Source organism: Thermobia domestica, chromosome 16 (assembly GCF_964235325.1).
Source record: "Thermobia domestica chromosome 16, izTheDome1.hap1.1, whole genome shotgun sequence".
In the NCBI taxonomy this organism is placed as follows: domain Eukaryota; kingdom Metazoa; phylum Arthropoda; class Insecta; order Zygentoma; family Lepismatidae; genus Thermobia; species Thermobia domestica.
In genome coordinates this window covers 5,694,389-5,766,477 of record NC_137469.1, presented here as the reverse complement: position 1 = coordinate 5,766,477, position 72,089 = coordinate 5,694,389, and the positions used below count along the sequence as shown (strand labels likewise).

At 35.7% G+C, this 72,089-nt stretch overlaps 1 protein-coding gene across 1 annotated transcript; it reads right to left on the bottom strand.

The window, feature by feature from the left end:
- Nucleotides 1-41,199: 41,199 nt before the first annotated feature.
- On the bottom strand, nt 41,200-48,789 carry LOC145672892 (uncharacterized). Its single transcript, XM_081742091.1, has 3 exons — nt 48,719-48,789; nt 47,927-48,026; nt 41,200-45,767 (listed from the first exon to the last, which is right to left on the bottom strand). Exon 3 carries the CDS (start codon nt 45,757-45,759, stop codon nt 41,512-41,514), a length of 4,248 nt encoding a protein of 1,415 aa, XP_081598217.1. The 5' UTR covers nt 45,760-45,767; nt 47,927-48,026; nt 48,719-48,789; the 3' UTR covers nt 41,200-41,511.
- Between the last annotated feature and the right edge of the window lie 23,300 nt (nt 48,790-72,089).

The following is a 72,089-nucleotide window of genomic DNA, read 5'->3' as shown; positions in this document are numbered from 1 at the left end:
TTCTTCGGCGAAATTCTTAAGCATAGAGTTAGTTAATGTGTCTATTTTTAGACAACTAAAAGTAAATATTCCGAATCTCTCCCTGTTAATCTGAAGAAGTGGGAAGAACTATTGATATCCGGTTTAAATAGTCGTAGAATAATCAAACATGGAAACAAATTGACTCTCCTTTGGCAGAGTGCCGATGGCCCACAGGAAGGCAGTCAATGGAGCACGAAAGCGTTTGCGGTGGCTTGATTTGATTTCCAACTGTGCTTGAAACTAAATGCGACAATCTGTGTCAAAGGTCAAGATCGATTACGTCACAAGGGAATAAGCATTCTCCACAGTCGACACAAGGAAGGGGGGGGGTCAATTTAGGAAGAATTGGTTGCTAAATGGGAAAAGAACTTTCGGGGGAAGAGGGTGATCTTCCCCATTGCTCTGTTGGGTGTCCATTTATTCTGTAAATTGATGATGTCAAGGGATTGTGGTTAACTGACTGGGAAGCCAGATAATAACTCCCCCATATTCCCTCTTCCCCAAGGAGAATTCTTTGTTGGTCCCTCGAGGCGTTGAATATTGTGATTGGAAAAATGAAGAAAGAGCCATATAGTCAATAAATAACATACCTAAAAGAGAGCTCGGGATAATGTATGGGCTTTGTCTTCAATAACTAGAGAGACTTTTAAATAAGTTTACTATTACACGAAAGCTGAACTAAATTGTATGGTGCGGCAAGAAGGAGAGTGGCTAGCAGTTTTTTTTATTAAGGAGGTGTGTGGTCAGCACATAAACTCTCATTGCCACTGTTATTTGCTTTCTAGGCTGGAGATCAATACCTCTTAAGGGGATCTGATACCTCTTCGCTTAGGTTTCTAACTCTCCATTTGATAACATGTAAAATTTAATATGGTAATTTCCAACAAAGTATTGCAGGTAATGACTTGAAATTTTTAATACAAATACACAAGACCCATATAAATCCAACCACGGTCTCCAATTTACGTTACATGCGTTAGATTAATTGCAATATATTCTTCAGTAAGTTTGGCAACAGAGAATAAAAAGTATGCTGCAGAGGGGAGAGGACTGACCATCTGTTTGCTTGTTAGCTGCTTTTAAAAGGACACTCTTACCAGAAAAATCACGTTGTGATTCTCACTTCTCAGTGGTTAGAATGGTCTGGACTGTAAGAACCCAAAACCACTTCTTTCTTCCTTTCACGGTTTGTTTGTTTCTTCCACCCCCTGCAGTCACAAGAAAACTTGTTTCGGAAAGCATTTTGATTAGTAGCAAAAAGCAAAACTGAATGACACCACGGACGGATTAAAGGGAGGGGCGGTCACTCCCTCCGAGAACATTTGAATACTTTGAATAATCGGAGTAAGAAACTAGAAATTGCGTAATCTAATAAGGAAAGTTTGTTGAAGTATACAAATCAAGACGCATTTCAAGTGTTACAGTATTGTACTCTCCTCCCCTTCCCTCCCAATTCCCTTCTGAAGAAGTTCTCTTTTGTTTCTCTGTTCCATATTAGCCTTTACACTTACACTTTCACTATCCAGTATTGATTTTGACCATACCATCTGCACAGCAAGGCGAGTAAGGTTTACGAGCCCTTCTTGCCCCCCTTTTTAAAAATTGCTAATTATAATAAAATTTATCGAAAACTCGCTGAAAATTCATCTCAGCGATAAAGACTTATACACATTCATTATTGCAATCTTAAAATAGACTCGCCGCCTGTCGCGTATGCTAGCGATCTAATATATACGAATAGATGAAAAGTTAGTTTGAAGCCTTATGTATTGTTTTTCTGTAAATAAGTCCGAATTCATATTTGTTTCTATTGTTGCATCGACAAAAGTGAGTGCCAAATCGTTTTAGGCTCGTTGGTCTTTGCGAGGTCCCTATAGATGCAAGGCCGTGGGCAGTCGCCAACCACTTGGAACGCCTCTGCACTAGAGGTCTGCTCGTGCTCGGGCCTACAAAGCATGCATCACTTCGGGCCCGGGAGGGGTTCGGGCAGTAGCGTCATTTCAGATTTGGCTTCGGGGGGGTAAGACCCCTTGATATATGTAAATTTTCGCGTTTTTCACTGACTTACTACTATTCTATTGATAAAATATATATAAATCTCAAACTCAGAGGGGCAAATGGCCCTCCCTGCCCCCTAAATGACGCCCCTGGGTTCGGGCTGTGAATTTTTAAATATACAACCATATTTCTCGGACTTTTTCTGGCCTAACTTTGTAAATATTGTGTAAAACGATACAAATTGCACCTTTCTTTCTGGAGGACTTTTAAAACACAACTGCAAAATCAAACCTCGAATTGCCGTAAATAAAAATACAATTTTGCATTAATAATTAAGTTTCTGTAATTCGGACTTATTTCGGGCTCATTTGATTATCACAGAGTTCACTCCGGGCTCGGGCCTAAATATTAAGACATATTTCGGACTGGGGTCGGGCCTCACATTGTAAATTCACGGGCCGGGCCCGGGTTGAAAATTCCGGCCCGTGCAGACCTCTGCTCTGCACCCGCACACATTCGTTCCTAGTCCAGAAAATCTACTCCCCTCCGCATCGTCAATAATGATAAATTTGTTCCTCGTATATTTGCTTATTATTGTAAGAGAAGTTCAAACCAGAACTCTAAAATTTGTTCGTTCTCTGCGGTAATGTGAGTAATGTAAATTAAGAAAGATATCCGTAATATACACATGTCAGAAAAACTTGATATCAATTTGAATAGACCTTGTACGTAATGCTTATTTTAGAAATAATAAACTTATGCAAATATATCGAGACATCTGAAATTTAATGTTAAATAGTGGTGAGTGAGCCAGAAGGGGCGTGCACTATTCAGTTAGTCAAAGAACTCATATATGTAGCTTGAAAACTACTATTTAAACCAATATTGAATTAGACAAATTTGTAAAAAGTAAGATAACCATAGTTGGAAATAGTGTGTGATTTTTTTTTTTTTAGGAGGAAATCCAGAAGTACACTCTCGATCAAATAATAATAATAATAATAATAATAATAATAATAATAATAATAATAATAATAATAATAATAATAATAATAATAATAATAATCAGTGGCGTATGTAGGGGGCTTCCGGGCTTAAGCCCCCCTGAAATCTTACTTACTATAGTAAAGTATATGAAATATCTTGCAGAATTTTCACATTTTCAGGCAAAGCCCCCCGAAACAAAATCGTAAATACGCCACTGATAATAATAATAATAATAATAATAATAATAATAATAATAATAATAATAATAATAATAATAATAATAATAATAATAATCTTCCTCACTTCAATCATAGGTTGATGGGCAAGAAGGAAATTTTAAAACTTTTCTCTCCCCTGGGAGAGCTGTTTTATAATTTGATAAGGTCTCTTCTTCGTTACTGCATCTACTGCATCTATCCTTGGTCGGGCCGCGGTGGCTCAGTGGTAGAGCGTTCACCTCTAATGCATGGCGTTCTTATTTCGATCTCAGCTCGCACCAAGTGAACTTTGTGGAGGACATACACCATGTGTGGGGGTTTTCTCGGGGTTCTCCCGTTTCCTTCCACTTTCTGCATTCCACCATTTCCTTCATTTCTTAACATCACTAGCTCCTTTAACCTACCAGGCATAACTGTGGGACGTAAAACTTATAGATTTTTCTATCCTTGGTCTTCCACTTCCTGGTTTTTCTTCTGCCTTTTCCTCTATCAACACGGTGTCCGATCTGAGTGTCGAATAAGATAGGTAAGCATGCTCTTTCTTCTCTTTCCTATTATCTTCATGATCTGTCGTCCTTTACTAGCTTCCTTTAGTACGTCTTCATTCCTTCGATTATTATTATTATTATTATTATTATTATTATTATTATTATTATTATTATTATTATTATTATTATTAATCTTTCTACGGGTACATCTCGCTTTTGTGGCAAGATTCGCCCTTTCTAAGGTTTTAAACTTTCGCTCTTGATTATAAAAAATCATTATACATTATAAAAATCTATACAAAGAAATGTATAGGTCTACATCTCATAAATAGTATACACATTCTACCCTTATAAAAATAGTATACATCTTACAAAAATAAATTATCAACGAAATACCTCACTACTGCCAAACAATATTTGTACTGTATATATATTTATATTAATTATATAGACTGTCGTGTCTTTTAATCACATGGCTATCCAGGTTGCCTCACGACGATGGGCAGACGCCAATAATTTGAGTATTCAAGCAGGGAATCGAACCTAGAACCAGGCGATCAGGAGTCGAACGCTCTAACCATTAGACTATGAAACCCCATTGAATGACTATAAGGTTAAAATTCAAATGATTCTACAACAATTATCAACGAAATATTTCACCACATTTCTAACACTAACGACATTTATACTGTTGATACATTTATATTAATTACTTTATGAAAACGAAACTATATATATCTGACATTAAAACGATCCTACAAAAAGCATTTTTTCCCAACAAAATACCTTACTATTGTCAACCAACATTTATATTCTGTGTACACATTTATATTAATTACATTATAGAAAAGAATAGAATGATTATATGCTTGAAGTTAACTCATCCAAAAAGCAATTATCAATAAAATATCTTAATATTGTACACTGATTTCATGTACTGTACACTTTGTATATTACCAATACACTCATTTCTAAAAATTGATTTAAAATATTGTATGTATGAAATTATTACATTGACCCCACAAAACCAGTTTTTGCCAAGTCTAATACCATCTTTCAAAGACATTACTTTTAGTTTTATTACAAAATAGAGCATTTATAGCATCTTATACGAGAACAATATAGAACTTCTTATTATGATAAAGTACATTTAACACAAATACGGTATTTAGATACAATATTTTTGTTCGTTCCAAATTTTTAATACAAACTTCTGCTGCTGTTGTCTTTTTACATTTACTGTCTTCGAGTTTATTTTTGTTTGTCGAATCTAACACTGAGGTTCACGACGGAGATGAAGTGACTGTTCCAACCGAGAATCAACAATTCCAGGGACTATAGACAGCCGACAAAAGGACAAAGCTGCCCAAAACAAGTTTTTGAAAAAAAAGGGGAAAAAAGAAAGAAAATTAGAAAGAAAGGATCAGAGGCGACATTGGTTTTTAGCCTGAAGCGCTCATAAATCACTACCACGTGTCGCGAAGACTAGTAGGGCTAGAGTTCCGAGGGCTCTCAATTCCTTCAAAAAGATTTATCCATATACTATATACAGCATAGTTGCCAAACTTACTGAAGAATATATTACAATTAATCTAACGCATGAAACGTAAATTGGAGACCGTGGTTGGATTTATATGGGTCTTGTGTATTTGTATTAAAAATTTCAAGTCATTACCTGCAATACTTTGTTAGAAATTACCATATTAAATTTTACATGTTATCAAATGGAGAGTTAGAAACCTAAGCGCAGAGGTATCAGATCCCCTTAATTCAAGTATTTCATCGGTTGTCTTATGACTCTGAATTAACACTGGAAATACTATAACCGCGCCGTGAATTGAACTCAATCCTTCTAAGTTTGCTTACTGGCTAATTTGTCTATATATCTATCAGTTATTGAATTTATTTTATAATTCAATTAGCTTGCCGCAAGCTTGACTAGGCAAGCAAAATATAAGCCTAACTAAGCAATTCGCAAGCCAAATTAAGCAAGCATCAAACTAAGGTAGGAGAAATACAACACAAACAAGGAAAAGACAGGACATGGTAAGAAAGTTACGTAGAATCAGCGGTAATATCTTTACAATCTAAGTTTGTAATTTATTTATATTGGACTCTGTGTGAACCAAAGATGTGCAGCTCGAATTGGCTTTAGTCTCAGTGCGAAACGTACTATAATTCTTTGCTAAGTTTCATTTAGATCAATTTACCTCTATTAGAACTCTGCACATCAAAATGTAACACCTGATAAATATATTGTGAGTTGTTCAGTCCTGATATTAACATTTGTTTTTGATTCAACTATCATATTATCCATAACACCATATTACGCTTGCCTCTATCTTACACCAAATTTACCAGTACAATAGATTAAGTTTTACCGCAAGTTGGTCTATATAAGTCAATTAGTTTGTGGTAAATTTGGCTAGGCAAGCAAAATAAAAGCCAGGCTATGCAAAATATTAGAAAACGTTAAGCTAAGATACGTAAAATGTGTAATTCAAACAATCGAAGGATAACGCATTGAAAGCTACTCCCTTAAGGTGAATTTGAATCAATTGGATATTATTATTATTATTATTATTATTATTATTATTATTATTATTATTATTATTATTATTATTATTATTATTATTATTATTGAAATCAAGAAACAAGCTCTGTTTACAGCAGTTCGATCCCCGACCAAATAAGTTTGTAATGGACAACACGGTGTCCGTGGGTTTTCTCGGGATTCTCCCATTTCTTCCCACTTTCTCATTCCACCAATTCTTCCGTTATCATTCACTTGTTTTAATAATAGTTTCTCTTAGCCTAACAGGGCATAACCGTGGGATGTTAAACTGAAAGATGAAAGAAAACTATACAACGCTGAATTTCTTAATAACTTCATGTTGTCAAATAGTATCCACGCAGACAATAAAGTCGAGACATCTAAGATTGGGAGAACGCGTCGTTCGTACGGATGATACGCGCGGGGCGTATCATATAGAAGTCTAGTCGAGAATAGAGAAAAGGGACAAAGACGGTGGAAGTATAATCTTGGAAAGGATCTTGGAAAGTATTTGATAACAAGCAAGAGATGATGAAACTGGCAAAGTATAGAAAAATTCAAATATTTAATATAACGTCCTGTCTTTCAGGATAAAGGAGACGGGTAAATGATTGTGAATCACTGGTAGAATGATAATATGTGAGGGGAGGGGAGAATCTCCAGAAAATCCACAGGCATTATTTACCACAAACTCATATAGCCTGAGATTCAACCAGCGACCTCTCTCACTAGAGGTGAGTGCTCTACTATTGAGCTACCGCGCTTCTCTGTACAGATAGAATTTTCAATAGAGTTTGTTTCTGCGGTAATGGATCTTCTGGTTTCCTATACCATACAGTCCATTAGTCAGACATGTGATTGATATTCTATAACAAACTGTGCTTCCGAATTTGAAGCAACCAACTGAATTACAAATTATCTATATAATATCTAGATATTAACAAGTAAAACATTTAACGAAAGGTTATGCAACCCGAACGAAAATTATGAGGAGCGGGTTACATAAAATCTTAGGCGTATATGCAATTCGATTTTCTGTATCATTCGTCAGTTTTATATAACGTGATGGTTAGTCGGTTATGCAACCCGAACGAAATTTATAAGTAGTGGGTTGCATAAACTCTTAGGCATATATTCAATTTTCCACATCCATGTTTAATAAAAACTTGAATACTCGTATTTTATAGCAAACCTGACAATTCCGTTTCCGAGCTGTCAAACCAAACAACTTTTCCAGATTTGTAACCAGGAGAATTCCCAAGTGCTCAGGGGCATCCAAGAGATGTCCGAAGGACGTCAATCTCGGAACGTCGAGAGGCTCACAGGAAACCTTACTTTTTGTCAGTGGACATTTTGTGGAAATCTACTTAGGTCCCATAATGAAACTTGCTGGAGGATTCCTGTTGAAAAATTCTGAGCTTTTTGCACAATCTTTGAATATTCAAACATTGCCTTATTATCCCACTGAAATCTAAAAGAAATTCTGTGGATATTTCCATTATTTTTAAAATTTCTACTATGACGGTCAAACCCTATGGAAATCCAAGGGAGCTCCCAAGGATATTTCCATTATTCTAAAAGTTTCTACTATGGCAAGCATATCCTATGGAAGTCCAAGGGAATTCTCATGAATGTTTCCATTATTCTTGAAGCTTCTACTATGACAGGCATATCCTAAGGAAATCCAAGGAAATTCCCATGGATATTTCAATTATAGTTAAAGCTTCTACAATGACAGGCATATCCTATAAATCCTTAGAGAATTTCCATTAATATTTCTATTATTCTTAAAGTTTCTACTATAACATGCATATCCTACGGAAATCGTGGGAATTTCCATGGATTTTCCATTATTCTTAAAGTTTCTACTATGACAGACATACTCTATGGAAATCCAAGGAAATTTTCATGCATATTTCCATTATTTTCTAAGTTTTTACTATGAGAGGCACATATTATGGAAATCCAAGGGAATTTCCATGGATTATCCATTATTCTTAAAGCTTCTACTATGACAGACATACTCTACGGAAATCCAAGGAAATTTCCATGGATCTTTCCATTACTCTTAACGCTTCTACTATGACAGGCGTATCCTATGGAAATCCAAGGGAACTTCCATGGATATATCCATTATTCTAAAGTTTCTACTATCACAGATATATCTATTGGAAATCCAAGAAAATATCCATGGATTTTTCATTATTCTTAAAATTTCTACTATGACAGACATAGCTATGGAAATCCAAGGGAATTTCCATCGACATTTTCACTATTCTTAAAGTTCCTACTATGACAGACATACCTGTGGAAATCCTAGGGAATTTCTATGCATCTTTCTATTATTCTTTAAGTTTCTCCTGTGACAAACATATCCTATGGAAATCCAAGGAAAGTTCCATCGATATTTTCATTACTCTTAAAGTTTCTGTTATGACAGGCATATCTCATGGATATTTTCATTATTTTTTAAAGTTTCTACTATGGCAAGCATATCCTATGGAAATCCAAAGGTAACTCCCATGAATATTTCCATTATTCTTAAAGTTTCTACTATGTTGTGCATATCCTACGGAGTTTCAAGAAAACACCCATGGATATTTCCGTTATTCCTAAAGTTTTTAATATGACAGGCATATCCTATGGAAATCCGAAGATAACTCCCATGGATATTTACATTATTCATAAAGTTTCTACTGTGACAGACATATCCTATGGAAATTTATGGGAATTTCCATGGTCATTTCCATTATTTTTAAAGTTTCTATTATGAAGTGCATATCCTATGGAAACTCAAGGGAACTCCCATGAATGTTTCCATTATTCATAAAGTTTCTATTATGAAGTGCATATCCTATGGAAATCCAAGGGAACTTCAATGAATATTTCCATTATTCATAAAGTTTCTATTATGACGTGCATATCCTATGGAAATGCAAGGGAACTTCAATGAATATTTCCATTATTCATAAAGTTTCTATTATGGCGTGCATATCCTATGGAAATCCAAGGGAACTTCAATGAATATTACCATTATTCATAAAGTTTCTATTATGACGTGTATATCCTATGGAAATCCAAGGGAACTTCCATGGATCATTCTTTAAGTTTCTACTACTATGACAGACATATCTTATGGAAATCCAAGGGAACTTCAATGAATATTTCCATTATTCTTAAATTTTCTACTGCGAATGTGAATTTTAGAACCTGTGGACGGCCTGGTTTATGGAACATAGTTTCGGCTAGCTCTACAAACTTTGTTTGCCTTCAAGTACTCTGTTATTTGAAATTGTGAGTTGATAAAGAAAATAACTCTTCCTAGTAACAAGTAAACATATGAATGGTTTGAAGTACTGTGCTTTGAGTACAATGACATATGCGTACTCCAATAGCGTATGTCTCTTGTAGCATTGTTCTTGTCTTTTTTCTCTCTCTCTGTCTCATCCTTTGAAACAGTTATCATTTTAAAATCACTTTTATGATTTACCTTTTTTTTTTTTTGTATGATGTTTGCTGATGGCTTTACGTGTGGTTGTCATTGGAAGGGAATTAACTGTATAAGTGTGTGAATGTGCAAGCATAAACGCAGCGGGTGGTCTCTGAATGCATTCAGAACCACCAATGTCACTCATTCATTGTGTGCGTTTTTCTCTCCAGGGGGTCTTTGGGAGAAAGGAAGTATCTCCTCGTTTTGTGAACTTGTTTTATGTGAGTGACAAATGCTCCTATGTTGTTCTGTATTATACAAGCTGGGAGATTTGATTCTACTAAAAGACATTATGACAATGCCATTTAGTATTAATAGATCTTGTAAACTATCAACAACTCTGATTTACGAGCTATTTACACAATGCCATAAGCTCTAAAGATTCCAAAACTAACTTCATTTGGACTTTGTGTAACATAAATTTGCCTTGGAAGTATAAGTTCCGATAATATTCGTGAATTTTGATAAATTTTATCCAAGTATCTAGGCTTATTGTAAAATAACCAAGAAAGTTCTGTCGCTTTTTCATCCGCCACCTTCGAACATCGACATGTCACCTAAAACGTACCTGAAAAATCAGAAATAGTCCCCATCAGCATCGATGACCTTCTGCTAATGTTCTAGAAGGCCATGAGTTCCATCGCGGTAGAATTTGGTGGGCCGTGAAGCAAAGAAAGTATCAAGTGCATTTTGCACCTTTACTAGGGATTTGAACTGACGTCCTCTAAGATGATTGTCCAAACAATGAAACAGATGATAATCGGATGGTGCAATGTCCGGGAACTATGGCGGATGCAATAGTGTTTCCCATCCAAGGCGTAAATGGTGTCCCGCGTCATCCTAGCCACGTGGGACTTAAGCATTGTTCTGTAACAGGAGGACCCCTTCACGATTCAGGAGTGCTCGCTCCAGTTTTGAGTTTTTCCTGAACACTACTCAACTGCTATCAGTACACAGTTGCATTGATGCTTTGACCAGCTGGTAACAGTTCCCGATGCACGATGCCGCGAGCAGTCCACCAAACGGACAGAAGGACCTTCCTCTGGTGCAGTGCTGGTTGTTCCGGCTGTTTAGGAACCTGTTCATGGTATGCTAACCAATGATGCGACGCTGTGCAACTTCGTACAGAATTCATTTCTCATCACGTGTCAAACCCTGTCCACAAATGGCTTCTTCCTCACACGAGACAGTAGAGAAACACAGGTGTCTGCTAGCGTTGCCTTCTAGCTTGGAGTCAAATCATGTGGGACCCATAGACCTAAATTGTAGTGCTTCCCAAATTGGTGGAGATGCTGCCGAATGGTTTCTCCACTCACATTGAATTGTGGTTCCAGTTGCTCACATATCTGGCCACTGTTCGCCTCAATTGCTGCCTGAAGATCTTCATTTTGTACATGAGTTGGTCTTCCAGCACGTGGTGCGTCTTCGAGTGTTCATAACCATCCTTAAACTTGTTAAACCACCGCTGCACTGTCTGTATAGTCATGACACCCTTTTCAAAGGCCTGACATATTTTCCACCCCACTGCAGCGGCGTTTGACCCCAGTTTGAACTCATACAGTATACACGCCCTTATGACGCTTTGTTGAGGTCCCATGTTCACCCTGTCCTTACGCAAGTTCACGGTGTAACTGAACTGCCACAACCAGGTAGTACATACTCACACCAACAATTGATCTTTGCCGTATCTCCATTCGCATTCAACTCACAGTGTGAGGGCCAAGTGAACATAGACCTCCATAAAAAGCGACATAACTTTTTTGGTTACCTTCAGGGTGCGAATTACCGGGGTGATGTGGAGATTTTCCCCCTCAATCAATTTTTGATCCCCCCAAAGAAATCAACTGAAGTATCCCCACCGTGGATGCTCACCTTCACCCCCCCCCCTTCCAAATCATGCTTAGTATAACGCCAAATTTCACTGACTTTTGTCATTTCTTGTAAGTTACTCTGCTAGGTGTATTTCGGAATGAACTATGTAAACTATTCAGTTTTGGTCATTTCTAATTTTCGCCTGTTTTCACCGTTGTTTAGTTGAACTATATTATTCTGGCTACAATTATTACTTGCAACCGTATAAATCCTTTCAGTTGGTCGTTGTTCGTTAATTTGAATGTAATAATTGCGCATAATAAAGTCAACAAGGATTTATAGATGTTCTTAGCGGTTGGCCAAGAAGAAGTAAACAATTAGGTTCATCTACCGTACTTGGCGAAGGCGGGACGTGTCATATTCATCCTCTACATTTGTATCGATTATCATCTTGTTTTAATTTTTGTTATGTTTCATTTTAGTTTGCAAGTTTGCATAATATCCAGTAAATAGAAAAAGTAGACTTAATAGAACATAAGTGGACTATTATTGCTTGGACATCACTACCTTTTTATAGTTTACGGAAATGAACTTTTGAAACTGTACTCAAAATCTGAGTTACATATGTTATTTTCGCATTTTTAGACAACTCTTCATACAACACACACGTAACTAAAGCTACAAAGTTCATTTTCTTTGAAAACGTTTTTCCATTAAGTATCGCAGGATAGTTCCAATAGCTGTTATTGTTCTGTGTTAAGAGAGATTCATACTTTGTATGTCATTGATTTCTACGTTAGTGAAAGGATTTCCAATTCAACCATTACCAGGTTGTGGGGGCAGGCAAATATTCTCGAAAACTTGTAGGTAATGCTCTCAGGTGTCCTACAAGTTTTTTTTTTATTATTATAATTTTTTTTTGTGTGTGTGTGTGTGTATTTCAGCAGAGAGTTTTTCAATTGAAGAATCAATGAAACCCTTGAGCGTTGGAATTGATGAATAGTTATTGTTTTGTGCTCAATTTTTCATTCAATTTCAATTTTTAGGCGTCGCGGACCCCACTTTGAGAACCACTGGGCTAGAGGATATAACCGTGGAACGTAAATCTAGAAATTTAATTTAATTTAGTTTTACTTAATTTTAATTCAGAAAATACTTTTGCTGGCTAGATGACCTGTTACTGAAATAGAATGTGGTTAGTACATAGAGTCCAATCTTTATCTTTGTTTACCCCCCCCCCCTACCTTTAAACTATGATTCCTCATGAGACGAGACGAGATCTTCCGACGGAGATACACTTTCCGATACGAGACATTACTTTACGAGACGACACCCCTTAACTTTTGGTCTCCTAGGTTCCTTAATATTCAGGTACTTCTCCCACTAAAAGTAATTCATTTCAACGTTTTTAAACAGAAACAAGTCTAGTTTTGGGAAGGCACTGTTGCTAGACACTGAACTATGCTTCACTCCAACAAGTACCATACTTCTTATATTTCTTGTTTCTAATTTGAGATGTATAGCAGGGAATTTCGAGATGAGCTCCCAGGAAAAAGGGTTTAGCTATCCCATATCGTGGAATAAAATATGAATATGATTACTCATGTACTAAATTATATCTTCAAGGCTTATTTTACAGGACAATCAAAATTTCCTTCGCCGGAGATAAATTTCATATACGTCCATTCTTGTGACGTTTGAAATGTCCCGTACACGTTTCACGAAGGCGGTCAAAGACTGGTAGTAATGTCCATTTAATTACGTAGTAACGTTTCTCCATTGTAATACCACAACCAATTTTATAAAAAGGAATGGCAATTGTTCTCTAATAGGCATTACTTTATGAGCCAAATCTAATGTGTCATATGTATGTGTATAATTGAATGGTCTGTGCTCTTTATTTCTATCGTTCTTGAATTGTACATATAGTATACATGAACATGTGATTTAGTGCTGGTTCTCATATGCGTGGTTTTAGAAGCTATACATTTGTGAATAGAGAGATGAGACTGTAACTGATTGAGGTATTTGATCTCGGAACGAATTACTTTTATTGCTGTTCGGGATGAGTCTTGTGCGTTTAGTGGTTCAGCAAGTGAAGCGAAGACCTAAGCATATCAGATGAAAAGTATACTAGTAAAAGAAAGGGGAATAAAAGCAGAATAAGAAAAGAAAAGAAGATAAGAAAAAATCGAGCGATATTTCGGCGTACAATGAGGTGTTGTTGTGCAGATATATATATATGTAAGGGAGGCAGGAGCAAAACGGGCCTTCTGAACTCCTCCTTCCAAATTGCAGCAATTCAGGCGCCCTTCTTTTTTTTCTTTTGCCAACGAGGACAGTTGGTTGACGGTGATGACGTGTTCTGACGTCACGAGCATCGCCTTCTATTCAGTGGACCAAATGGCGTGTCCCCTCCTCCGCGCGTCGTTCTTCGCAGTAAATCTGTCGGCGATACGAAAAGCGAGCGAAAGTTATGACACCTTCTGGGGCCATTTGGAATAAAAGCATGCAGAAGGATGATATCTGTCTGATGGTTGGGACAAAAGAAAGCGGCCTTCGAGCTGCCGCTCCTCTCACATAAGGCCAACAGCGAAAATGCTATTCTGTGCTCTTCCCCCTCCTTTTAGGCCACTGATTTATGTTTATAAAAGAGTCAAAATACCCCAGCCTTATCTTCAATTGCTGCTGTTCTTCTGAAACATCTCCTGGTTTTTATATCTTTCTCGTCCTCCAATGAGCGTCATCATCATCTGCTTTGTTCCATCGCGATTTCTGTCCTTTCGAAGGATTTCTTCTTCTTCTTCGAAAGAACTAGAATCTTCGGAGAAGATGCTATTGTTGCCTCCTCATTCATTTTTGTTATGCGCAATTCCATCCACGGAATAATGTCCACACACTAGTTGGGTCTGTCTACTGAATGTTGTTGTATACATTTTCTTTTCGTAATAGCAATTTTTTAAAAATTCTTTTGTGTGTCCATACACTACAAGGCGCCTCCTTATTTCAAAATAACACATTTTATTATAAGAAATCATCAGTAACGAGAGATTTTTAACTTCTGTATTAAGAGTCTTCATCCCGGCGAAATTAAAATACCGCTAATTTTACAGTAATTATGTGATATCTTCAAATAGATAAAAAGATAATCGAAATGTGGAACAAGAGCGCACTAGACAATATTATTTTACATGAGAAACCGTTATCACCACTCACTTATCTGCTTTCGATTTCGAGCCATTTTGAAAATCGGCATTTATATTTGCGTTTCTAAACAGCTGAAAACGGAAAGCCACTAGGTGACTTGTGATAACGGTACCTCACGTAAAATAATATTGTCTAGGGCGCTCTTGTTCCATATTTCAATTATCTTTTATCTATTTGAAGATACCACATAATTGCTATAAAATTAGCGGTATTTTAATTTCGCCGGGATGAAGACTGTTAAGGAGCAACAGTTGTTAAACGTTCTCACTTACCTTCAACACCAAAATTAAATTGTAAGGAACCGGCTCCAAAGTCGGTGATCTACAACATTTTGATGGTCAACAAATTTTAAAAGTTCAAACATTTTTTTTAGGTATTCGATATATGCAAAATATCTTAAATTTATTCCTCACTTGAAAACTATAGTACATACACTGGTAGGTAATTTTAATATTTACTCATTAGAACAAAGGCGTAATATTGTCGTTTTGGTATTCCTCCAAAAAAATAGTTCAAAATGAATTCGATTGTTCAAACTTTATATCTCCATTATACTTCCATGTTTCTTCAGTTAGAACTAGAACTATAGATATACCACATTGACTTGACACCTAGTGTTCCGTTCCAAACACTGCTATTGGCTGAAGAAATTTCACTCCCTTTCGTCATCCGCTCTCTCTCTTAGCAACAGATGAACCCTTATTGGATCAACGCGTGGGTATGTCGAGGGTGTGAGCTTTAGTTCGCATTTTTGCCACGGCTCAAGACATTTTGGCAGCACTGTAACAATACAGGTCTCTTTTATTGCAAACAGGCTAGCGCTAACATAATGCTGAAGTCACCAATCTGGAGACTTTATTTTGTTTACAATAAATTATGTCAAAAACAATCCCGGTCTTATCTTCAATTGGTGCTCATCTCGAGGTACTCCCGTTTCCTTCCACATGCTCATTTTACAAATTCTTCCATCATCATTCACTTGTCTTAATCATCATTTCCTTTAGACTATGTAGGGCATAATTGTGGGACGGTAAACTGAAAGATTTCATTTCAATATAAAACTCTCTCAACAATGAAAGAACTAAAATATCAGAAAAGTGCACGGATTATCCTCTAATGATTGACTCAACCTGACTTTCGTCAAAGTTCGAATCTTTTGAAGTTGATTGAATTTATTTGTGAATATTGTTGCTTCTTACAAAATACATTGGAAAGGTAAGGGATGCGTGATACCATTTATTGGTGATTAGCCCATATTTAAAAATTGGCGAAAATTGGTTAAATTCTGTAGATTACGTACAAAAAATACACCAACTTTCGTGGCCCATAGATCGGAAACCTGAGGTTTGGGTAGAAAAGTATCTCAGTTGTGTACTATGCAAATCAAGGTCTGTCTCTGGGCCAAGTTGAATCTAGATCGGTTGAGATTTTTAGGTCGCGTACGATATATACTGTTCTTGTAAAGCATTATTACTATTATTATTATTATTATTATTATTATTATTATTATTATTATTATTATTATTATTATTATTAATCAAATAAAGAAGGAAATGGCAACGATTAAAATTTCTACCATTACCATTCAACAAAAAAATAATAAAAATATTACAATAATCCCTTATATTGTTAAACAAAATTACATGGTTCGGCACAAGCACCAGCAAGGACGACGGATGCCATCATCGCCGAAGAAACCCGAAGAGGATACGAATATATACGAAGAAAACCCCTTCGATACCTCCACAAGCTCCGCGTCCGAAGACTGGCTATAAAAACGAACACTTCCAGGCAGAAGTCATCAGTTGTTAACTGGTCATCCCCTGCCTATCTCTAGCTGCAACGGGGAAAAGAGATACTCCCTCCTCTCCAAGCTGAAACGGCCGGGAGGAACTTTTGTAATCCTCTCCATGAGCTGCAAGGGGAAAGAAGTATCCTCACCCATCTCGAAGTGCAACAGGCAGGAGATCTTAACCGTATCTCTGTGCTGCAAGGAGCAAGAGATTCTCTTATCCATCTCCGAGCTGCAACGGACAAGAGATACTCCTTCCTCTCCAAGCTGAAACGGCCGGGAGGGACTCCTCTAATCCTCCCTCTGAGCTGCAACGGGCAGAGTCATTCTTAAGCAGCAAACCTCAAACCTCCGAGCTGCAAAGTGCAGGAGGTCCAATTGTAAAGAATTTTCAGAGACAAATAGAAAATTACTTATTTGTAATCTTGTGTACAAACTATATAAATATTTTTTTTAAAAAATAATAGCCTAGGTAAGAAATCCGTGTACCGTTACTCTGCTGAATATTATAATATCCAAAGATGACACGTGTACAAATCGACACCTTGTTCAGTTGAAGAAAGTGGTATGGATAAGCGTAAATCCTCATATGTAGTTTTCGAAAAAATGAAATAAAAAAAAATGTAACTGGTTCATATTAGTTTCGTTATCTTAAGTAACTTGAACTAGAAAAACAAATTAATTTAACAAAGCAACGTTTATTATAAAAAAAAATAATAACTGTGTCACCGTTTCGTCAATTAACTGAACATATCAGCTTCATCAGATATTCATGATAAAGTCTGATGAAGCTGATATGTTCAGTTAATTGACGAAACTGTGACACAGTTATTATTTTTTATAATAAACGTTGCTTTGTTAAATTATTTATTTTTCTAGTTCAAGTTATACAATTGTAACGTTAACTTGATGTTTCAGGACAACCACGCCATCTATGAGGAGGAAATAAATCTTTAAGTATGGAAATGAAGAATGAAATGAAATCTTTCAATTTAACGTCTCACGATTATGTTCGTTATATTAAAGCAGACGGATGATTAAAGCAACTGAATAGTGGAATAAGAATGTGGGAGTACCCGAGAAAACACTGTTCAGCAACAAACTTACTTGGCCAGAGATTCGAATAATTTTTCGTCCGAAGATTGAACTCAATACATGCATTCCATGGAGCTCAATAAAATAATGTGGCTGTGTGGTTTTCGAGATGTCCAACTAAAACATCTGCAAATTTAAAAGTTAATGTTGCTCGATAACCAGCATCTATTAACATGAAACTGATGCTAAACTAATCAAACTTTTCGTCATGATATCAGCAAGACGACAGCACACTTAATGAGTTGAAGCTCTAAATTATTATTAGTTCCTAAATTTAATTTTTGTTTTAATACTTGCATTGTCCAACGATAAGACATTAGAGGTCGGCACGGACCGGAATTTTTAACCAGGGCCCGGCCTGTGAACTTATAATGTGCACAAAAAAAATCATAGGTAAATTTATAAAAAACGGTGGCAATCTGTTTGCCACTCCTCTATGGAAATCAATTTACACCTATAAAGTAAAATTACTAATACGAAATGGTGTAAAATTATATTTTAATCAATAAAAATATCAACTTTCTTATAAATTTACTGTAAATTTGTAAAAACAAATCAGCAAATTTGTAATTTAATCTAAGGAAATATATATCAACTAACAAAATAAAGGGTAAATTATTTTACATGGACGTTTGGCAATTTAATTACAATTTTTTTTTTTTTTTTTTTTTTTTTTTTTTTTTTTTTTTTAGTGTCAGGCCCGACCCAAGTTTGAAATATGTTTTAGCATTTAGGCTCAAGCCCGGCCCGAACTCATGGAAAAATCAAATGAGCCCGAATTAAAGAAATTTAATAATTAACTCAAAATTGTATTTTTATTTACAGCAATTAGAGATTTAATTTTGAAGTTGTGCTTTAAACGTTCTCCAAAAAGAACTGTTCAATAAATGTCGTTGTACAGTATATTTAGAAAGTTAGATCCGAAATGGCCCGACAAATACGATTGTATATTTAAAATTTTACTGCCCGAGACGGGCCAGAAGTGATATATATGCTTTGTAGGCTTGAGGCTTAAACCCGCGGGCTCGGCTCGAGCCCGTGCAGAGTAGGTATGGCCACAAAGATCGGGTTCCGGCGGAACCGGTTCCACAAGGAACCGGTTCTCGGAGATTCGGTTTTCAGAACCGGTTCCGGACCTGGATCCGAAAACACGGTTCCAGAACCGGATCTTGGGAACCGGTTCCAGATCTGGATCCGAAAAACCGGTTCCAGAACCGGATCTTAGGAACGGGTTCCAGATCTGGATCTGAAAACCCGGTTCCAGAACCGGATCTTAGGAACCGGTTCAAGACCTGGATCCGAAAACCCGGTTCCAGAACCGGATCCGAAAACCCGGTTCCAGAACTGGATCCGAAGAACCGGTTCCAGACCTGGATCCGAAAAACCTGTTCCGGAACCGGATCCGTTCAGACCGGATCCACCGGGAACCGGTTCTGGCCATCCCTAGTGCAGACCTCTATAAGACATACATGTACAGACATTTATCAATTTAATGGGGACACTTAATAAAAGTGCAACTTATCATAATAATATACCGTTGCATACCTTTTCACCCTCAAAATGGCTCTGATGCGATATGAAGTGGAGACATAGAGATCATCGTGTTGATAAGAAAAGCATACAGCGTGCATCAATAAGTTCCGTGCAAGACAAACGAGGCGGAAATCTACACCGAATTCGTAACGGGCAATAGATGTTCAATTATGTTCATGTTGGGGACTGGGTGAGCGAAAGGAGGTATTCAAGTTTATGTCGATGTTTCTCAAACTACACTGCAACCGCTCCAGTTGTGTAAAATGGGCACATTATCACCCAAGAACATGATAATTGGAAACAGAAAGAACACTTGGAACAAAAGGACACACACGTAGTCTCCTAAAACGGTGGCACATTCATGGGCAGTAACACAACTGATAAGCATCAGCACAGGATCCATTGAAAACCTAGACATTGCGGTCAACAGCATCAGAAAGCCATGGTTAAGCAAAGACACTGTGGATCATATAGGTCTTTGGACGTCCGTAGGAATACGCATGAGACAAAATTTGTGGCTGTCTCGTCTCAAAAATGTGCTATAAAAGTGATGTCTCGACTCAAAAAACGTATATTTCTCTATTGGAAGAGCCGTGTCTCGACTCGAATTTTGTCAGGAAAATCCTGTCTCGACTCGTCTCGTGCGCATCCCTAGATGTCCACCACCAGGGACGTACGCAGGGGATGGGTCCTTGAGGTCCGGCCCCTTCCCCCAAAATATAGACTTTTATGTAAATTTAGCCTAATTTTAGGGCCAATTTAAGGAATTTTAATATAAAATAACCTCATATTGAGTTTGCACCCCTCCCGAAATAAATTCCCGTGTATGCTACTGTCCGCCACACATAAACACGACTTGTGGCGGTTTGAAATAAGATGATCAAGCGTCACCGATCGTTTGATCATACCACATGTTCCGAGTCATCAGCGGTCCATGTTCCATATTCGCGGTGCTATTGGCATTGTACTAAAGCTTAATGGTCTCTTATCAACAGTTTCGCCTGTGCAATCCGACCAAATAATTCCATGTCATGTAAATTGCGTCGAACTGTTATTTACGACACAGGTTGTCGGAGGCTCTAGTTGAGTTCCTTCAACACTTGCACTACTGTTGCACGACAATTCTGAGTGGCAATCTGCTTTAATTCTGAGCGGGACCAAGTTTTTCTTCTGATCACTGTTCCTCTTTGTCGATATGGTTTTGACGTCATCATCAGAGACATTGTCTCGCGAGACATACTCAACACACTTACCACTTTCGTCACATACACACACACAGCAAAAACCCAAGCGCCAACAAAATTTGCTCTCATTTGGAACTTATAGAGGGCTCCTCTTTACACTCTAGTGCTCTCAAACGGGTCGGGTCGGGTCAACTCGGGTCGGGTTGTTGGGTCGGGTCAGTCCGGGTCGGGTTGTCGGGTCAGGCTACTCGGGTTGGGTTGTCGGGTCGGGTCAGTCGGGTCAATCGGGTCAATCGGGTCGGGTTAGTCAGGTCAGCTCGGGTCGGGTTCGCGGGTAGGGTCAGTCAATTCGGGTCACGGATCGGATCGGGTCGGTCTTCAACCCAACCCGACCCGACCCGTTGAGAGCACTAAACCATCTGCTTAGTCCACCGCACACGTAGTACCGAGCTTTATCTTAGTCACCATTACCAAAAGTCCGTCGATGCGGTCCTCGCATGAAAGTTGCTAATCCAGACATCTGACATGTTTCTACCTCGAAGTGTTTTCATTAAATTGATAAAGTTCTGTATATCAATTGATAAATCACAACGAGATTTGAGAAAATCGAAAAAAGAAACTACAGCAGTACGTCGATAATCCGAACGCGGTCCCTTGAAGCTTTTTACAGTTTGTCCTAACGCTAGCGATAAACAAGCAATAGGCGTTGTGTGAAGTCAGTGTTTTTACAAAAGCTCATTCATATGTAATCGTTTGTCATACATATTTTAATTTTTATTTTCCCTTAGGCCTATACAAGTTAAGTTTTAAGTATGAGTTACAATACAGTGTAATTTAGTGTACGAGCAGGTTCTTCAGAAACATTAAATGTAAGTAGCCTTATACGGTATTGTAATTACTGTATGTACTGTATAACCACTGTATCGATAAAAGAGCATACCGTACAGTATATTTAAGCCTAAATAGCATTTTCTTGGTCGTTTTCGAAAATCGACCACCGGTACCTGTGGTCCCAATTAGTTCGGATTGTTGACTTCCTACTGCAATGTTTACGGAATTAAAAAATATGTTGTTGATTGCCCATACGATGCAGTTACATAATATTTAGTTACTGGGATGAAAAGTGTATATCGTGAAGTAACACATTGCATCTATTATTGCTTGATTTATCCTAACAGTTATGCAATATTCCTAACAGTGACACATATGCCACTTATATATATGAAGAATTGAAATATAAAAGCCAATTACTACGTAGAAACTGCACCAATTTGGCTCCTGGAATTTTTTTAGCTGGAGCATTATATGATTACCAAACTACTTCCACTACAGGCTTATAAGCATTATTGCATTATACGATTATCACAATATTCGTGAGGATTCTTATAGTACTCCAGGTACCCTTACCGCTGATCTAGTTAGTAGCGCGTCCGCCTTTAATATACGTGGTCTTGGTATAACAGAAAATCTTTACCCTCAGGAATTATTACCCTCCTTGAATTTCCGTTTATTTGATACGTTTCAACAGAAAATTTTACCGTTTCAAAACATACATGAAAGAAACACCCTGACGAGGAGGATAATCATTCCTTGCAGTATTATTACCCCCTCTCGGGGTGTTACTTACTGAACTAAACTATATTAAAATTCGCGTACGGATTACGCACAGGTGCAATATGGTTTACTGTATTGCTCAGGAGCTATGGCACATGAAGATGAAGATTTCATCAGCAACATATGGTTCAGTGATGAAAGCTATGTATACGTTGATCGCTACATGAATCGAGAATTGATTACTGATCCATTCTTACATGATTTGTTCGGTTTTTGCTGCACCAAATATCTGTCGTTACAACAATAATAATGGTAATATTTTCCATAAGTAGAAGCTTTGCTTTGTATATACTTAAACACAAACAAACTATTTGCTGAGCAAAACAATATATTCACATAAAAAAAAAATTACATACATGTTACAGTTTCGCCAACTAACACTTTGGCTTCATCAGACACTATCTATGGATGTAGCAAGACGAGGCTAGTGCCCACACTACCAGTGAATCACTTGTCCTTCTGCCCATGAGAGTCTGGACATTAGTTGCTTTACCCTGGAACGGATTTTCCATATCCTTCCCACTGCGTCTTGAAGAACTATATATAGGCGATCAGGATGTCATATACAGATGGACGTATGTAACATATAGGTGATGTTTGTAACATACATGTATGTATGAAATATACGGAAGACTTTTAGATGTCATACATACTGCAACGGTATGATGTAACGTCTAACGAGGAAACGGTCTCAAGTGTAAACAACCGATTTCGGATATGTGTTGCGGGAGACCAAATTAGGAGATACGTATTTTGGCGTTTGGGCCCATACGCAGAAACTTCCGAAATACGGGGCCCCAAAGTGCCCCTACATGCTATAACTAGGAAGCGAATGACGTTACTTGTACACAACCTATTTGGCTGGGGTACGGATATGTGTTACTGGAGACCAAATTAGGAGATTGGCGTTTTGGCCTATATGCAGAAATTTCCGAAATACGGGGCACCAAAGTGTCCCCACATGCTATAACTAGGAAGCGAATGACTTTACTTGTACACAAGCGATTTGGCTGGGGTCCGAATATGTGTTACGGGAGATCAAAATAGGAGACACGTATTTTGGCGTTTGGGCCCATACGCAGACATTTCCGAAATACGGGGCCCGAAAGTGCCCCTATATGCTATAACTAGGAAGCGAATGAAGTTACTTGTACACAACCGATTTGGCTGAGGTCCGAATATGTGTTACGGGAGACCAAAATAGGAGAAACGTATTTTGGCGTTTGGCCCCTACGCAGAAATTTCCAAAATACGGGGCCCTAAAGTGCCCCTACATGCAATAACTAGGAAGTGAATGACATTACTAGTACACAACCGATTTGGCTGGGGTCCGAATATGGCTATTATAAGCCCAAGTCTCCCGTAACACATATCCGGAACCCAGTCAAATCGCTTGTGTACAAGTAACGTCATTCGCTTCCTAGTTATAGCATGTAGGGGCACTTTGGGGCCCCGTATTTCGGAAATTTCTGCGTATGAGCCCAAACGCCAAAATATGTGTCTCCTAATTTGGTCTCCCATAACACATATCCGGACCCCAGCCAAATCGGTTGTGTACAAGTAACGTCATTCGCTTTCTTGGTAAAGCATGTAGGGACACTTTGGGGCCCCGTATTTCGGAAGTTTCTGCGTATGGGACCAAACGCCAAAATACGTGTCTCCTACTTTGGTCTCTCGTAACACATATCCGGACCGCAGCCAAATCGGTTGTTTACACTTGAGACCGTTTCCTCGTTAGACGTTACATCATACCGTTGCAGTATGTATGACATCTAAAAGTCTTCCGTATATTTCATACATACATGTATGTTACAAACGTCACCTATATGTTACATACGTCTATCTGTATATGACTTCCTGATCGCCTATATATAATTCTTTCGTTCGTAATGAAAATACGTGTATTCGGAATACTTATTCGGAAAGTGCGTATAAAATATACTTTTTCAGTTATACGTTTGCTAAACGTTAAGTCCAAAACTGCAGGATTTACACATGTAACCTATGCTTTTACATAAGCCTCATATGTTTTTTTTTTTTTTTTTTTTTTTTTTTTACAGTTTGTGTATATACAATATATAAATAAATAAATAAATGTCTGTCTACGATGTGATTTGAGTACTTTTTGTTTTGCCGCACACTGTATAGTATATATTTTTCTGAATGGGATGAGGTCTTGTTGTCTCCTTAGCGACGGTACTAATATCACCCACACCAACAAATAACTGTAAATGTCACACAAAGCAACAGTGTATATCAGTTTACTTTTGGACTCTTTTATAAACGTTTTCTTCCATTTTAACCTTTTTTTTTCAACTAAAAAAAATGATATTAAAAATCCTTTTTGTGTTCATAGAGGCATCAAAATTTAATTTAATAAAGTTAAAAGGAATCATCACCCAAGATCTCTCTCTTGTGTTCGTTAGCATCACGAGAGCTTTCATGTGGAAACAACACACAGAGAGACAGGAGAACTCGCTGATATATTTACGAAAAAAAAAATGAAATAATAATTATTTTTCAAAACAAAAAAAAGGTTTTCTTGTGTTATTTTTAATATATATATATATATATATATATATATATATATATATATATATATATATATATATATATATATATATACACCATTGGAATGTCTGTTTGCAAGTGACAGTTTGATTATGTTTTTTCAGTTCATAAAAGGAAAAGAAGAAAATTAACAAACGACGATAGTTAAAGAAAAAACAGCTTTTAATAACCTGAAAAATATCATTTCATTAAAAAAAAAGCTGAGAAAGATAATTTCTAAAATATAAAAGGTATTTATTCTAGCATACATGATGACTACAGGTGTAACGACAGTAGAAGTAATTGCATCTTCCAGAACTTTCTGGAGAGGAACACTGCTAGCAGGGCAGAATAGTAATTAGTATATCGGCCTCTAAACAGAATGACTCCGGTTCGATTACTTCTGCTGTCGATTCGATCCGAAAATTTTGTTAAATATACCGGTACCCTTCTTCTCCTATATCATTACAAACAATAAATATGTAGGATTTGAAAAAAAAATAAATGAAATTTTCATTTTTACGTTCCACGGTCATGCTGGCTTGGCTAAAGGAGACGGTGATGATGAGAAATGAATAAAAATGATGGAATGAAGAAAGTGGGAGTAAACGGGAGAACCCCGAAAAAACCCACGCACACGGTGTTTGTCCACACAAAGCTCACTTGGCGTGAGCTATGATCTAACCCAGGACTCCATGCAGTAGAGGTGAACACTCTACCACTGAACCAACGCGGGCCATATATATGGGATTTGTTGTATGTAGAACATGTTGTTCACATTGTGTCACATCGGAATCACCTTTATAGATAGATAAGATAATGTCGCAGATAGAACCTGTTCTTAAGGTCGCTATACACGTGACACGTTGGTCACCCAGTGACCACCAATTTGGTCGATGGGCGATCAATTGCTGGTCGAACTTTTTTTTTTCTTTTAGGCCCTAGCAACAAGTAGGCAACCTGTACTTCTTCAGAGCATAGTACAACTTGTACTCACTGATACTGCTACTGCGTGGAACATGTGGTTTGGGCTGCTTTGAGCGTGTGTCACAGTGGTCGCCTGATATCATTGCTTGTCACGGCAGACGCCATTATTTATTTATTTTTTGTTTCATCACTAGACGATGCTTACCTTGCTCGGCAACCTAATGAATCGAATGAACTTTTCAGACAGTCAATGGCAAGATTGCCTACAATCTGATCGAAACGGTCCCATACACGGGGCAATATTCGTCCAATCTTATTGCCCATTGACCAAGTTCCCGGTCGCTAGGTAACCAACTTGCCGTGTGAAAGGCTAAATTTATAGCCACTCACGAGACAAGAAATTTTTCGTCTCGTCTCGATTTCGAGACGAGAAGTACATTTTCAATTTTGAGACGAGACGAGATCACAAACACTGTTTCAGTGTTAATGATTCACAATATTAAAAACTATAACTTGATAAAGTGAATGTGCGAATATAATGACCATTTATCAACGTTTAAAAGTAGCAATTCATTACACCATACACTTCAATAATAAGTAAGGCTTAAATAATTAATACTTTTAGTTATTAAAATTAAAATGTGTCATAACAGTTTCAATCAGCTGTTAAAATGGATCACCACCCGGAAGTCAATGCATATTTTAGCTCATTTCCTTAATTACTGCGCAATGAAACGTTACATATTATAAATATTGTACTGTAAGATAGAGTTATGTTTTAGCTACAACACAAGACACTGATTCATTTGGTTGTGTCTTCTGATATCGAGAAAAGATAACAAATAAAAGAAAATATTTTATTAGTTTTACAATCAGCACACAAGAAGGTACTTGCTGTTAGATCTTACTAAAAGTGTTCAGTTTTATGAAATGTTTATTTGTATGTATAAAGTATTTAAAAGTAACGATCTTATTACGAAATAGATATATTGTTTGACCGTTTTTCGTGTTATGTTTCACATTTTATTTAAATATTAATTTACATTTAAGTAAATAGATTTTGATAAGAAACTTGCACAGAACTCCATAATGCGTTGTTGCCAAATTTGAACGTTTAGTGTGGTAGGCATAATAAGAACATTCCTGGATTCTAGCGTTGCAGTTTGAGAAGCGAAACTTAGCTGTGAATTGCGGGAAATGTCGAAAACTAATTTCTCCAGTAACTATACAATCAGAATTCCGTCACTACTTCCTTTATTATCTGGCATCAGTAAACACTCGACACTATCTGGCAACGCTGCACTATTCAAGCAGCGTTTAGCATAGCACCGAGAACACCTAGTGATCCACCTTAAATGGAAGAGATATCTTCAAAACATTAAATTATTATTGTGATATAATTTCTAATTGTTACATTTATAATTTTAAATTTTAATATAAAACAATCGTGTATTGTTATAATTTCCTGTTTCATTTCAAATTTTTAATATCAATGCTTTTTATCCTTCAATTTGTTCTATTAGCTCTGTCTTTTCTCCAATGCTTTATATCCCGTGCCATTTGCTCACCTCCTCTTCTTTTTGTTCTTTTCTCCTAGCTTTCCTTCTTTCTTCTTCTATTCTGCTTTTATCTTTTTTTTGTTGTACCCATTCTTTTGTAGTAGATTGTGAAACTTGTCTTCTCTGCATGTCTATATCTTCTTGTCCTCTCTATGTCTTTTTTGTCTCTCTCTTCTTCACTGCCTATTTCTTGTATTGTCCTCTTCATATTTCTTATGTAGTTTTTTTCGTGCTATTATCTCCATCACTTCTTTTACGACAGCAGATCCCTGCCACACATTCTTAGCTGTACCATCTTGTAGTCAATCTTCACTCTTTTCGTTCTATTATCATGTCCATTAATTTATCATATTGCTCTTTGTTATTTCTGTTTACAGTGTTATCCCTCTCTCCTCATCTTCATTGCTCCTTACGAACTTTTCTTCTTGTCTTCTTGTTCCTTTCCATATTCCGAAACAAGTATCTGGAATATACGGTACTAATAGTTTGTTTCCACCTTCTTTTATCACCTTTTGTTCTAATCTATTCATTACTACTTAAGAGTAATACTGGATTTAATCTTGTACCTACTCTTAAGCCTTCTTCTATTTTTACAAGCTTGTTTCCTATTGTACAAAATATATCATCCTACAACACTTTTAGGCAGGATACATGATTTTTTTCATATTAAAATTATAAAATGTAATAATATATCACAATTTATCACAATAATTTAATGTTATGAAGATACAAGTATATCTTCCAGTTAATGTCTGATGAGGATAACGATAAATTATTGAAACTGTTACGCCATATTCTAATTTTGATAAATAAGTATATATTCTGGTCAGAAAAGTATTAATTATTTAAGTAGTAGTTTTTTTAGTCAAGATGGATAAAGTTACATTATGGCTTAAATGTTGTTACATCATGAGCTTTCGTGAACCTCTCGTGACGCGGAAGGATACTGATAACTTCAAGATGAAATTAAGAAAAAAATAAGGGTAATCATTTTTGTACATAAATTTACAGAACGAGAGAAGACTGAAGAATCTTTTTTTTTTCGAGAATCAAGACTAGACAAAACTCTTCGAGAATCAAGACTAGACAAAACTCTTCGAGAATCAAGACTAGACAAAACTCTTCGAGAATCAAGACTAGACAAAACTCTTTCAGAATCAAAACTAGACAAAACTCTTTCAGAATCAAGACTAGACAAAACTCTTCGAGAATCAAGACTAGACAAAACTCTTCGAGAATCAAGACTAGACAAAACTTTTCGAGAATCGAGAAGAGATAAAACTTCGAAAATCAAGACTAGACAAAACTCTTCGAGAATCAAGACTAGACAAAACTCTTTCAGAATCAAAACTAGACAAAACTCTTTCAGAATCAAGACTAGACAAAACTCTTCGAGAATCAAGACTAGACAAAACTCTTCGAGAATCAAGACTAGACAAAACTTTTCGAGAATCGAGAAGAGATAAAACTTCGAAAATCAAGACTAGACAAAACTCTTCGAGAATCAAGACTAGACAAAACTCTTTCAGAATCAAAACTAGACAAAACTCTTTCAGAATCAAGACTAGACAAAACTCTCCGAGAATCAAGACGAGACAAAACTCTCCGAGAATCAAGACGAGACAAAACTCTTAGAGTCGAGACGAGACGAAAACTCTGCGAATCTGCAAGATAAGACTAAATAAGACACCTTATTTCTTGTATGGTCTCGCTGCATATCTGGAGTATCACTACATAAGATATGATCCAAAACCTAGATTCTGTTTCTGTGGTGATGAATATTTGAGCTTGTTAAGTCATAAAGTTAAGAGAATGTCACTAAATTTCGTACATTTTGATGGAATAGTTTCGAAGTAGCTTATGCGAGACATTACTTCTAAAGTAATACTCGTAAACTATGGATTTTTAACAAAGAAGAGACAGTCCCACAGTGGACACCACTTCTCTGCTATAATAAAACGTAGACGCCCTACCTTTTTAACAGTACTTTTAAAAAGTCCTGTGTGATTTTTCTACCTTAAATTATGTTCTTGTTTGTTTATACTTCGTATTGTGTCTGGGAAAATTTTTTTCTCGAATATTTTAGGAATTTTGGGTATTTTGTGTCTCCATGTCTTCTGAGAATATAACATTGCTTTTAACTTTTTTTTTTCACTTTCGTCCCCAAGTTTATTGGGTGGTAAATTTTTCTCGACTGTGGTAGCACATTTCGCTGTTTGTCTCAGCAGGTGACCCACTCAGGGATCTCTCTCCCCTTCCCCTCTGCCTCTGAAGGAAAGGTAAACCCAGTCGTTGAAAATGGTACAACTAAATTCTTCATTAACATAGTCCAGCAGGGGGTCGGCTGCCAACGTAAAAAGTTCTGTCCTAGTCTGGAATCGTTGATTTTTCACCCCCTGAGTTTGACTTTTTTTTTCTTTCTTCTCCATGACCATTGTCAACTTTGTGTACGTTGTTTATGGCAACAACCACAAAGAAATATGAATGGACGAAGGACCTCCCAGCAAGAGAGGCTGATTGAGCAATGATGGGTGTACAGTTGGTTCATGGTTGGAAACTTTTCGAAGAAAAATATTGTCAAAACTTTTTTTTCGTTTACTCACACAATGTAATTATACGAGAGCTAGCAAGAGGTCTCTGACAGCTCGCAGTGACGTTGCAACTGCTCACGTGTCAAGGCTTTTTTTTCTTTCGGTGGATCTATAACAGCAATTTAATTAATGGTGTAAGACAGAATGACCATGGTTGGTGACACTAGTACCAAAGCGGGCCGCGGTGGCTCAGTGGTAGAGCGTTCACCTCTGGTGCTTAAGGTCCCGGGTTCGATCCCAGCTCCCGCCAAGTGAACTTTGTGGTGGACAAACACCGTGTGCGTGGGTTTTCTCGGGGTTCTCCCGTTTCCTCCCACTTTCTTCATTCCACCATTTCATTCATTACTCATTATCACCGTCTCCTTTAGCCTAACCGGCATAACTGTGGGACGTAAAACTCAAAGATTTCATTTCATTTTTTCTTTTCACTAGTACCAAAGCAAGGGCTGCATTGTCCCAACGCATGTGAGTAAGAAACGTTACAAACCATCTCTTGTTCGCCTTGCTATAACACTCCCAACTCATGTATATAAAAAGCAAACGTTGTAGCGTTATAAGTTCCTAAATGAAGACTTGCTGTCCAAACGTGTTGTTTACTGGGTTTATGTATAATCAACACAATAACTCTAATTGGGACCACAGTGTCTCAGTTCTCACTTCTGGTGCGTGAGGACTCCCTAGTTAGTTCCCTCTCCCGCTAAATGGGCTTTGTGGTGGACAAACACTGTGTTTTTTTTTTCTCGAAGTTCTTCCGTTTCCTACAATTTTCTTCATTCCATAATTTCGTTCATTATCATCAAGATCGTTTCTCTTAACCTCAGAGCATAATCGTGGGATGTTAAACTCAAAAATTCTAATGGGCGTGTTTTTTTTTTTTTTTTTTTTTTTTTGTTTCCTACACGGGGAAAATGAAAGATGAAATATTTAGTTTAAGGTTAGTCTAAAGGGACAAGTTTTGCCGATAGATGTCACTACAGTTTTCGTATCTCTCTCATGTATTTTTTTACCTTTCACGAAAATTCACGATTTCTCTTACAAATTTCAAACTACAGAGTTCAAATTTTTAGAGAAGGAACTTTATAACCTATCGAAGGCAACGATTCATGCCGATTTTTTATTTAGAATTTTTTCATTGTTGAAACGGCTTAATTGTTGAAACTGGATATCCAAATCTTTAACAATATACTGTTTCAACAATGAGGAGTATTCTAAATAAAAAATTGACACTGATTATTGCCTTCGATGGGTTGTGAAGTTCCTTCTCTAAAAATTTGAAGTCTGTAGTTTGAAATTTGTAAGAGATATCGTAAATTTTCGTGAAAGGTAAAAAACATACATGAGAGAGATACGAGGACTGCAGTGTCATCTATCGGCAAAACTTGTCACTTTAAACCAACCTTAACGTGCCATGATTATGTCGTTTAGGGTAAAGGAGGAGTATGGTTAATGAAGTGAAAGATAATGAAATAATTGTTGGAATTAAAACGTGGGAGGAGATGAGAAAATCCACACATACGATGTTGATCACTGCGTCAGATAGTTTGCGATCAAAAAAAAAAATCTTTGAAAATTTTCAGTTGAGCGTCCCACGATTATTCCCGTTAGGCAAAGGGAGATGGATGATTAAGGGAAGTGAATGATAATGGAATAGTCGGTGAAATGAGAATGTGGGAGTGGACGGGAGAACACCGAGAAAACCCAAGAACACGATGTTGTCTACACACACTTACTTGGTCAGGGATTGAACCAAGGACCCCATGAACCAGAGGTAAGAGCTCTGCCACTGAGACACAGGGAGCCCTTGTCTGCTATCGAATCAGAATTTTGTTCTTTTTCTTCCTTTTAATTAAATTTTCCACTTCCCTGTTTTAACCTATTACTTTAGGACTTATTTAGAGCAGACACAACTTAGCTCTGCCTTTCTTCTCTTTATAACTTCCTTATTTTAATTTTATCTCTATCAATATTTGAGGCACTATACTTTAAGCATAGTGTCATTATATTTTACATCAAGACATTTCTATTCTTTTTCTTTATTAATTTTTAATTTATTATACTTTCATTAGAAAACAAGTAATTGAGTGACAGCTAATACACACAATTTAGAAATAAATAGTTTATCTTATTCTTTGGTTATCTGTTAAAAATAAAGTTAGGCTGCATTCTCTTTTTGGTGATCTATCATTGTTGTACACTCATGTCCAAATTTATTGTCGCATGTCTATAAATATGTTGTTGTAGGAATATAATTTGATAACGAATTCGCCCGGCATTTCTTATCATGTTAATATGTGTATAATTGGCAAAGACATGTATGTGGTAAATTTCATGTCAAAAGAGCAGTAAACAAGAACAATAAAACGAAAATAAAACTTTCTTGTTCATTTAGCAACATTTTGTTTTACTCATTCTAATTTTCGTATTTATAATTCTTTTCCTGTCAAATTTACCACAAATATACATTTCCCGATTGTACACATAGTATCAGTATTAAAAGTACCCTGCAAAATCATTATCAAATTATATTCTTACAAGAAGACAGTTATAGATATGCGACAATCATTTTGGACATGATTGTACCTGTACTCTTTTCTGCACTACCTGAGAACAAAAAATACATAGGTGTAAAAATATGATAATAAATTAAAGACAATAGACAAAGTGCAACAACAGAATTTTTCACTTTTTAACTTCTTTCTTCAATATCTTCTTGATTCTTGATTTAAGAGGCAGTGAACTTTGACTCAGAAAGCTCAAAATGACGTTGTGGGAGTCGATGAGCTGATAGACATCATCTAACCAGAAATTGTCAGGCAGATTCTTTTTGAGTATAATGTGAGGATTAGGTTCTCCGATTTCAAATAAAAGTAGTTGTTTGGTAAGGAATTGAATCCAGTACTACTCACAAGAAAGGAGGCTGTATTTTAATAACTGCTTCCATTAATGCTAAAGTAATACTCAATTGCACGACGAGTTTATTTTATTTACTTCATAATACTAAGAAATTCACACAGTTATTCTGACTTGCAAAATTTATACACGAAAATAAACAAGACGAGTGATAATTAGCCTTACGCTAAATTTATTCTAGATTCCATCGTATAATCTTCTCCGACCTCATTTTCAGTTTATCAATTGAAATTTTGCAGAGGTTGATACATTTATATTGAACCGAAATCAATGTGCAACTGTACCATGCATGCGCAACTCATCGCTTTGGGATTACTACGAGGCAAGCAACAGTATCTCGTCACGTAGATGAGCACTTGGTGGAGCGTAGGTTGATGCCGCTTAACCTGAACAGATTCTGGGAGTGGTTCTTCCAAGGCTAAGTTACGGCGTCGCGTTGTAAAAATGTGTCAAGTGTCAATACAAAGTCATATAATGCTGCAATGTGCGGCACAGAGCTCTGGGCCCACCGCGCCGACGCGAGCAGCTAGAACCGTTTCCCAAAAGGGTTCATGATTGTGGTTGGTTTCTCGTACAGGAGCAAACTGCGCCCCCGAAAGATAGAACAAAACGTCAAAATCAATGCTGCGTACTACCAGACTCATGTCCTGACTGAAATGTACCAGTATGAAATCCCAGCATTGTACGGACAAGACGTGAACCAGATTGAACTGTACTAAGACAAGGCATCCACCCACACTGCGAAAACATTGCTGGAATTCAATCGCCATATGGAACAGAAAACTGGAATTACGGCAAGTCCCTTCTCTGACATCCTGTAAAAAGCCTAGATGCCAGCCTAATGGACTATTGTGCTTTCGGACTCCTCAAGCAGCGCGTGTTCCATCGTCGAGTCCGCAGAGTCACAGGCCTGTTAGCTCTTTCCGGTTGATAACATTTGGAATCACTAACTTTTTATAATCATATATCTAATATTAATTCATGCAGTTTCCCCATGTAATCATTACACTCTTCTTTCGGGTTAGTCTCATAAGTTGGCACCTCTACTTACTCGCGGTGAAGCGAAACAGAGGATCTAGGATGTGGCATCATTGCAAGAGGAAATACTGTGAACATACGCTTTTCCAACACACACAAAAATTCGGGCTGAAAAGGGTTAGAAAGCTTGAAAAGAGGAATGGAATGCAATACCATGGTCCAGCTGCAACGCAGTCTTCTGGAATTTAAACTCTGATGTCGGGCAATAGTCAGTGGAGGCGGCCTGAGATAGAACACAACCGGTGGTGAAAACACAACATGTTCTCGGTACATTTAAATTCGGCTTAATATAAATAATCTACCTCTGTATTCTATGAACTTATTAGAAAAGAATATATCAATTTACCTGAAAATCTGTATTATTTCCAAATATCATTTGTGTGTGTGTGTGTGTGTGTTTAAACTAATCAGAAACAAAAATTTCTATTATTTCAGCTTATCAGAAAAGCTTCGTTATCTCAAGTTATCAAAAAAATCTTTATTATTTCAATCTATCGCTAGAAGCTTTAATATTTTATCACATTAGAAAAGCTTCGTTATCTCAAGTTATCAAAAAAATCTTTATTATTTCAATCTATCGCTAGAAGCTTTAATATTTTATCACATTAGAAAAGCTTCGTTATCTCAAGTTATCAAAAAAATCTTTATTATTTCAATCTATCGCTAGAAGCTTAAAATATTTTATCACATTAGAAAAGCTTCGTTATCTCAAGTTATCAAAAAAATCTTTATTATTTCAATCTATCGCTAGAAGCTTTAATATTTTATCACATTAGAAAAGCTTCGTTATCTCAAGTTATCAAAAAAATCTTTATTATTTCAATCTATCGCTAGAAGCTTTAATATTTTATCACATTAGAAAAGCTTCGTTATCTCAAGTTATCAAAAAAATCTTTATTATTTCAATCTATCGCTAGAAGCTTTAATATTTTATCACATTAGAAAAGGTTTATTATCTCAATCAATAAAGGAAGGTTTATTATTTCAATTTATCAGGAAAGCTTTATTGTTCCAATTTATTCGAACACTACTTTATTGTTTCAAAATATGAGAAGACATTTCATATTCTAACTTATTAGAAAAAAATTATTAGAGCTCCTCCGTGGCTAAGCGGTTAGCGTACGCGCCTTTGGCGGGAGCTCATGTGGTTCGGATTCCACGTTAATCAGTAGGTCCCCGTCTCATATAGCCTCGCTGCTGAACGGGACGTTAAACTCAAAATCAACTCAACTCAAAAAAATTATTATTTCAGCTTATCAGAAAAGCTTCGTTTTCTCAAGTTATCAAAAAAATCTTTATTATTTCAATCTATCTCTAGAAGCTTTAAAATTTCAACATATCAGAAAAGGTTTATTATCTCAATCAATAAAGGAAGGTTTATTATTTCAATTTATCAGGAAAGCTTTATTGTTCCAATTTATCCCCAAAAAAAACTTTATTGTTTCAAAATATGAGAAGACATTTCTTATTCTAACTTATTAGAAAATTTTTATTATTCCAACTTATGAGAAGAAAATATTATATCATCCTATTATGAAAAGATATAAAAATGAACATTAAATAATTTGTAAGATGTAAAATACACAAAGTGACAAGAATGGGTTTGTTAATGTTCGTATACAGTTAGAAGACAAGTGAATAATTTTATTAGGTATATACATCCAGTGGCGTAGCAATAGTCTTTGGCGCCCGGAGGCAGAACCCCTAGTGGCGCCCCCTCACCCATCGAATAGCTCCATGCATAACTTATGCGTACGCGCAGAAACGGCCATAAACCGAAAATTATCAGTGAGGTGGTATTCACAGTTTTTCTTTTTATATCATTGTGGTATGTGTTTTAAAAGTAGGCTGGACAGAGTGCCCTTTTATTAAAAATATACTCATGTAAAATTCGGATCTTTTTGCACTGATAGTGTAAATAAACAGCAGTGTATCAACCAGTATTACCAAAAGAATATCAAATGAACATATTTATGTATTATGTTACAATTTTACATAATTATAAAATTTTGTGGAACCGCTTATAAGATTTTTTTTTCTATTTTCAGATTTTTTAATAGGACAAATTGTATACAAAATCAGAAGTGTTGTTTCTCACTTTTGCTTATGCAAATTATTTTATCAGATCAGAGATGTCCAATTCATGAGCAAAAATTTTCACGATCAAAGTGTATTTTTGCAGCCCCCACTTAGTCCTAGCCTATATTTAACATTTTATTACAGTAGTATTAGAAAATACGTTCGAAAATTTATTTTTAGGGTGCTCGTTTGGGTGTCCCCTGACGTTGGAGCCCCGAGCAGTTGCCCGGTTTGTCCGACTCTTTGTGCATATGCTTCGTTCTGTGTAACCGCGGTACGTGGCAATAGTACTGTGCCTCATAATCATGGCAACACTTTTTAACTCGTTCTAATCCAGATTTTATAGCAGGGGATTTTTATTTAAGGTAAGCTCAGTACATATAACATAGGGCTGATATCGTATTAACATAAAAGGATTAATTTCTTAATCATCCAGTGCTATAACCTCGACGAGTTTACAGTAATGCAAATAATTTGATACGCAAATGTAATAAACTGCGAATAAAGTGAGCAAGAATTTTTATTTTTGCCATGTTCAGAAAGGAAGACCGGGAAAACTTGGGTCTCTATTTATATAATTTGCTTCTTTTTTAATTAAAAACCTGGGGCGCCCCCTAATATACCGAAATTCCCTGCGCCCGTAGACAATGCCTACCCTGCTTACCCTATTGCTACGCCATTGTATATATCTATATCTTGGCAATGCAATTTTAACAATATTATACCGTATAGTATTTTTTTTTTTTTTAACCGTAAAGCAAGTTTTTGGTTCAATTGTTAGTATGTCCGTTCTTGGTACAAAAGACTCGTGTTTGGTTCTCTGTGGGATTATAACTCTACGTTTAAAATCCCTTCTTATGATATCTCAGTACTGATGAGGGACTTGGACTTCAAACTTCCTTTTCTTTCTGTTCTGTGCGGTAAATGGCTATCATTCACCTTCTCACGTTTGGTTCTCTGTAAGTGAACGTAGAATTTTCAGTAGGTCAATGAACTATCTTAACATAAATGAGAAATTAGTCTAAAATCACTAAAAGGTAGCAAGCTTACCCTTGCATAGAAAATCAGAATCAATCGCCTAATTGAAACCGAGAAAACCCACGGACACGATGTAGTCCACCATAAAACTTATTAGGCCGGGGATCGAACCAGGGGCCCGTCGAACCAGATATAAATGCTCTACTATTGAGCCACCGTGCCTCCAATCACCTAGTTCGAGTTTGAATTGGAACCAACGTAATGTATAAAAGTTTCAAGCTTCTCCTTGAAACAGGAATCGAACCCGAACCGAGTGCAAGAAATGCGAGCTAGCCAGTAGATTCAAGGGATGGCCAAAACTGATGGATTTACACTTAATGCGATGAACACTCATCATCTACTTGAATGTGGACTATTTTGTCGCTCTCTAGAGACCTGCACGGGCCGAATTTTTCTTCCCGAGCCCAATCCAGCCCCGAATGTACCTAGGCCAGGCCCATCCCGGGCCCAAAAAGTTTTGGAGATTTTCGACCTGAGCCCGGCCCGGCCCGAAGTTTTTAAAATTCGTTGCCCAAGCCCGGCCCGATAAGTTTTTTAAAAAAATTTTGGCCAAAGCCCGGCCCGGGCCCGACTAATTTTAAAAGTTTCATTTTGTAACATTTTTCACGGGCACACTTCTTCAACGTTTGCCTTTAATCTAATCATCGTTTAACGAAAGTCAATAATTATTAAAGAATTGCAATTAATCGGCCCCCAGCCCGGCCCGACCTGAAGAGAAATCAGTGTCGACCCGCCCAAGCCCGGCCCGTGCAAATTTCTACCGCTCTCATAGTTTCTTGTCATTTGTAAACACCAGGGACCAGTTACGTAAACTTGTATTCAACGTCCAACGCTGCGCTTGCCTCTGTTGACATGCTGGGTATGTTGCAGAGTATTTGACGCAAGAAGTGCAGGTCACCCACGTGCTGTGAGAAGACAGACCGTGTTTTTGCTTCTTTTCTTGAGCTTTTGCCCCTTCATTCACAATATAGTATACATACAACATACGGTGGTTTTTCGGGTGTTTTGATCAAAACATTCATTGCCTACAATAACATGACTTATACAAAGTGACACTTTGAGCTGATAAGAATGTTTTGATTCCGAAGAAGTGTTGTTAACGAGGCCAGGAGGTTGCTGACAAAGGAGCCAATTCTCCAGCACAATGAGGAGTGTGCTTGGGTTGGATTTTTGAACCCTTTGCAAGCGCAAGAGAATTTACAATAATAAATTGGATAACGTACAACGTTTGTTTTGGGTTTTTCTATGTCCTTGCCAGCGGACCTAAAATATGTTCTTCCTCTCCCTCCAACGAAAACAAACGGCAGTTGTGCATTTTTTTTTTTTTTTTTTTGACATTTTGGTGACAATGGTAACAGACGAGTGGTTGATTATAGTACAGAGTGGGTATGTCACCATCATCGTCTTACGTCATCACTGACAGGCAACTTGTCACAACTTAGGAGATTCTATGCACTTCTGTCTGTCGCTAATCCCTTCGTTCTGATGTAAGAATTGTCCTTTGAGGCAGTTTTTTGGGGGAGACAGAGTAATTCAGTGGTAGAGCGCTTATATTTGCTGCGTGAGGTCCCTGGTTTGATCGTCAATCAAGTAAATTTGTGATAGATAACATGGCGGTAGCTCAGTGGCAGAACATTCACCTCTGGTGCTTGGGGTCCCGGGTTCGATCCCTGACCCCGCCAAATGAACTTTGTAGTGGACAAACACCGTATGCGTGGGGTTTCCTCGCTGTTCTCCCGTTTCCTTCCACTTTCTTCATTCCACCATTTCATTCATTACTCATCATCATCGTCTCCTTTAGCTTAATCGGCATAACCGTGGGACGTAAAACTCAAAGATTTCATTTCGGTCCTGGCCCCTTATAGTGACTTAATTCTCCGCAGCCTTCATGAAATAAAAAATGACCTTTTAAAAATTATTTTTGCATATCCAATAGAGTTAATTATTTAAAGAACTAGATCTTATCAAATACATTACATTCAGTCAAAGATCTTGGGGGCTGAACATTAAATTTTAATAACCATATAGTCAACAGAGTTAATGAATCTTTTAGGGTTCATAATTAGAACTGGAAAAAAATTAACAATATTGCCATATTAACAAAAAAGTATTATTCCTATGTTTGTTCAAAACTGGAATATATTGCTGTAATCTGGAATCCATCGCAACAGCAGCACCAAGTCAAACTGGAAAAAATCCCATCTAAATTCATCAAATACTTAGCATACAAGAGAACCGGAACCTACCCATCTTAGGAAAACTGTGTAACATTAATAGACAACTTCTGTACCCGTACACTTAAACAAAGACGAAATGTGATAAATCTTACTTTTCTTCATAAAATAGTACAAAACGAATTCAAGTGTATTGACTTGCTATTGTCATACTAGATTTTCGTGTCCCGACACTTAAAATTCGTATTGACAACTCTGACAACTCTGTTATATTGTTAAAAAAAAAAAGAAAAAAAAGAAAGAAAAGAAAAAGAAAAAAGAAAGCAAGGACCAACGTATTATTGATGTCACCAATCTGGAAAATATGCTCTTCTTACAACGGAATATCTAGCGAACACAAGGAAATTGATATTTGTAATATGAACGACAATATAGTATGTCTAAGAAAACTATTGTGAATTTTTGAAGTTAAAAAACAATCCTGTGGAGGATTAGAGTAGAGATATGTCCTTCCGTCACGAAAACAAGATGGCGGACGTTTAATTAAACTGATATTACGCTGTATTACGGGCTTTTTAGTGCCGCGGTGTTGCCAAATTATGCCCTAAAGGGTTGAAATTCCCTATATTTTGTATATTTATAGTGTAAAACATGCAACATTGTAAGATATAATTTAATTAAATTTTGAGGGTCTCACTTTTTAGCCACTGGGTAACGAGTCAAGATGGGCTTACGATAGTTTTTTATATGGTTAGAGGGACTTTTTACCTGTTTGTGGATTGATAATGACGCAATTTTACCCATAATTCACCTGATTTTTCATTAAACAAACACAATTTATTTTTTATTACTCTACAAAAACCCCTATTCATTTTTTATTAGGCATTAGAAACCCCTATTCATTTTTTATTAGTCCACAGAAAGCCCTGTTCATTTTTTATCAGTCCGCAGAAAGCCCTGTTCATTTTTTTATCAGTCCGCAGAAAGCCCTGTTCATTTTTTTATCAGTCCGCAGAAAGCCCTGTTCATTTTTTTATCAGTCCGCAGAAAGCCCTGTTCATTTTTTAACAGTGCTTTGAAGCACTGTTTGTTTTTTATTTACCTTATGACGCGTGTAAGATGGTTCCGTTGGCGCCCGTACTGTTTGACCGTAGTGCAAGTTTCCTTTATACTTTTCCCGCCCGTCTACTTTGTATATTACCGACTGCCGCGTTGTATTGAACGTTAGTTTTTTGCTGGCGCCATTACCGTTGCGCCGCCCGCTTTGTATATCCGCCGCTCGGTAGCCGTGGCCGCTAATGGTATTTTGGCACACTTTATATGTTTATTTAATATTTTAACTTAAGTAAGAAGAGAAAGTTTACTTACCTTTGATGACACGCCCGCTATTTTGCTGTTTATTTCCTGGTTGCTGCCACTGCTTTATTGATGATGACAATCTTTTTATGACGTAGAAGAACTTGTTGAGCGAACAAGCAAATATTGCGATACCGCATTTTGTAATTTCATGTTTTAGGATATATTTATAACCTCGGTTGACTTTTGATTCATGTTATTATTAAACTTAATAAAATAATAATTAATTGAGTGAATATATGAATTTGATATTGTAATTTTATGAAAAGTATAAATATTGTGCCTTTATCTATACTTTATTTTTATGCATATGAAGTATATGTATTCTTTCTTTATCTTATACAGAATACACATACTTTAGTATAATGTACGTAAATAAGTTTATATAATAGTATATGAAGCATATGTATTCTTCCTTTATCTTATACAGAATACACATACTTTAGTATAATGTACGTAAATAAGTTTATATAATGGTATATGAAGCATATGTATTCTTCCTTTATCTTATACAGAATACACATACTATTTGTATTAGGTACCTTTCTATTTGTATAGGACGTAGAAATTAAAGGCATGGATGTAAGTTTTAAAAAATTTATTGTAAAAATAATGACAAAATATTATATATAATAAAAAAATGTAAATATAATAAAATGAAAATGTAAAATATATAATAAAAATTAAAAATTGAATGTATATAATAAAAATAAAAAACGAATGTATATAATAAAAATAAAAATTGTAAAATATATAACAGTTGATTAATATAATGATACATACAGTGTTCTATTGATTGTACTTGATTAACAAAATAATTTAAGCTTTGACAAATGGTATTTACGCTATATGAAAAAAAAATCTATTTACAATATATAAAAACTATTTACAATATGAAAAAATGTATTTACAAATTTACTATATGAAAAAATCTATTTGTAACATATGAACAATTTATAATATATAAAAACTATTTACAATAATATACACATTATGTCTTAAATACAATATACATAATTTAAAATATTATTTACAATATGAAAAATATTATTTACAATATAAATTATTTAGGGCATGAGAGGCTGTAAAATATTTAAAGAATTTGATAATATAGCATACCCGGGAATAACATGATAGAGTGTATAATTGTTACGTGTTTCCTTTTCATTCATTCATACCACTATTTATATTTTTACCATTTATTCATTTATTTACAGTTTGTTCAATTTTATTAACAAAATATATATATTTTTACATTACATTCATGCATTCACACATTCACACATTTGCCAACCATTAGGCACGGTACCCAAAGGGTAATGTCCTGTAGTCAGTCGTGCTGTCAGGATTTAATCGTCGTCGCTTGTTGGATACCATTTGATGGGTCTTTGTTTCAGGACGCGAAACGATGACAAATCCGCGCTTACGGGTAATCCTACCTGGGATGTTTATTGTTTTCCTTTCAATTTTTCCACGAACCAGGTTGTAAAAATGCTCAAAATTTATTTCTTCACGCGTTCTATAATCCAAAGTGATACCCCGAATTTTATACACATAATCAAATTTTCCCGTCCCAATTTCTTTTAACCTATACGCATAATTTTTTGGCCCCAGACCTATAAATTTGTCTATTTCCCACCCCTCTTTTACTTCGTCGGTTAGTTCACCCAAGTAGGGCCCTAATGTAAGCGGAGATTTCTCATTACGGCGTTGTACAAACATGATGCTATCAGTATCACAATACAACACCTTATCGCGACCTACACTTGTCATCAAGTCATACAGTTTTAACCGCGCCCATGACGTAATGAACGCCGCAAGAACAACGTTTGAAAATTTCCAGGGCTTATTCTTATTTTCCGTATTATGAAAAGTAAGAATAAGATGTTTATCTCCAACGGGTAATACGCTTTGTACCTCGTATTGCGGTGCCCATAGATAATGCAAAAATTTTTCTGGTGTGTCAACAATTACGGATTGCGACAAGTCCGTTCTTTGTCCCCATTTCCCATAAAGCGAATTGAGGAATATCTTGGAGATATACCTCAGACCCGGGTTCAATTCAATATTATCCTCCATTAACTCTATGCCTTCATGGGCATAATAATCTGCTACGTATTTTTCTTTGTCTCCTTTGGTTTGACATGATGCAGGAAAACCTGAAGCCTCCTGCTTCATTTGGAGGAAGGAATTCACGTAGTTGCGGAACAAACTACGCGAATTACGATCCTCAGAACCGAACAGTTCGAATTCCCATACTTCAATAATTTGCAGAATTTTATATCCGGCCTTTAACGCTTTATGAAGTTCTGGGGTACAATACGTGTCTGTTAAGGCACGCTCGGCGTCGCAATGCGTGCAATCATTGATACCTTCTTCCATACACGTGCGACATAAGCCAAACATAAGTCGACCGTTACACGTATATGGGAGCACCGGAAAATACAAATCTTTTGGGGGCAAAATGGTGCATTTTACTAACCCATTGATACTTCCCACATCTGGGAAGTCCGGCCCCTTGTATATTTTTGGTTTACCTACGGGCATTGGTTTACGTGCCATTACCCAAGGATACAATGATGTTACATCATAATATGCAATGAACTCATCGGAAGTACATTCGTACAACGCATTGAAACACTCGGTCCGACCACCATGAAAACCGTCCTTGGGTACAAGGTGATCAACAAGATCTTTACACTGAGTTTTAATAAACTCTTGCAAACTCTTGTCATTTTTCACCATGTGGTCCCAATCACATTCCCACATTTCAACGAGATTAACACCTCGTTTCTTGAGGTAATTAGCTTTTATGATGGTCTTTTCGAAGCGATCTTGTAGGGATGTACTATCCTTAGAGGCAGAATCGAGACTGACGTGGCGCAATGCTGTAAAACAACACTTACACCCGTGGAAAAAACATCCATGAAACTCATAAACTGTATTTGTTTTACTATCATACCCATCGACTTTATATTTACCAATACGCCTTTCCAATCCATTCCCTGAATGTTCAATTTTATTACCTTTGGTACGTTCTAAATACCGTAACCAATACAAAGCTTTTAGACTTTGCCGATCACGATGATCGAACCCATAAGGCGGAATAATTGGAATGACCTCATTTGGTAAATATAAGGACCGATAAGTTAAAATTGCCAAACTTGCAATTGTAGGGGAGGAAATAAAACACTGGATACCATTCGTTTTTTCCTCGATTAAGTTCGAAAACTTAATCACAGCTTCTGCAAGAATCTTAACGTCATTCCTACAGTATTCCATCATCTCGTATTGGAGATCATACTCCTCGCCGCTTAAAGCACGTTTTTGGTGCCAGGCGATTAATTGTCCCCGTTCTTTCGGGCTGAGACTGTCTGCATCAAAATACTCTAAAGACGGAATTTTGCCTACATAATTTTGATTTTCGGATGTGTTAAATAAATATGGGAAATATCCCTTTCGCAAATTGCCAGATAAACCTAATGCTTCAGGGAGCCGGGACAATTTGACTCCCATATACAAATATGTGTCACGGAAATAGATTTTATTTCCAAGTCTCATTTCTACAATTTTTTGGCCCGTCATTATTACATCAGGTACAAGATCATGTTTTTCTATTAAGGTTCTTGCACAGAACTGCATGTCATAGTTACTTCCATTATGTGAAAGTACTATGATCTTTTTGAACATTGGCCGACTTATTAGCACGTGACTAATAAATCCGTCAATATCCTGGAAATCAAACTTACGGGATCCATTTTTATCTCCACACACAAAGCAGGGATCATCCAACTTTGTGTCTTTGCATTTATGGCAAATATTAATACAATTTACAAAATTCACGCAATGTTCTCGTTCTCCCCGTTCATTTTTGGGTAATAACATCGTCTCCACGTCAAACACAATGTACAAGAAGGTATCGACATGCTCAACTTTGGCAGCCTGAACAAAACAAATATGGTCACCATCCACATGCATGTAGCATGCTTTGCAGAAATGTTCACCACATTTGTGTTCAGACTTCCTATTTCGCATATCGAACATATCACCACAATCGGGACAAACTTTCTTTAATTCACACATTGTCTTGCCACGTGCAATTACATTTTTATGATTGGCAAAACACTCATGCGAAGGAAACAGTCGTAAACAATCATTACACTCGCGTTTAATATCGTTATTACAAGGCTCATGATATTTTTCACACGCAGGACACTTATATACACACCTATGATATTGTACATTATTATATCCTTGCAGACAATAGTGACAATAATTGTACTTGTCCAAAAGTGTAGTAATATTGGTAATCAGCTCATAATGCCCTTCTGTGTACAAAATTAATATTTGTTTGTTTGCATGAATTCCCGGATATATTATATTATACTCCCGAGTCATTTTGTTTTTCTCATAAATAACAATTTGATATTCGGGGGTTAGTTTGTTTTGGAATTTTTTCGCATCAGTAATAGTGCACCCATTTTGATGCTCAATGGTAACATCAGCATCATCGCACAAATCCTTGGCCTGCTTCAACAATCGCTCAGGATGATTCTTTAGCTCGTACACGTAGTTACGACGCTGATCAGCCCTACCCTTCCCGAGGATGATAGCCTTAGGAAGACAATAGACATTTCTTTCCATAGGGATGGTACACTTTTCCAAAAGCGTTGCATAATCCTCATATTTGGCCGATCCACGGGTTCGACCCCTTCCCTTGCGTGGATTAACAATATGGATCTTAAAATCCACCTTTTTCCCAAAAAGAAAATGTTCATTACTATTAAGCACGTTTTCAATGGTACGGAATAATACATCAGGGTTCAATTCCTTTTTAGGACGCCATGTCATGTACACCGGTTTGTTTAATTTTGACGCAGAACTTTCAATAGTAATACCGATGTACATATCATCATCGACGTCATTTAGCGTATGTTCTTGTACAAATTCAAATAATGAGCGAATATATGTTTGCGGGTCTTCGATTCCAGTAGTGCGCATACGCTCAACAGTAACTTCCTTTCCACGCAGACCAAAGTAAGGATAGTGCTTAGTTTTACTATTAACAATGCGAAAATAATCCCGTTTGCCTGCACCATACAATGTAGGTTCCAATGTAGAACATGTACTATGTTCTGGTGCAGAACTCGTACTAGCCCCTGGAAGAACACCCAATAACTCGTCGGAATCATCAGCAGTTAAGCCCGTAGTCTTTCCTGCAGACACAAATTCCCTAAATTTTTTACGCGCTAAATCCCGCATGTTATTTTGACGGAAGAAGCCCACACGATATAAATCAACAATATCCTTTGCGGACTTACAACTTGTCAAAATAACAAGTGGGTCATGCCCAAAATGTTCCAATAATGCACGTATTAAACGCGCATACTGTTCGTTATATATACGGGTTCCTAATGCATGACATTGTGTCACCACCTCCCACGTAAAGAAAATCTCTCCTGCATCGTTGTATCCACGAGATTCCAACATCTGCAACACGGCTTTAATTGTGTTGGTGCCTTCGTACGATCTAACAGATGCCATTGTTGAATCTAATTTAAACAAACAATTAATTAGTTATTTCACCTTATTATTATACACTAATTTATATTACTTAGATATTTTAATTTACTTTTATATGTAAACTTTAATTGACGTAATTTCCTAAATACGATATTTACACCTTGGAGTACAAAAACAAACTGAACTATGTTTCCACGTAAGATCAAATTTGTATATTTTCCAACCACTATTATGGCCAAAAGCTCACTTACACAGGTTCGCACAGTAGAACTGCTTCATGTAGAATAATCAATTAACAATTTTGAGCTTCTTATATACACGCAGATATGGATTATTCCCAAAATTTTATGCGAACTTTTCTGACAATAACCAACTTATAATTTACCAAGTAATTTCTTCGAAGATACTGTTTAATTTTATCAGCTAACAACACTTTCCGATAACTAATTGCACCCCGTAGTATAAATCAGGAACGTCTTTACAATTTCAATAATTCTTCACTACTGACTGACCGCTCTGTTTTGCCTGTCTTATATACACGAAAATATTGTAAATATCACACGAAGTTTTCCGAACATTAACGAAATTTTCCGAACATTAACGAATTTTTCCGAAGATTGCCGAAAAATACCAATCCTATATTAACACTGTTTATTGAAAATATAATTAAATGTTTAGCGACAGATCCTGATAACTATAACTCCGTAAGTTTGTCAGTTTTACAGAACCAGCAAATCCACTCAAAGTTTCCAAGAACACTAAATGACAAAATCCTGTAATATTTATCTAACTGTTTTGCAATTGCAGCACACAACGTACAAACAGGAACGTCTTCACTGCACCAGTCCTTCTTCTTCTATAGTGAACCGCCGCGGCTTGCTGAGCCGTATTTATACTTTCGGAAATGTAATCTCGTACCCAAATGCATTTAGTTTGTAATCTCGTACCCAGATACACTTACTTTAAAGTCTCGTACCCAATCGTGCTCAGTTTGTAATCTCGTACCCAAATACACTTACTTTAAAGTCTCGTACCCAAATATTTTCGTTTGTAATCTCGTACCCAGACGACATAAAATATTTTCTAAAGTAATAATGTTATTTTACAAACATGTATTACTTAAAGTTATGTGACGTTCTCGAAGTTTCCCGAACTTAACCGAATGTTTCCGAATATTTAATTTTACGGGCAATAATATTTTCATATTTGAAAAAATGAACATATCTGATGTGAACATTCCAATGAATAAAAATCATTTCAAAATAACATTGGCAATAAAAAAATCCAAGTAGTAATAAACAGAAACACAAATTAATAAAAATAACATAGTAAACAAAACACATCAAATAAGAAATAATTTAGCAAAAATCAATTAAGAAACAAGGTTAGAAAAAAGGTTTAGAATAGTTTATGACCCAAAGCATCAGAACTTTATCAGACAAACAATATAGCAGAGATTTAAAGAATATACTGAATTAATCCACATAGGTTAGGAAACCCATATTTAATTAAACCAATTATTAAACAAACAACAGCATAGAAACAGCAGATTTTAAAGATAATGCAGTTCTATTCAAAATAGCATTCAAATAATTAATTGTTACAAATTATAGTTAAGAAAAATTACGTATGGTTAAAATGAAAGTTCGATTACTTACAAATCATAGTTAAACACCAATCAACAGAGAAAATTTATTAAATAGGATTAGCAAAAATTAAAATAATTAAATCATATTAGGAAAAGCATCATTATTTAAAAGATCAATTACTAAATTTAAAATACGTATAGTTAGAGAAAGCATATTAAATTAACAAACAAAATAAGAACAAATAAAATAATTAATATGATAACTGTTCTACAGTATTCAATGAAATGCATCAACAAAGAAAACTAATATATTTAATAAATATTTTGTGACTTTCTATTATTCAATTTGTAAATTTTGATTTATTGTAACTATTTTTTATAATGCACTACTAATGAAAGTTTGTTAATTGTAATATTCAATTCTTCAAAATTATGTTATTTTTTTTTGTGTGTGATTAATCTTCTTATATACTCTTTATATTATAGTTTCATTAGATTAAAATATTGTTTTTATTAATTCATTTATGTAAGTAACAATTATTTTTATTTCTATTTATTAACAAGTTTTAAAGTTTAAAAAAAATGTATATGAACACTTACCGCCGCTGGAAAGACAGGAAATCCTTATCTAAATGTTCTTAGATGTCAAATAAAATATGAGAAGTGATAAATTCACACTTGAGGATGAAACACTTGAATGCTGTAATAACAAAGAAAGACAATATTACTTTACATGAAATTATATTTCAGTATAAAAAAAAAAATTTGAAAATGTATATTACTAAACTGTAGAAATTAATTTGTAAAAATTTAACTATGTTGCATGCTACAAAAATTTTTAAGTGGTGTTAACAAACTGCATGCTAAAAAATTTTTAAGTGGTGTTAACAAAACTGCATGCTAAAAAACTTTCATGTGAACAAAAAAATAAATTCAAAAATATGTATGCAAGAAAAAAATGTATTAGTTGTTAACAAAAAAAATGTATGTTGTAAATGGAAACATGTTATAAACTTTATGTTGTGCAAACAAATGCACGCTCTCAAAGAAATAAGTAATGCAAAATAATTCTTTCAAAGTAATCTGCATGTTACAAAATAATGCACGCCATGACAAATGAAATAATGCAAAATAATTCTTTCAAACTAATCTGCATGCTACACAAGCTCAAAGCAGCTACGCTGTGATTATTTTATTCGTTCGTGTTATTTTATTTTATTGGTTCATTTGCTTTTTTGTTTAATCACTTCATTAGAAGTTCCGTGTTAATTATTTGTTTCGAAAATACTAAGCTCGTTTTTAAAATTAGAAAGTCGTAAGAGCAGCTACGCTGTGAACTTAGAAAAAAAATCTTAAGCACAAACTATTATGTAAGTTGTCAATGATACTTACTTTACTTCTGTGAACTTTGATACTTTGGAATTCTGAATTCCGCTGCAACTTTTACTCCAAGTAGTTACCTCCAATGAGTTGGCCTGAAACAATGAAACATTACTAAGTAACACTTGTAATTTATTTTCCTAATTATTTTTAATTGGTTCGTATCTTTTACGGATCGCTTCTTTTTTTATTGGTTCGTGTTATTTAAAATAACACTCATTTTTAAAATAAGAAGCTCACAGCAGCTACGCTGCGATTATTTTATTCGTTCGTGTTATTTAATTTTATTGGATCATTTGCTTAGCAAATTCAAAAGAGAAACTTTGTTTCGAAAATACTAACTAAGCTCGTTTTTAAAAATAGAAAGTCGTAAGAGCAGCTACGCTGCGATTATTTATTTTCTCGTTTGTTACACAAACTCGTTTTTAAAATATTTTATTGGTTCGCTTCTTATTTTTTATATTCTCCTTTCTTATCTTTTATTGGATCGTATGCTAAAGCATACTTCTAAGAACACTTGCAGTGTGAACTTAGAAAAATTTCTTATCTTTCTATTATTTTGCTTCTTTTTTATTGGTTCGTATGCCAGAGCATACTCCTAAGACCAGCTACGCTGCGAAATATTAAAAAGCTCCTAATAAATTACTCGAACACTTCATGTGAACTTACAAAAATTTCTTATTTCACTATTTCAATAATATTCTTGCACCAACATAAATGGTCTATTTAAGTACAAAGGAATAAAAAATACCTTTGGTAGCAGAAAATATCTTGCTCCTCTGGTACTTTGGTTGGTACTTCTCGATATTTTTAGTAGTACACCAGTAATAATGGTATTGCCACAAAAGGGTAACCTAAAATATAACATAACATGTGTTAGAACATATGTTGTAGTATAAAACCTTATACCTAACTATATATCTATATTTACATTAGACATATATCTATATCTATGTATATCTATATCTATATATCTATATATAGCTATATATATATATATCTATAAGTATATCTATCTATCGATATATATTTATATTTACATTAGAGATATATATATTTACAATTATATCTATAACTATATCTATCTATCTATCTATATATATCTATAACTATATCTATCTATATATATCTATATCTATAACTATATCTATATCTAACTATAACTATATATCTATAACTATATCTATATTTACCCATAACTATATCTATATCTATCTATATCTATAATTATCTATAACTATATCTATATATAATTATGCCTATATCTATCTATATCTATATTTACCCATAACTATATCTATAATTATATCTATATCTATCTATATCTATAACTATATCTATCTATAATTATATCTATCTATCGATATATATTTACATTAGAGATATATCTATATCTAACTTATATGTTAGTATACTATATGGTATGCCTAATATAAGATAGAAGAACATGATATTCAGTATCTAAAGATATATATTTCTGAAATATGTATAAAGCATTTGGTTCTGTTAGAATTAAATTTTCAAATATCAGTACTATAAGATACTAGGAAGGTATACAGGAGATGTCAATGGCGTTTTGATAAGTTACGAGAAACCTAAAGGAAACATTTATAAAAAAAATCTACGAAAACAGAGTACAAAAAAACAATACAAAGAAAAAACAAAGGCAGGCATAAGAAGAAAACATGCATAAAGACATAACATAACAAATTTGGATTATACACAAACAGAAAGCTTCTGCTATATACAGAAAGATAAAAAACATATGATAGCTAATGTCAAATAGTTTGGGTTAGGTTAAAGAAGTTATAATAGAATAACAGACAATCATCTTGAAAAAAATACAAGTAGTAGTACTAATAATAGTAAATAGCAGTAGAAGCCAAGCAAAAAGGATGCTAAACACAATAGAATAGTACTCAAGCAGATTAAGAAATATATAATGCTAGCACTATAAGGAACCCGTACACCACTCTTAAAATCATCTACAAAAAGGAGCACAATTGGAAATTCTAAGAGACATCTAATAATAGAATTGGTAACAGACATATAATACCAAACAGGGAGGCAGAAAACTTTTCAAATAGCTTAAGCTTAGTTCAGGATAGGAACATAAACTTGAGTATGCAATAGTTAAAAGCACCATACTGGTTTAGCATTAAGAAGTAGCAAACTAATTAGTTAGCAAGTAAAAGCAGGACATGAGCTTAAGTTTAGGAAACATTTAAAGCTTAGTTGTTATTCTGTATGGCCGCAAAACACTGTCACTTACTCTGAGGGAAAAAAAAACATAAACTAAAAAGTATTTGAAAACAAGATCCTAAAACGAATATTCAGTCCTCGGAAATGGAAAATGGCGGAACTACATAATTTATACGGTTTTACCCAACATTGTTAGGATCATCAAGTCTAGGAGGGCAAATCATGCAGCTAAAATGGAAGAACGCTTTCAAACTCTTGACTGGAAGACCAGTCGGAAAACAACCATTAGGAAGACCTAGGCGCGGCTGAAAGGAGAATATTAAGATGGATCTCGCAGAGATTGGAATACAAAGTAAAAATTGATGCAAAAATAGAAGTCAGTGGAGAGCTTCTGTGAACCTCCGGGTTCCATAGAGTTAGCTAGTTAAAGCTTAGCTACGGACAAGATCTTAAAAGTTTAAAATAATTCAAAACAAATTATTCAGATCATGACCGTATTGGCAATTATTAAGTATTGTAAGTCATTGGCAGTTGACGAATGAGGCAAAGCACAAATACAATAAATTAAATTTAGTTCAGTACAATAACAGCAGGAATAAAAGTAGCGGCAGCAAAGTAAAAGAGGAAATCATGTAGTACAACAACAGAAAGAAAATATTTAGCGATTCATACCATGGAGTCAATGAAGGACAGATATATATTACATAGCAAGTAAAGGTGAGTGGGCAGAAGCAAGAATATGTTAGCTAAAACGTAGTTGGAAAGATACCAAAGAAAGAGCAAATCAGGATGTAATTTATGTAAAATTGGAAGCCCATCAAAATTAGGGTAGCACACAATAAGTTGGAATAGCATAGGTTACATAAAATGGCGTCAGGCTCAAGCAAGAGAAGATACTAATTTGTAAAAAAATGGCTTGTTAATGGTACTTTACTTAATTTAGCTACTTCATCATATTATTCTATAAAAAAGAGATAGACATACCTAAAAAAGAGAAATATTCAATAGAGATAAACCAAGGAAAGAAACAGGAAATTTAGAAGCCGGTCAAGGAAAGAGTAAAATAGAAATAGGTACAAATAGAACGAAAGGTGAAATAGAAAAATCTAATAGCATTCCACATAGAACAAATAGGTAAAAATAGTTAGAGAGAAACACAAAGAAAAGAAACTTTGATTAGAAAAAAGGGCATACAGGCAAAGAAAGAAAAAAGAGACATACATACAGAAGTTTACATGGTAGTAGAAGAAAGAAGGTTAGATTACAAGCGGAACAAAAGAAATAACCACAAAGCAACAAGCAGTAGCCGATACTCATTAGTTCACATGCAAGCAATAGTAGTAGTAATAGTAGTAGTAGTAGTAATAGGGGTAGTAGTAGTAGTTGCAATGGTAGTACTGGAAGAATACTAGTAGTAGTAGTAGTGGCTAACAGTGGTAATACTAGTAGTCAGTAGTAGTAGTAGTGGGAGTAGCAATAGTAGTAGTACTAGTAGTAGTAGTAGTAGGGATAGTAGTAGTAGTAGCAATAGTAGTAGTGGGAGTAGCAATAGTAGTAGTACTAGTAGTAGGGATAGTAGTAGTAGTAGTAGAAATGATAGTACTGATAGAATACTAGTGGCACTAGTGGCGGTGACAGTGGTAATACTAGTAGTCGGTAGTAGTAGTAGCAATAGTAGTAGTAGTAGTAGTAGTAATAGTAGTAGTAGTGGGAGTTGCAATAGTTGTAGTAATAATAGGAGTTCATGTAGTTTCAACGCTCATGTGTTTTTACATATATAAAGTATCTGTACTTCAAAACTTAGTTACTTAAGAACCCAAGGTAAATACATATGTAGCGGACTCAACTAATACAGATTTACTTTTAATTAGATACTTTCTGTTACATATACAATAACTTTCCAATACACGTAGACTTTCATTGGGTAACCATTTATCTAATGTAGGGTTCCAGGGTAAGCATTCTACATTGAACTAAATTAGTCACTATTTATAAGAAAAAAAGAATGCCTAAATTTAATCATTATTATTGGTAAGCTTAAGAATGAGTCTTTACAATGTATCACCTATATTTTCTGACAAAATCAATGACTTGTTCCTATCTGGAAATATAAGTTGGACAAATAATGAACCGATTTTTTCTTAGTTTCGCATGTGTCAGTGTCTTGAACAATACTATTCACATTGAACTGAAACAAGTGTTTCTGCTTCTATTATTCATATTGACTACTCCTCATACTTTCACGAATATTAACAGCGTACAGTTCTTTCGCCTCTGATTATATTGAAATCTTCTAATTAAATGCGTATCCTACTTATAGTTAAAATTGTGTCCATTTAACTCGAATGTATGCCATACTCAATAGTAAAATTGTTGGGCCCAGTGCTAGAAATTCTTGGTTCCCTGTAGCGTTCTCATGCCAAAAAACAAGTGTTTTGTATAAATTGTAGTGAACAATCAGCGTAATCGTGTGTTTCCTTCCACTTTTTTATATACTTTTTTCAACAGCTTTCTTTGTAAAGCAAATCAATATAAAAATTCATTTCTCATAAGGGCCGCGGTGGTTCAGTGAGCCGGTGGGTGTAGCCGAGCGGTCTGAGGCGTTAGGCTGATAATTGTGAGGTAAAGCCAATTGGGGTTCGAGTCCCTCTGTAGTAGCAAGGGTGGAATTTTAACTGCCCTCGATGTTTCTATGTTCGTGTCCCTGTCGTGCCTAATAGTTTTGAAAAGTGGTTAAAGTAGGAAATAAGTCATGAAGTTTAAAAGTGGTAGAGCATTTACCTCCGGTGTTTGGAGTCCCGGGTTCAAACCCTGCTCCCTCCAAATATTTCAACATTTTCATGACAAACATTGTTTGGATTTATTTTTTATAAATTGTGGTGGACAAACACCATGTCCATGGGTTTCCTCCCACTTCCTATATACTTTTAAGAGCTTTCTTTGTAAAGCGAAGCAATATAAAAACCGACATAATCGTGGGACGTAAAACTGAAAGATTTCATTTTCTCATAATCACCATAAACTGAAAGATACTAATTCTTTAACAAGTACATACAAAATTCCCTCTGCCCCAATCTTAGTGTCCGGTCTTAGTGTCCATGTCCGATCATAACAATTTTAAATCTTATATAAATTGTGGTGGGACCCCACCCCGCCTTTGGCTTACATTTAAAAGAAAATTGGTGAGTATTTTTCGAAACTCATAATTATGGGACGCTAAACTAAAATATGTCATCTCAGTATAATAATAAATTTCAAAGAATAAGTTGAGATATGGTAATATCCCTGGCTGTATGCAACCCAGCGGTACATAAGTGCTTATCTAGACTACATAACATTTCAGGCACTTTTCTATTAAATATGTTTGGTATCGTTCCCTGTATAGTTAAACCCGCGGTACGCTAAGCATTTTAAATGTCAAAATATACAAGTCTCGGCATGTCCTCAAATAAGTCATTATCCAAGGTAGCCTAGAAAATCTAAATCTCGATTCCAATTCTATATGAGTATTGTCCTAAAGATCCCACTAATCAATCTTACAAGTATTGAGGAGTGGTATAACATTTTTTCGACGGCATCAAATATTTTAAGGAAGCTAAAGACTCTATTTGTTAATTAAGAAATTTCATTTAAATTTTTTGTCCGTCTAATCAATTTTTCATTTGTATTATCAAACGAAAATAGATATAAAACAAATCGGGTACGGTAATATTCAAATATTACTGTAAACAAGGCTGCGAAAACACAATTTATGATGTATACTGTTCAACTTATTTTACATAAATACGAAACTAATAGCTAATTTGATGATTCTGATATAAAATTATGTTTCCAATAATAATATTGAAACTCAATCGAGTACAAATCAAATTTAGTTTCAGGAAATACTAGTTTCAATAAAGTCAAATAGTGCGCTACAAACAAAATTCAAAAGTACTATAACTCGTTGTATCTGAAATTGTGTCTACGGACCCTTTAATCATCATTATTTCTTAATAAAATGTAATCTACAAACTAAAATACAGTGTAATTAATCTAAATACCAAATCAGTACAACACCTCCTTTTATATAGTCTTAGTATTAATCAATTTGTCCTCATACCAAAATATTTCCTATATTTCTTTAATTGTGGGGAAATCAGTGATAGAGTGCTTACTTCAAAGGCAAGTTAGGGCATTATAACAATGTCCATAGATTTTTTCGAGGTTCTATCTATTTTAATGGATCAAAATAACCATCATTTCCTTCATAACTTAGCAACTATAATTGCAAAAAATCGGAATTATTCCTCAAATCATTATAAGTGTTAGTTTTTCCTCAAGTGACTTAAAACAATATAATGCAGTAAACAAAGTGAAAGAATTCTTTAAATTTGTTCTCCAAAACTTTAAAAAAAAAAAAAAAAAAAAAACGTGTGTGCCGTCCGTTTTTAAAATTACTAACAGCCTTTAGAATCTCAAACCAAACAAAGCGGTACTAGTAATTCAATAATATATGCCTCATATAATTACACCGTTGGAGGTTCATGTCTCAAATAGCCATAACTTTTAAACTTATGTTTCGCCACCCATTAAAAAAAGCAATAACTTAGTTCATACAGTCTATCCAATGTCGTTAAGTGTCAATATTAACTGTATTACGCTATTACATCAGTTATGAATCTATTCGCTTTGCTTCACTCTATGACATCCAATAAATTAAAAACTGTTATTTCGCTCTACGCGATTTCTACTTTCATTTAAGCTCCTCCCCATAAATTTAATTTTATATGCGTCCAAAAGAAATAACATCTATAAAGTATTAAGGTTTTTTCGGAGTATCATATACGGCTTTAGCACGGTGGAGATTCCCCATGTTACTTCCTGTGATTCAGGAATATAATAATAAAATATAGGTCCATGTCTCCTATAGCCTAGCTGTTAAAAGTAATAATAAAGCTTGTTCCTTACTAATCAATTAACATACACGTCCTAGTTGTGGGAAACCCCCCAATGGGGAAGCAACGCTAAGATATGGCTCATATACCCACAGTTCTAAATGAACTCTATGTATTATCTTGAACTCTAAACGTAATTTTACTCAATAACCGTGAAATTGAAAAAGTACATTTTCGATCAGTTATAATCCAAAAGATCTAAGTGGGAAATAAAATTCAATTACAAGGCTAATATAAAAAATAACATTACGGTCAATAAGCGTAGACTCCTCTCATTATGCGGTGTAAAGCATCTAGATGATAATGGAAATTATTCTACAATTTCATCTCATGACTTGTCCCTAGCTGGACACTCTTTATTTTTACTGCTACCAACTCGCTGGATACTCACAAAATTTTATAATTCAAACCCTTTAAACTTAATTATTCTGTTACCCAGCAATTCCTGTAACATTGGCAATGTCCCATTTCATATAAAGTCAATACTTTATACTATCGGTATGTGAAATCAACAATAAAAAGCTTAGTATTCGATGACTATAAGGAAACATCCTAAATGTAATTCACTAGACTTGACATCACAATTTAATGGTCATATTACAAAATAAGGAAAACAAACGTAATGATAATAAAGGCACTGAAAAACAACCAAATAAGATAATGTTCTTACAGTTCATCTTCTTTGCTGAACGAAGGAATCTCTCTTTATATATAATCTCAAATTGATTCCTAGTTAGAAAACCTTAAACACCAACGTGATAAATACACATTTCACACTAGTAAACTCCAATAAATCACTTCAACAATTAATGTTTCCTACAACTTTGATTCAAATTCTGTACTGCACAATAATAAAATAGAAAAATCTCCAAACCGGAAAACAAGTTTGAAATTAAGCTCAAGATGCGCAAAATTCCAGCTCAATAATAATAATAATAATAATAATAATAATAATAATAATAATAATAATAATAATAATAATAATAATAATAATAATAATAATAATAATAATAATAATAGAGCTTCTTTACTGCTAAACTTTTTAGCGTATGTGCCTTCGGCAATTAATTCTTTTATTCCTACAAAGCAGTATTCAACTCTGCTTTCCATTGTTTATTAGTTTGTTCGTTTCATTTTTAAAAAAAAAAAAAAAAAATCGGTGCTAAACAGGTCTATAAACTCAAGTACAGTCAACATAATGAAACAAATCTCTTTTAATAAAACAAAGTTTAAAAACGAAATATCAATTTCATGAATTAATCAATCAATCTTTGCAATATTTAATTCTATATTTTCTATGTATAAAATTATCTAAAGTTTTCTTACCTTAATTCTGCATAAGCGCTGAAACAATCTTCAATGTCAATACACCTATCTGCAGAAATCAAACACCAAACTAGTACACCAATAAATTCTAATACGACCACACAATAAATCTTCTCTATACCAAGCGCAGTACTCAGCATATAATAAAACGGCTATGGTCGGTCATGTATTTATAAAGCCACCTCAATTTCGTCAAAGCATAAGTTCATTTACCTGCCCTCCCTTCTCCTATCTATGATTAGTTACAAAATATCTTTCAGCTTTCTACCAGTATGCTTATTTTAAAAAAAAAAAAAAAAAGATAAAATCTGATTCCCTCATGCATTTTCATCAGATATAATAAATGAGGGGTCAGTCTCCTGCCTTGTCCTAGTTTTTGGGTTAAGCAAACAGTTAACCAATTTATTTATTTTATTTCTAGCCAGCATGTTATTCCAAAATAAGATTGCACTTAAAAGAGAAAATTGTGGAAACCGTTTACTGATTACATGGCAATAACCTCTGTAAATAATGACCCCAGTATACATAGCACTTTCTTTCCTTAACTAGCATTCCATCAAAGTAACCTTTAGTGGCCCTTCCTTTCAAATCGTCTATTAGTACACAATTAGAGGCGCCTTACAGACATAAATATCTTCACATAAGTAAATCTTAAAATATCTAAAGAGTCGCCATAAAGTGGTTCTTTAGATAATATCACTCATTGGGCCATCACTGCAGATAATATCATCTATAGGAGAAAGTCCCATAGAGGTTCAAAAAATAGCACTAGAAATCAAAGCATGTTTTTATTACAACAGCTGTCGCTGTTAATCAGATATTGTCTACATTTATAACTCATTAACCGTCCTCATTTCAAAATACTTTATAGTTCTTGTGTACATCAAAATAGACACAAGCATCAAAAATAATATTTCAACAAGCTGTATTTCATTTAGAGGTAAATGACATTTTAAAAATAAATATGTTCCATATGCTTTCAAGATTGAGTTCCAAATTTCGAGTAACAACGAATATCCCACTTCAATCATACGAAAACCCATCGCTAAGGGTTCATTTCAAACAGGTCATATATGCTATCAAGTTCTCCAAGTCCTTGTAGTACAAAATTCTGCCACATGATGTCAGCACCTCCTTATACGCAAAGAGAAATCTATCTTCGAAAGTATTAACACATAAAAAGATGCATAGCTAGTTTGTCTTTAATTTTCTTTCCGCAAAGAAAACTAAAAGTTACTATAATATATGAAAATGTTATTATAACAATAAATAATTCTAAGTTGTTCGGAAAAATCAAGTTCATTCTACAAATAATTAAAATTTAAAAAAACTCCGAAATCATAAAACCACGATCTGTGCGGTTCATGTGTCATCAGAGTGCTATGTCAAAAACATCAGTGGTGATATCAAAAGGTAACTTGTCTCTTACAATGCGCCGAAAATACCATTAGCGTCCACGGCTACCGAGCGGCGGATATACAAAGCGGGCGGCGCAACGGTAATGGCGCCAGCGAAAAAACTAACGTTCAATACAACGCGGCAGTCGGTAATATACAAAGTGGACGGGCGGGGAAAGTATAAAGGAAACTTGCACTACGGTCAAACAGTACGGGCGCCAACGGAACCATCTTACACGCGTCATAAGGTAAATAAAAAACAAACAGTGCTTCAAAGCACTGTTAAAAAATGAACAGGGCTTTCTGCGGACTGATAAAAAAATGAACAGGGCTTTCTGCGGACTGATAAAAAATGAACAGGGCTTTCTGTGGACTAATAAAAAATGAATAGGGGTTTCTAATGCCTAATAAAAAATGAATAGGGGTTTTTGTAGAGTAATAAAAAATAAATTGTGTTTGTTTAATGAAAAATCAGGTGAATTATGGGTAAAATTGCGTCATTATCAATCCACAAACAGGTAAAAAGTCCCTCTAACCATATAAAAAACTATCGTAAGCCCATCTTGACTCGTTACCCAGTGGCTAAAAAGTGAGACCCTCAAAATTTAATTAAATTATATCTTACAATGTTGCATGTTTTACACTATAAATATACAAAATATAGGGAATTTCAACCCTTTAGGGCATAATTTGGCAACACCGCGGCACTAAAAAGCCCGTAATACAGCGTAATATCAGTTTAATTAAACGTCCGCCATCTTGTTTTCGTGACGGAAGGACATATCTCTACTGATTAGAGTAGCAGAGTTGTCTTCAACATTCGGAGGCGGGCAGATTTGAAGCTTATTCTGGGTGGGGGAAGATGAGACTCATATGATCTGATTTCTGAGGTGAACCTGTTGTCTATTATATATCAAGCCATGTAGATGAAGTAGTGTTTCTCCCCCCCCCAAAAAAAAACACACACACACTTCAAATCGGATTATTGGGGGAGGACTGTCCCCCAGTTTCAAGATTGAAGGACATGTCCCCGGGATTTGAGCCAGTGCATAGTTTGTAAATTTATTGGCTAATAGTTTAGTGTCTCTTGGATTATTATGTTCCCATTCACTGCTCCGGTTACTGTGATTTGTTTACGTGATTTATCACATAGTCAAATCATTTGTAATTGGAGCTGTGAATTGGAACATTCAATCGTGTTTTTCATAAACTACTATAATTGCCCCGAAATTTCTAGTAAGGAAATTGCGATAATAACTTGTCGTTTTCGATTCTAACAGATTTTTAAGACAAAAGTCACATACGTTGGAGTGGGAAATATGGAGGTGGAGCAGTTTGTTTATTGACGCATACTTAGTTTTATATCTCTTGAACGTTTCAACATATTTGGTGTCCTACTAACAAACTTTAATAACTTAACTGGAATAATTTAGCAATAAAGACTTCTTTATCTTTATATTTTTCAACTGCATTACCATAATCTTAATCTTTTTCTCTTATTTTTTTGTTCGTCTCGTGTGTTATTCGTATTTTGATTTTGAATATATAAATATACTCAGGGTTGCCGCATCAGGACTCCAAAAATTTGGGGTAGAATTTTTAAAAAGTGCAAAATGGGTGTGAATATACGTGATAACACTAAAACAAACATTTAAAATTCGTAATTACCTCGTGTCTTATTCCGTTATACAGGCTTTCATGCTTTAATACATATATGTATTGGAAGGCTTACAGAAGTGCTATATCTGTCCATCTCTCTGTCTGCCGCCAAGTATAAGGCCAGAGAGAACTAGATTGCTCAAGAATAACTGGAAATGAAAGAAATTTTCTATTGCAATTTTCTATTGATAATCATACACTGAGAAAAATCCATTATCCGGACAGTAGTATATTGTACAATTATGCGGAATCCTCTTGCTTACTATAGAAATCAGTACGGAGCATACGTTTATCCGTATGCTACATAGGCACTGCCCTTAGATGTTACATTATGCCGTTGCAGGATGTCTGATATCTAACAGTCTTCCTTATATTACATACATATATGAATGTTACCTTCGTCAGCTATATGTTATATACGTCCATTTGTATCTGAGATTCTGACCGCCTATATTGTTTCATACGGAAAGTACGTACAGATGGAACACTTATACAGAAAATATTATAAAACATGCGTTTTCAGTTCTACGTCTGCTGTACGTTAAGTCCAAAAACTACAGGATTTACAAATGTATACATACTATTTTACGTAAGCCACATTCATTTTTTCTCAGTGTAGATCAAGCAAGGTAAAAGATATCAAGAAGGTATAGGGCTATCTTGTAATAATTGTTTCAAGAGTTCTTGTATAATGTAGGAACAAATAACAGTCATTTCACTAGAAAGAAAAGTGTCCGTGATTGGATAAATTGAGCTACTACTGTGAACATAATGGTATGTCACATGTTCTTCGAGTAAAACTAGAAAATAAGGTTGACCATTCCTATGCAGTTTATTGCAATGACACATACCAGACAAACTTCACCTGCCATCTATATATACATTTCCGTAGTTAAACTACCTACATACTCTTCTGTGGTTCAATCACAATATATTTCACCTGTGGCGCTTATCGCTAAGTTTGGCGGAGCTGCTCGATTTCTAATTGCGTTTTTTGTACTTTAGTTATTTGAGAATGCTGAATTCAAACATACCATTACAAGGAAAATTTACCTCAAAATTAAAATATTTACATTTATTTATTTCCCAAAATAATGTTACCCACGATATTAGATTTGGGTTTGTCTCGTCTCTAAAAGAAAGTGTGTGTGTGAGAGAAGAAGTAAAATTGTTTTTTTCGTCTCGAAAAGTATGTTTGCTTCCATTGACAAATCTCTTCTTATTTCGCATTAGGGATGCGCACGAGACGAGTCGAGACAGGATTTTCCTGCCAAAATTCGAGTCGAGACACGGCTCTTCCAATAGAGAAATATACATTTTTCAAGTCGAGACATCACTTTTACAGCACATTTTCGAGACGAGACAGCCTCAAATCTTGCCTCGTGCGCATCCCTATTTCGCATCTCGTCTCGAAAATTCTGTTTTGTCTCAACTCACGAGTAATATTAATCTGGAATTTCAGATCACTTTTCTGGGCATCGCATGGACGCGTAAGATATCTACAAATACTGCCATTGGATTCAGAATCCTCGAATTAGTATAAAAAGAGATATTAGAAATGTATCAAAGCGCGGATCCCTTTTCCATTACCATAAAATGACTTCAAAGATTACAATTTTGAGGTTATTTTTTCTTGTGACACCGTGGACGGGTCACTGAGTAGACTGATGAAAAAGAAATCATTCAGTATAACATTCAGATGATGAAATAACTGGTGGAATGAGAATATTGGAGGAAACGGAACTACTCCGAGAAAACCTACAGACATGGTGCTGTCCACCACAAACTTACTTGGTGGCGGATCTAGCCACTTACCTCACGCAGCAAAGGTAAGCAATCTACCACTAAATCTGGCAACCCTAGATCTGCCACTAAGACGCCGTAATCCCAGCAGTCTGATGAAGCCAAGAAATGAAAAGAAAAAACAAATTTAAGTATTACGTCCCACGATTATGCCTATGCCGGTTACGCTAAAGGAGATGATAATGATGAGAAATAAATGAAATGGTAGAATGAAGAAAGTGTTAGGAAACGGAAGAACTCCGAGAAAACTCACAAATAAGGTTTTTGTCCACCATAAAGCTCACTTGGCACGAGCTGGGATCGAGTAAAGGACCCCATGCACCAGAGGTGAACGCTCTTCAGCTGAGCCTCCACGGTCCTCTTATGAAGCCAAGAGATATGTATAATTAGTGAGACTGTTACACATGAATAAGTTTCGTAAAACGTTGTACTTCGCTGAAAAATTGTTTTAATCCTATTTAAGTAAGTAAAGCAAAACTATCATGGATTGACAGTTAATGTTTAGAAATAATTTCAACGGATCCATCTTCCTTAAATTACTGGTAATATGAAAAAGCGAAATTAGAAGTTCATCGAAATTTGGGTACTTTTTACTACTAGCATGATCGGTAGCTCTTTGGGTGCGCAACGATTATACTATGAACTGCCCACCCAAATTTCTGATCCGTAAGAAAAGGTTCTGAAACAATTAATAATCTATTTAATAGTTTGAATTTGATTAGGATTAGGAACTACATTTCTGAGCTATATACACCTAAGACCATTTAGCCTATCACGTATATGAGGGATGACGTCCCCGAGCTAACACAGTATCCGCTGAAAGGGAAGAAAGGAAGCAGCCTGGGATCTATAAGTTAAGTACCATCCCGCCATTTGCCTGGTGTGAAAGAGGAAAACCCAGAAAAAACACACTCAAGATGGCTGTTCTGAAAAAGCTGTTACACTTTTTCGACCGAGTGTCACCACCGGGAATCGAACCAGGGATGCTCGTACCGATAGCGAAAACGTTAGCGTCTACGCCACGTGGAACCATAGTTTAAGTTTGAGTTTTGAGTTTAGCGTCCCTTTCAGACGCGAGGTTATGTGAGACGTGGACCTACTGATCCGAAACATATGAGCTCCATCCGGGAATCGAACCCAGATCTCCAACGTCAAAGACGCGTACGCTTACCGCTTAGCCACGAAGGAGTTAATCTATATAATAGGCTTTTGTAGATATCACCTAATATGTTTTCTATTTTCTTGATATTCTTAATTTTTATATAGTTATTAACTATTTTTTTTAAAAAAAAATGTGGCGGTGACCTTAGCGAGAACACTTAATAACTATACTCAAAAAGTGAAACATTATCCCAATTTGGGACTGTCCCCTATAAAGTAAGACATCTGGCAACCCTGTAAGAAACCATACAGTGTAGAGAAAGTGCCGGCTCCTGTCTGTACAATGCTTATTTCTTATTCGCTGTGTTGATTCTATGTGTTAAAACAACTCCCCCTCCTGTCCCAACTCATACACATCATACTCCTTGTATGTAACCTCTTTGCAAAAGTGCATGGCTGACGTCACTTAAGTGCTGGAGAGAGAGGGTGGCCCTCCGAGACTTGTTGACTTCTTGGAAGGTTCTTTGGACCCATTGGGGCTGTCAGAATTAGCTAAATTATAGACACGCAACAACCATCTTAACTTCCTGTCGTGATGAGGAGAAGAAGAGAAAATCGAGAAAGCAAGAAAGAAAGAAAATGACGATAGCAATCACATGAATACTTACGACAAAAAGAAACCGAGGAGAAATTTACAAAAAAGAAAAAGTCATACTAAGCTTCAATGTAACCATCATATTATGCAGAATTTCTCCTGTTAAGAGTTATTCAAAAACAAATTTCACGTAATATGTTTTTCTCAGACATGTTAAATGCTAAGATTTAGATAAGGTAGCTCCCCAGAACATAGGAAGCACTATAAAATACAGCATTCATAAAGCAAGTACTTGATTCGATGTTATAAACTTATGATTATGAATGGTTGCTTGAATTCGAATTTTGAGTCTCTTTATCAGTGGCGGATGTAGCCCAGGGCCTGGGGGCTTACTACCCCAGGTTTTTGAATTTGAAAAAAAATTGGACTATTATTTATATATATTTTGAAAGTTTATAGAAAACTCATGATTTACCTATCATAGTCTGGGTTCTGACTGTCCCCTCCCAGTTTTCCCTTCTAGATCCGCCACTGCTCTTTATACGAGTCATGGATCTACACTTTAAGAGGTCTCATCACTGCGAAATTAAAATACAGCTAATTTTACAGTAATTATGTGATATTTTCAAATAGATAAAAGATAATCGAAAAGTGGAACAAGAGCGCCCTAGACAATATTATTTTACATGAGAAACCGTTATCACGACTCACTTATCTACTTTCGATTTCGAACCATTTTGAAAATCGGCATTTATTTTCGCGTTTCTAAATGGCTGCAAACGGAAAGCTACTAGGTGACTCGTGATAACAATACCTTATGCAAAATAATATTGTCTAGCGCGCTCTTGTTCCACATTTCGATTATCTTTTATCTATTTGAAGATAGCACATAATTACTGTAAAATTAGCGGTATTTTAATTTCGCAGGAATTTGGTCTCTTAACAACACTCAAACACTCGAAAATAACATGAATGAAAATGATAATTCAAAAGCTTTCAATGTCTGCTAAAGGTAACGTATACTTATTGTTTTAGGAAGAAAATCGCTGGCAGTGAAGACTGGAAGACGATTTGTGTGCTAGATAAGGAAGTTAGTTGAAGATGCACAGCATCCGTCAGAGTATTCTGAATTTATAGCAAATAAACTCTAGTGATGAGTATAAGAGTCTTGGTCTTGCATGTAGATCGTAAGACCGAGACACCAAGACCATACTGCAAGATTCGCGTAAGACCAAAGTCAGCCTGCAAGAATCTTGCAGACGTACTAGTAGTCCGGCAGTCAGCCCATGGTACCGTGCATGTGCGTCCGCATAAAATATTTTTGCATTTTCATGTCCTTTACATCCTCCTAAACAATATTAGGAAGGGTGTCGCTCTTACACCCTTGGGCATTTTGCATAATACCCATTAACCCTTTTGAATCCAATGACGTTAAGCAATTTTAAGGACTTTTTTTCAAGTATCTACTGCTTCAACACAATTCATCATAATTTTATGGTTCATATGTCATTCTCTTTAAAATGATGCAGTCTTTCAAATGCTATAAAGATCATACTCTTACAACGTACGAGAAAAGGGAAATTTAGAAAAAATCGGAAAATTACTCTGAAAAATCCCTTTTTCGACGTTTGGGGCTCTGGGTAAAAGCACGGTACCCCAATATACATTGAGATATTGGTAATGTTCATGCCAATTATTATTTTGATATCTTATAGAATGAGGTCGTTATAAAATGTTTCTCAATTCTCTGTGCAAGTAAAAAAACAGGTTCACCGGTGCGTAGGTTAGGTTTCGATGCAAACTACAGGCTTTGGTACAAGTAAGCAGCTAATGTTTGATACTAATTGTCTATAGTACTTCGCAACTTTGTCTTGTGGTCATTGGATTCGAAAGGGTTACTATGGAAACTAAGTGCTGCTATTACTGGTAAATCAAATTTTGTGCATACACCTCAAAGTTATTATCCTACCAGAAACTTGGCTTTGTGTAACACTCAAGGTTTTTTATCGATCACAAGTTGCTTTAAACATCTTAAAAGTGTTGAAGAATATGTTTTAAAAGTATATATATATATATAGTTTCTGTAAAATATATCCTTGGCTTCCTGAAAGCATTGAACGAATTATGTGGTCTTTAGCACTGACCTGAACACTTGTGTATGAAACTAAACAACAGTTTCATTTTCACAGTCACTGCGAGCAAAAATAGTCTACAGTCATGAATAAAATATTCGGTCTCCTCTTCGTTTACGTTTGTATTTGCAGCGGCGATTGTTTTATTTATTTATTTTTTTGTTATTACACCGTGCTTCGTCATGACAGAAATAAAACACAATGCATGACAGTTTAGCTGCATTGCAACGACAATAAGCTGTTAAGAATGGTTTATCATATGAACAGCGACAATGAATCATATCAAACACTTCTGGAGGTGCCAATGCAGTATTTGATAGCAGTAGCACAAGAACAAGAGATTTCGACGCATCTTCACGTGTCCAGCCTTACAAAGGGGGATCAAACTTTGGAGGCTAAAGTTCGCACCCTGACATCCATATGACAGTTTGAATGTGTGCTCTACCCGCATTTAACTCGAACACTCCCGTTGTATATGAGAGACTTTTCAAATCAGGAGATGACGTAGCCTTTCACCTTGATATCTTTGCCATCCACGCATCGACTAGTACATCAGATATATTTTCTCTCCTTTTGCTTTCGTAGAAACGAACATGAAATACTAAGTTTCTTTTACAACATCGCCGATATTTGCATGAAATTTTCCAAGTAGCTTGAGTTTGTTGCCGCAGTGCACTCCCTTTTTGATGCCAAAATACTGGGCAACCGTGTCCCACCCTGAGAGAGCATGTGCACCTGGAAGATCTGGAAGAAATGCCTTATCTTTTTCTACGCTTGCACCAACGTCGATAACGGTCCTGATAGTCCCACTGCTTTCTATAGTTAACACTCGCGACAGTTTAAGCGTCAGAAGGAAGTACATAAGAAGTATGAAAACATCGGTATTGTCGCACGTAACTGTGATACACTTTACTCCCTTTTAGGCAATCCTAACTACTTGCTGCACTCTGATCACACCTGCTTCTTCGTATGTTGTCCGCAAATCAGTTCTGTGTGCTATCTCTTTGGAGTGGGGTCTTTTCCAGTTATGACCAATTTGTAGTCCAAATTTCTGATATGAACATCAGTTAGAAGTTGCTGGATAATTAACTCTGTCAGTTGTATCTTGTTTTCAGTGACAGTAAGTACATTTTCCGGGATGAAAGTGATGTTCCCAAACTCAGCTTTTGTCTTCTGCTACCAAACTGGCCAGCTCGGGCCAATCGTGTCCCACTCTTAATGTTGTAGTTGCAGATCTGTCGAATACCAAATACACATTAGAGAACCTTGTCTTCTGAAACACGTATTCACATACGTTACTGGAGTAGCCATGAACTGTTCCATTGTTCGGACAGTCTACTACCCACAGTATAACACTTCCATCAATCACTGTATCTTCTGGTCTGAGGATTCCTCTTGCAGATGCATCAACTTTTAGCTGATTCATCATGAGTGATTTCGCCTTTGTTATTCTCATCTCCCGGTAGTCATCAAACATGGCAATTGGTACCGGGGCAAGTTCATGTTTGAGGACAGGTTTGAAAATTGGTGTCTCTTGGACCTTGTAATCCAAGAACACGAGAGCAGATCAACGTGGCATCACATAAATCTGTAGTTCCAACGCATTTGGACTTCCTGTTAATAGTCATCGTTATAAATTTCTTCGGTATGGAAAAACCTTCCTTCCAAGAAGCTGAATATTAAACCATTTGATCCATTCCAGTATTCAACGCATTGTGAATATTCACTTTTTCTGACACTATGATCAATACATGTTTCTAGCTTACTCCTGAGTTTCTCTCTGTCAATTCTATCTGCTCGAATCCTTGTTGGTTTCTCTTCTTTGTGAGTAGTGACTTCATCCCTCTGACTGTCGTTGGTCAAGTCGGATAGATCTTGCAAAATACAACTAAAAATGTGCATGCTGTATGCCCACGTCTTCATAGTTTCTGGTTTCATTGTCAGTCCGATGATTCCACGGGATCCTTTACCGTATCTCGTAAATGTCGTTTCGATATGCATGTCAGACCCAATGCCGTTCCATAGCCCTTCCTTGTGGTGCATGACGTGCTCCCCTTCCATGAATTTCTTTAGTACATCACCATGATATTTTTACATTGACTACAGTAGTATAGATTTAGTATGGTAAACATAAAAGAGATGCGACAGTTGATAAGAGATAGTTTATCGCTTGTTTAATTAAGGATAAGGGGGGAGTATCGAAGGAGGTGATGAAATAGGGTCAGTTTTTTTTTTTCCCTGGAGATAGATGACGAAAGGAAAGGTTGAATGACCACTACGAAGGTCACAGTGGATGGTCCCTGGAAATGGTCCCTGGTTTGCAGGACCACAATGGATGACCCCTGAAGACTGCCCCCATGCAGGACCCATAGCCCCTATGCAGGACCCATGGCCCCTACGCTTCAATAGAAGCTAACTTAAAAAGATGTGCGAATGTTTCGTATGGCAAGCCATACTTCATGCTAAAAAGGTGGGAGTAGATAAAAGGAAATGGTTCCCAGGACTACAGTGGATGGTCCCTGGAAATGGCCCCTGTGCAGGACCACAATGGATGACCCCTGGAAATGACTCCCAGGACCCATGGCCCCTGTGCAGGACCTATACGAACAGTATGTGAGCATATATAATTGATTAGAAGCTACATGTTAAAAAGGTGGGAGTAGATAAAAGGAAATGGTCCCTGCTTGCAGGGACAGTGAATGACAGCAGGCCCCATGGCCCCTGGAAATGACCCCAACCCATGGCCCCTGTGCAGGACCTATACGAACAGTATGTGAGCATATATAATTGATTAGAAGCTACATGCTAAAAAGGTGGGAGTAGATAAAAGGAAATGGTTCCCTTCCCTGGCCCCTGGAAATGACCCCAACCCATGGCCCCTGAAGATTGCCCCCTGTGCAGGAACCATGGCCCCCCTATGCAGGACCTATACGAACAGTATGTGAGCATATATAATTGATTAGAAGCTACATGCTAAAAAGGTGGGAGTAGATAAAAGGAAATGGTTCCCTTCCCTGGCCCCCTGGAAATGACTCCCAGGACCCATGGTTCCTATGCATGACCTATACGAACAGTATGTGAGAAGTGAAAAATATGGCAAGCCATACTCCTTGCTAAAAAGGTGGGAGCAGATAAAAGGAAATGGCCCCTGTGCAGGGACAGTGAATGACCCCAGGACCCAAGATTGCCCCTATGCAGGACCCACACGAACAGTATGTGAGCATATATAATTCAATAGAAGCTACCTGTTAAAAAGATGTGAGCATCCCTCGACTTGAACAACGTGAAAAGTTAAAAATAAGCCCCTCCCCCTCCTACAGGTATACTATGAAAAGGGTAATATTTATTATAGCATTTTTCTTACTTGCGAGTTGAAGACTGAGTGGCACAGACGTCCTTCCTTGAGAGCCGTTGAAATTGAAATGAACGAGAGAAAATTCGTTTGGCGTGGCTTTAGTGACGTCAAGGTTAACTTTGTACCGTATCAGAATGATAAAAGTGATTATAGACTTTACTTATTTACATGAATCACAGATTACTGGCAATCATCTACAAACAATTGTATGATTTGAACTTAATGAGAACTTTGAATAAGAATCACGTGCAAGGTTAAAAACCTTTATTATTGACAACCATGAGTGATATCTAACAGAGTTAATCACAGATGGATCACGAGTTTATGTGTCTAAGTTTAAATGATATTGACGATAGAAAAAAATAAACCGATAATCACGAGAACTGATGGGTTATTGAACGCTTGCCCTATTACAACTGACGTATATAGTTTTAATTATGAGAAACTCATTTGATTATATTCAATTTAATTGGAAAATGAAGAAAGAAAAAAAAGCCAGTATTTAGCTGAAATATACATGTACTTTCCCTCCATTTTTACCCTAAGGTTAACGAAATTTTGTATTTTATATGTGGATTAATTGCTTGATTGTACCGTTAGCAGCAAAGCTATGTGAAATGAAATGAAATCTTTGAGTCCCACGGTTATGCCGGTTAGGCTAAAGGATATGGTGATTATTTTATTTGATCCTTTGTTTTTACAAACTCTGAACAATTTAAGATGTTTGAACTAAATATGGGTGCTCTTAAAAGTATATAGAAAGTGGGAGAAAACCCACGCACACTGTGCTTGTTCACCACAATTTATAAAAAAAATAAATCCAAAGTGAATGTTTGTTATGAAAATGTTGAAATAATTGGTGCGAACCAAGGACTCCATGCACCAGAGGTGAACACTGTATTATAATGGGATTGAACCCGGGACCCTTAACACAATAGGTGAACACTGTATTATATTGAGAATGAGCTTGGGATTTCCAAGCACCAGAGGTGAACGCTTTACCACTGAGCCACCGCGCCCCCACCCCAAAGCTATTTGAAACGTGGACCTACATGAAATTAAACCCGGACCTTTTATGCCAAAAGGTGTGTGTGCTATTCACTTAAGCACAGAGGAGCTTTTATATGTAAAACTATGAGAAATTATGCGCTTAACAAAATATTTCCTAAGCACTTTAACTGTAATAAAATAGTTAAAAAATTTTGATTATTTTATACATGTCTACATATTTTAATGTATAATAAACGTTTATTATTTTTAGTACCATTATACTGTTTTGCAGGACTTGCAACTTGAAAAAAAAACGATAGTTATCGAACTAAATGCATGACATATTCACTAATTTTTAAATTGGACTGTTTTTTATTGTATATGATTTTAATACATTAGTCGGAGCAAGTTATTTTACGGATTGATTGCTAAGGAAGCTCAGAACACTAACAGTGTGAACGTACAAATATTTTAAAAAAATTTCATAGACTTGTTGCAGAATTGTAATGATAAAAGAGGAACCTCCTGTGGTTTAGTTTTATGCAACATCCGAATATTTCCTATAGTAAAGTTTGTTTGCATGACCCATACGCTTCATTAGAAGCTACCTGTTAAAAAAGGTGGGAACAGATAAAAGGAAATGGTTCCCTGGTTTCCAGGACCCATGGCCCCTGGAAATGGCCCCCATACAGGACCACTGTGGATGACCCTAGGCCCCTACGCTTCATTAGAAGCTACCTATTAAAAAGATGTGAGAAGTGAAAAATATGGTAAGCCATACTCTTTGCTAAAAAAGGTGGGAGCGAATAAAAGGAAATGGCCCCCTGTGCAGGGACAGTGAATGACCCCAGGACCCAAGATTGCCCTTATGCATGACCCATACGAACAGTATGTGAGCTTATATAATTGATTAGAAGCTACCTGTTAAAAAGATGTGAGCATATTTTAATACCTCAACTTGAACAAGGTGAGAGAAGTTAACAAGCTTTTTTTGTTAAAATATGACCCTTATGTAGGACCCCCTAGCCTTACGAATAAAATATTTATGATTATATTAAAATTTTGCTTGAATGAAATTATATCTATATGAAGCCTTTAATAGGAAACAACTTTATTTTAAAGCTGGAACGTTGTTTGGAGCACTGACTGTAGTGATCTTTTCTGAACATGCTCTGAAACGAGACTGACTTTTGCGATAGAGATGCTGGCTGGCGATATTATGACGTCATATGAACATTGTTTTACCCGATTGCCACGACAGAGTTAATCATAGAATGATCACGAGGTGTACGTACATGAACCAAAGTTGAAATCAACTTTAGAGATTATTTAGACAGATAAGCTAATGTTTCATAGTGAACGAACTCATGTATTGTTATCCTAACTTATGATGACCTTGTTTACGCTTTAGCAACAAGAATTTTAATTGGCGTATATAGCTTGACTTATAAGAAACTCATTTGATTTAATGCAACTGGGAAATGAAGAAAGAAAAAATTCAATATTTACCCGCAATACATATGGACTTTTCCGGCTTCCCCCATGTTTGAGAAATTATGTGCTTAATGACTTTATTTGTAATAAACTAGCCAAAGTTAAAATTTGAACAGACTATCTGTATTTAAATGCTCCCCATACGCCATTGATTTAATGTGATAATTTCTAACCAATTGAAGCTCAATAAACTTTTAAACTTAACCCAAAGTTATAAATGTACTATAATGTATGTATAAAGTAACTCCACCCCCTCCATTAATAAATGCTTATATATAATTCTTTGTACAACAATTGCTCTATTATTTTTACTTTTTAGCAGCATTATACTGATTTGTGTGCTACGTTCATTGATTGCTGATTGACCTGATTTTTGGGAGAGAAAAAAAAAC

What these genes read in the sequence shown, in the direction of transcription:
- LOC145672892 (XM_081742091.1), bottom strand. Translation starts at nt 45,759, where the DNA reads ATGGCATCTGTTAGATCGTACGAAGGCACCAACACAATTAAAGCCGTG.